The 67,744-nt window shown below is 46.2% G+C and overlaps 1 protein-coding gene across 1 annotated transcript; it reads left to right on the forward strand.

Annotated features, from left to right (window-relative positions):
• The first annotated feature begins 23,751 nt into the window (after window positions 1–23,751).
• LOC119460936 (transient receptor potential cation channel subfamily A member 1 homolog) lies at window positions 23,752–53,810 on the forward strand. The gene is given in 24 exon segments (XM_037722077.2): window positions 23,752–24,252; window positions 26,790–26,964; window positions 31,654–31,730; window positions 32,669–32,848; window positions 34,291–34,485; window positions 35,605–35,713; window positions 36,795–36,937; window positions 36,939–36,991; window positions 37,724–37,907; window positions 38,560–38,667; window positions 40,517–40,605; window positions 41,262–41,520; window positions 43,045–43,190; window positions 45,284–45,405; window positions 45,871–46,041; window positions 47,062–47,162; window positions 47,744–47,943; window positions 48,188–48,320; window positions 48,379–48,510; window positions 48,710–48,910; window positions 49,590–49,829; window positions 50,867–51,037; window positions 53,508–53,597; window positions 53,599–53,810. Coding segments are annotated over 24 exon segments (3,477 nt in total). The 5' UTR covers window positions 23,752–24,159; the 3' UTR covers window positions 53,704–53,810.
• The last annotated feature ends 13,934 nt before the right edge of the window (window positions 53,811–67,744 follow it).

Genomic DNA, 67,744 nt, shown 5'->3' on the forward strand with positions numbered 1-67,744 from the left:
TAGTGCAGAGGCCAAAAAGGAGAGAATATATTCGGAGACAAAACAGGAATACCTAATTGTAGGAAATCAAATCTTGCCATAAATTTTAATTTAAATTAAGTGATTTAAGATTCCGAAACTTTACGGGGGGTAAGGAGGGACGCCGTAGTGCGGCCGCGGCTTCAGGGATCGAACCTGAGACCTCGTTCTCAGCAGCAAATGTCGCAGCCCCTGAACCACTGTGGCGAGTGCACTACTTTCTTTCTCTGGCTTGTAAATTGCGCGCCACCACAGTTAAATTGCAAAACCTTGTCATCTTTACTTTTATTTCACTAAAATGTTCCTCTCCGGGCGCTATTTCTGTAGATAGCGCCTTCAGCTGAAACGGGTATAATGTTAAGAAACACAGAAGGTGTTAAAAAATTATACGCGTGCCATAATTATTAACTCAACTTTCAGTGCTGAAAGTTATTTCAGTGAACAATGGAGAAAATTCAACTTTGGGAAAATTCATTGCAATTATTCGTGAAATTAATTAATTGATGGGAGACCAGCGAGTACAAAGTAGTTATTGGACATGTGGCCAGTTTATACTCTCCTATAACGAGTACTTGTCGCTGTAAAAAAAAGGAAAATTAAAATAAAAAAGGGAGGCCAGTCGTACTGTCGAGCAGTATCATGCAAGTTGACCTGACATTTTCGTCAAGCTAGAATGACGTTCAATATTTTTCTTGTTTTTTGGCAAAAGTGACATCTCACTTTATGTTCTCTCGTGATATTTTGTTTTCAGCACTTGTAGCGGTTATAACATTTTACGTTGTTTTTTACGATTTGTTTAAAATGTGTCCCGTGACATTTTTTTTGTAATTTCCTTGCGACATTTTTTAGTGTTCTTCTTGTTTTGTGACATTTTACGACTTGAGTATTTGTTGTGCTTATGTAATTTTATTATGTGTTTCTTTTTGCCTTACCTATGACGGTTCCGGAACTTGTGTTATATTTACTATTTTCTCCGGCGCTATCTGCTGCTACAACCATGTTATTCAGTCATGTCCGATAAAAAAAGGAAAGAAAGAAAGAAAAGAAGGCATTGCGCAGCTTTTTTTTTCTTTCTTTTTTTTTTTTTTTTTTTTCCTCCTGCGGACCAGCTGTTCGAGGGCACTTGCAAGGGGGGAAAAGTCATATTTCGCACGTTTCCACGCTGCCGGTGCCAGCGACAGTGTCGAGTTGCTTGACAGGCGCGACTCCCAAAAGGTCCTTTCCATCTTCACAACGGCTAAAACAACAGGAGCGTCGCTCACTTCGCGGAGTTGCGTCACAGTGACGCGAGCGCGAAGGAAAACCTTGGCATGCGCGCTCTATTGAACGCCTCTGCGTCTTACCGCCGAACCCACGCTGTCTGCATCGTGGGAACGCCCGCCTAGGCGCGCTGAATGCTTCTTGGTGCGGGCGCACGTTCCAAGATGCGCCCACGAAACATTGTGAGCAACTGTTCTGCTAATTCGTGTCGAGCAGGAAACGTTGGTTCAGCGCCAGCGCTATACTTATTATAAAGCGCACCTACTTCTGCAACTTGTCTTGCACGTGTGAACCGGGTCTATCAGCGACTTGAGGTTTCAACCGAAATGGCAGTGCAGTTGAGCGTGAGTTGGCCGAGGCCCACTTCATCGTGAATAATTAAGGCTGATTTATGCGCACGGAGCTGTCTATTTTGCTTCGCTGTATTGAATTAGGCTTTCTGGAAGTTTGATTGAACTTAGGCGGATGCGTTTCTTCGATGTTTCTCTGCGCATGTGCTGTATCGTTACAATGCCTGCTTTCTTCTCAAAATAAATTGCCTGGGAGTGTGCGCCTGTCCATGTCGTTTCTGTCGTCCGTGTACTTATTGCTGCGCCATGATTCACTTAAAGAAGAGCGCCTACGGTACTTAAGAAAGCAACAAAACAAAAAGAAGAAGAAGACTAGACTACGACTACAAGGACTTTCGATAGTTCAGACCTGTCCTGCAGACGGTGCTGCTAATGCACGTGATCTTGCTCGCCAATCACCGCATCAGGTGCACGTGGACAACTTGCACAAATAAGAGACACATACACGCCATCTGGCATGCAGTATAGGGAACGACGGCTGGTGCTTCTGAGATTTCGATGCACGCCTTTTGGTGTATTGATTAGATATCTTCTTGTATGTTGAGTAGACATATGACACGCAGGAGGCTTCAGACAAGCCGGCACGAACGTGTGCAGAGACTGAATAAAACTTTCTGTCGCAAGTAAAACGAAAGCTGAGCACACATTTCGAAGGCACACATGACACACAAGAGGCTTCACGAAGCAGCGCCAACACTAGGAATAACTTGCTATCGCAAGTGGCAAAGCCGGCAGATCCCACGCCCTTAGGGAATAGATGTTATGCGAAGCAGTGTGCGGGGAGCCTACCAAGTTAACGAAAGGATCATGAGAGCACCAAGACGTAGGCGGCTCGTTCATGACCTACATGACACGCATGTCATGACATTCATGTCATGAGTGCGCAGGAGTTCCTTTAGCTACACCTAAGCCATAGTCATGCTCATGACTATGACTTCTACCATCATCCTTTAGTGTTTCCTTCACTTAGTGCCCACGTCCGAACCCATTCCATTGGTTTTTGAGTGTTAATCTTTTTTTCGCAGAGTCATTGTCATTTTCGCTGAATCATGCTCATGATTATGACTTCTACCAACATCCTTTAGTGATTCCTTCACTTAGTGCCCACGTGCGAACCCATTCCAGTGGTTTTTCAGTGTTAATCTTTTTTCGCTGAGTCATTGTCATGACCTATATGACACGCATGTCATGACATTTATGTCGTGACCCATGACTTATATTAGTCGTACACTCCTGTCATACTATGCCAATTTTGGTACCCGCCAAGTTAACGAAACGACCATGGGAGCACCAGGACGTAGGTGGCTGTTTCATGACCTACATGACACGCATGTCATGACATTCATGTCATGACATATCATTTATGTTTGTCATATACTCTTGTCATAGTATGCCAATTTTGGTACATACCGAGTTAAAGAAGCTACTATGAGAGCACCAAGACGTAGGCGGATAGATAGATAGATAGATAGATAGATAGATAGATAGATAGATAGATAGATAGATAGATAGATAGATAGATAGATAGATAGATAGATAGATAGATAGATAGATAGATAGATAGATAGATAGATAGATAGATAGATAGATAGATAGATAGATAGATAGATAGATAGATAGATAGATAGATAGATAGATAGATAGATACTGTCAAAGTGGCAAATGTGCGCCAAGAAATGCTTCACATTTAAAACAAAAGATACATGTATGTTGACTACGCTAAACTGGCAGGACGAAAAATTGTGCAGAAACCGTCGACAAAGATTGTCAACATTACCGAATAGCACAACGCTTCTAGAAACAATTCGCTTTATTAAAGGAACAATGCGCTTGAAGGCGTATATGTGCTGCAGGGAGGGTATTTAGGTAACGTTCGTTGTTCCATTGCGTGATACCGCGGAGAACAGAGCCGTCAAACAGCACATCTTTGGCAGCAGTGCAGGTGGCTATACATATGAGCCGATACGTCACATGTGTGTTATGGGTGCAAGCACCACCGTAAAAGGTGACTGCCGTCCCCCTCTCCCTCAGCCCAGACAGGAGAGAGGGTGGTGGCCGAAGGGGCCGTCCTTCCCGAGCGCTCCACCGCAGCATCTAAACCATCGAGTGGACACCCCAAAGCTCTCGCTCGACAGAATGTGCTATAATAGAGAGCTTTAGATTAGAGAACGCAAGGGTCTGCGCACGCGCAGTACCGTGGCCCCTAGTTCTTGCGTACGCAAGTCACTTGCGTCCCCTAATATAAAACTCTCTAATGGTTTGCGTTCGGTGACGAACACGTCCCTCAAGTCGGTAGCGCAAGAGCGCCCGCCCTCTGCATAGACGGTGAACGTCCTACCACGATAACCCACAACGAGAACGAGTTAAATAGCCACAGAAAGATATTCGCTTTGAAAGATTCGCAGCGTGCTGATTTCTTTATAGCCGACACAGAACTTCATGTGAGTTAGGAGGATGCATACTCAGCCTTTTGCATTGATGCAAAGAGCGCTTGTGGGAAACAAAACACACGTAATACAGTTTGCATCATTATTTGCTGGCATTCGCATGAATTATTTGCTCCCTCGCCTGGCAATGATTTCCCTTGACTAGACACCATGAGCGCAAAAAAAAAAAAAGAGAAGAAAGCTCTCAGGTTGTACAGTACCATGCTAATGAATTCCCGTGGCATTGTCACCGACCACGTAGGCGGGGATGAGAGCTCTCATGAAAAGGCTGATGAACTTGCGGGGATAAGCTTCAGCTCGTAAGTAAAAAGCAAACACTGAAAATATTAACGAAATAGTTTTCCGGGGCGGCTTGAATGTTTCTACAATAATTACTAGGGGTGAGCGAATACTGAAAGATTCAAATTCGAATACGATTAAAAAGTGCGTAATATTTGATTGGAATTCAAAAGAAACTATTCGGCATCTTCGAATATTCAAAACTAACCAACTATTTCGCAACTACCGACCATGTAATTCTGGTTATTGGTCTCCGTAAACAACCAAAACAACACTGTCGCGAATTATCTGAAGTGAACCAGCGACAAATTTTTTCTAGAAATGCGAAACAAAATGGGTAATACACGCTCTGTTTTCACTTTTGTGGAGGAAGCCTGCATGGAGATCAGTGATTTTTGGTTGTAATCTGTCATTTAGTGTTTTTGGCACTCTAGTCATGTAGCACTTTTTTCCTTTTACGTTATAACTAGTGATGTTTTCCTTGCAGCGGACCCTTTTTTCATGTCCCTACGGCTCACAAGAGTCCGTCAACAGTTTTTGTTTTCTTTTTATATAGATTGCCATCTTTTTACGACAACTATATTTAGTTAATGTTTTTGTGAAGATAGTATTAGAGCAGTCATTCTTCTTAGAAGGCTTGTTTGCAACCAAGCTCTAAAGTTGTTGAAGGCTATTCGTGCAGTCTTTTAATAAGAATTAATGATCTTGTCTTTGTAACTGATTCTTTTACCCTGGTAGTTACTGTTCTTTTTGCACTAGTCAGTAAAGACGTGGTACCTAATCATACCTATAGGTCTTGCTTCTGTAAATATATGTGTCTGGGTTTTACTATTCGATATTGGACTCCACATTCGATCCTTAGTATTAGTATTCGATTCGTATTCGAGAAATTTAATATTTGCCCCCATGTAATAACTGCTATCAGTTAAACTCTATCAATTTAGATATAAGCACAGCAAGGGAACGACATGAACGCTAAACACGACTGAGTACGGTTGACTATCTAGCTATAGAGGAAGAGCGAAAGACAAGAATGAGAGAGAAGGGCACACGATGTTCAGCGCTCGAACACCCGAGTGTTCGTCACTGCAAAGGTAACAGCAGATACGTGTTGAAGAGGTAGTGTACCGAAATAACAGGTGATCTTAAGCACGCTGCTGCAATTACTGTCTTGGAATTACTGCATAAATTCTATATTATGTTACGTCATTTATTCGTTCTCTGTTGCGGCACTGAGGGAAGCAAAGCGGAAACGAACTCTATAGACAATCAACCTTATGCCAAATGGAATGACGTTTTGGAATCTTACCATCAAAGGAGACAACTGTTTAAAACCTAAGCGTAGTAGAAAGAGAGAGTGAACTTAATTGATAACCATCAGTTTAGTCGGCTGGGCCTATAGGCCTCCCACGATGGGACGTCGAGGTCTTGCCTCTTCGCCGCTTCGTAGGCCTGCTGGGTAGCCCAAAGTTGGTCGTCGAGATCGGAGCTGCGCAGGGCGGCGTGCCATTTCGGCGAGAGGGTCATGGGATTAAGGTCTGGATATTGATGTTTGCACTCCAATAGCATGTGCGGGTTAGGTTAGGTATAAACTTTATTTGTCCAGCGGTTATGGCGGCATGTGCGGGAGTGTTGCTGATTGAGTTTTCCAGATCTTGCACGTGTGGCATGGGTAGATGTCGGGGTATATGATGTGATAGCGTGTGAGGGAGGGGTATGTATTGGTGTGTAACAGGCGAAAGGTGGTTGCCTGTGCTCTGTTTAACTTGCGGTGAGGGGTGGGAAATGTTCTTCTTGCGAGGTAAAATGACTTCACAAGATCGTTGTATCTTGTAAGGCGGTCGCGTCCTGCGGGTGCACATGCACCGTCTCCGGCACGGTTGACTAGTTCTCGTGCTACGGAGTGTGTAACCTGGTTGAGGTTGGTGAGGTGCGGGTGGATATCGCCGGCGTGTGCTGTGATCCAGACGAAGGTGATTTGATTTTCAGACGAATGCGGGCTTGATGTAAGATACGGAGTGATTGTTGAGAAACACGACCCTTGATGTAGTTGTTGATTGCCGTGCGAGAATTGCTCACTATGGTGTGACAGGCTGGGTCAAGAGTAGCCAGGGCGATGGCCACTCCCTCGGCCGTCTCGGCATTTTGGGTAACGATGCTGGCAGCATGTTGGAGCAAGCCGCCTGCTGTGGTAACCGCCGCAAAGCGACGTCCATCTTGGTATTCAGCTGCGTCGACGAAGGTGACGCCCGCGGTGTTGGCATAAGCTTTGATGAGGGAGGTAGCTCGTGCCTTCCTGCATTCTTTGTTGTGGTCTGGGTGCATGTGTTTGGGGATAGGGTCGGCGTGTATCCATTGCTGAATGTAGCGTGGTATTGGGTGTTTGTCTCCATGTTGGCGGTGGTAGGTGATATCAAGCTTGGTTAGAAGGCTGCGGCCTGTTTCCGTGAGGGTAAGCCGCTCCAGTTGCAATTGACGTTGCGCTTCGATTAACTCATCTAGAGTGTTGTGGATACCTAATTGTAGTAGAAGTTCCGTGCTGGTGTTGGTGGGTAGTCTTGTTTATAGGCTCCTCTGATGATGACGTCCAGTTTAGTCTTTTCAGCTTTGTACCAGGTGAGAAAGGGCGCAACGTAAGTAATGTGACAGATGATAAAAGATTGTACAAGGCGTATGAGGCTTTCTTCTTCCATACCTCTATGCGTAAGATACTACTTCGTCATGAATAATTAAATTAACATTATTAAAATTGTCCGATGGCAACATTCGAACACACGACCTCTAGCACAGGAGCTCGACATCGAAGCCATTACGCCACGGACGCGTGGACAAGCGGAACCACTGCAATGAGCAGTGATTATGTGTGTTAGCAGAGTCTTATTACCTTCTGCATTTAAACAAAATAAGTATAAATTGCTTTGAGGTTTAGTCCAGTTTAGGCCCAGATAAAGCGTAATAAACGAAGCCACAGGAGCGTCTGAATCCACAAGCACAAATGTCAGACAAATCCACGTACTATACCCTTCATCCTCATGATGGCTGAACGATAGCAGCTCCAGAGACCCTGCAGTAATTGTAGGAAACTCTATGGCTCGGACGGAAAGTGTAACTAACAGCTAACAGGTTTCTTTCGCCACGTCTTGTTCCGCCGGCTCAACGCTTCGGCGAGCGCTGATTGATGATGACGTAAACATTTAGTTGATAGGAGAAAGAAAAAGGAAGAAAATGCCTATCTGGCCTCATTAGGAAAAGTATAAGCATAACAATGAATGTGATACCCACAAAATTGTGCTGGAGCGAGGAGGGCATCTGGTTCGTCGCGAAAGGCGAGAACCTTGTCGACTATATGTAAATTAATTTCTCTAGATTCTTTTCTTTTTAAACAGATATCTTAAAGGTAGCACATGACATGCGATCAACTGTCTTGGCGATTTCGTTTGAAGAACAGGTGGACGCATCTGATGAGGCATAGCCTCACCTTGCTAATAAACAATCGCATTCCTGACTTTAATACTGTTTATTTTTAAGGTGAACTGATGCAATCAATCGCCTACAAAACGATCCCGGTTTCTATAAATATGATGATGAATATGTGCTTCATATTTACCTGCTATTGTAGCCTGCAATTAGAACGGCGAATTTACGCGTTCGAGAGATAAGAAACCTGCCATGTTATCCCTATTTGATTTTGTGGAGTGTCGGACGCCAATACGCACTGCGCTTGTTTTCTTGTAACGGCCTGCCGATAAGCCGTTATCGCCCCAGACGTGTCGCAACGCGCCGGAAATACCTTATGTTGCATATCTTCGTCCAACCCCTGTCGGTGTGAGCGACGCACCTGCCTGATAGATAAAGCTGTTTGAGAGTAACTGGCACAATGGGCAAGGAATTTCAGAATGAATAGCAGCAGAAGATAAGCACAGTTCTTAATAATAACTACAACTGTTATTGCAATAATTACAGCAAATGAGTGTGATTGCTTATTGAGCATGTCATAAACCCTTAAAATAAAACGTCAATTAGCAAAATAGCACTAATAATTTATTTGACTGGTTGTATTTTACGGCCCAGAAACGAGCGAATGGTCGACAAAAGACGCAGCAGCAAAAGCTCGGGGTTAACTTTGGCCGCCTGCTATTCTTAAACGTGCCCAGATATAGTTTTACTGCACGGACACTTTGCGTTCTGCCCATCATGGGAATGCAACCACTCTGTCCGGGAACCGAAGAAGCGAATTCGCGCTCACTTGCAGGACACGTTAGTCCCTCAAGCCACCACGACGGGTATTCAAATCAACGCTTGTCAAGTTTTCTATCTACAGAGACAAAACTGAGCTGCATGACCTACAAATAAAAGTTATGCGACCTATAAAAAATAATTCGGTTAATGCAATCCAAATACTGACGATGAATTGCTGTCATACTCTCTAGTGCCAGTGTGGGCCCCACAAGACGGTTGCACATCTTTAAGTCACTCATGTCCTTGCTGCACTAGTACGCACACGTTTGTCAATGTTTTGTCGCTTTCAGCACAGTATTCGTAAATGTGATTAGATAAATATTTTGAATAATGAACTCTGTAATGTTCGTTTTTCTTACGTTTAAGCTAACGTTTAGCGTATTTACCGTCCACTTAGTTACCGTCCACTATATAAAACCCATACGGGCTTCCTGCATCTGCAGATGATAACTAAAATAAAACGGTAAAGGAAACTCTTGCCTGTAACCTTTGTAGGTTCTCACCACGTACGGGTGGATGACAGCTGTCCCGTTCAAGAAAGTTCCTTCACATTGTTGATGTCAGCAAAACTCATTTGCTTAATCTTCTGTGTTCGTCAGTCGATAGAAACGGGCCAAACAAAAACGCCGCTCTAAAGAACTTTCCACCGCCCGCCCCGTCTATTTCTTGCCCATCAGACTCAGTCCTGCTAACGCGGCTCCCTTCGCATGAAGCCAAGTGTTCGCTTGTCTGACACGAACAACATGGCAATCGGACCTCGTCGGCTGCTGTTGTTAAAACGAATCCGTTCCAGTAAAACGACAATGCCGCTTCTCTTAACTCTTATTGCGTCGTTAAGGCCCTCCTTTTTTATATCACCTGCGCGCGAACTTGCCAACAGGCACTTCAAGGATCGTTGAACAGCCCAAGCCTGAGCCAGCACGTCAGCTAGGCAGCCAAGCCACCAGCCTTGAGCTGCAGGTGGCGCTGGCCACGGTAGCTCCGCCGTAGTTTCGAACCCGCCACAGTGCTACAGTGCCCAGATACCCCGGCCGAAACACGGGTCGACTGTTTTGATATCTCCGGGTCCATCTCCCTGTCGGTTGCGCGGCGGCAATCTCGCAACGCGGAGCCGCGCTTGCTAACTGCGCAGCCAAAACGGCCCGCAGCCGCCGCCACCGCTGCCGGTCTTGCCTGCAACCGCCAACGCCTGCACGCGTGGCGAGTTGGGTGACCTAGAAGCCGGCCAGAAGGGCGCCTATTTCCAGAAGCAACCGTCGCGCCTGGTGCCCCAAAATCTCGGGTCTCCGGCCCCCGAGGCGCGCACGCCTGGAGGCAAATGCGTGGGAGGCACTCTCCCCACCAAAGACAAGCTTGCAGCCCCAACCTCCCGCTTGCCATCGCTTGCGCCCCTTTCCCTCATCACCCTCTCCCCGAGCCCGAGTGTGAAAGCAAGCAGGCGGCGGTATACAGTTCAAACCTCCCCCTCTCTAACGGTCCTCTCTTCCTAAGCCTGTCTCTTCCTCCTTGAGGCTTCGTTCTTTCGCTAGCCGCTCGAGAAGCGCGAGAAATGCACGCGTGAAAGAAAAATTGCCGAGCGGCTCGAAACAAGGTCGAGAAAGAAAAATGAGATATGGAGAAGAACGGAACGGCTGGGGTGCGACGCACTGTGTCGATATTTCGGTGCCGTTACGTAATCGAGCAGGATACGGAGCGCGGGAATGCAGAGAACACATAGCAGAGGGGGGCATTCTTGTAAGAGGGGTACTTGTGTTTGGACAAGAAAAATAACAGGATCCGAGGGGCCCGATTTTTTTATTAGTTACGACCATATGAAACATATGTATGTTTTATTCGTATGTGTTTGTTTGGACAAGACATATGCTGGACCTTCTCGGACAATCTGGGAGGTCTATAGAGGGCGCATCCAGACGGAAGAGTGTGGGCGACTATGCAGCGTGTCTTAACTGCCTTCCGGATAGTGAAGCAAAGTGTAGAGGGTCATCGTTCAGTTCGCGACGTCCTTGAGTAAGTGAAGAATTGATTCCTCGTTAGCGAAGTTTGGTTGATATAGTGCATCTGTGTCGTGACACCAAATTTTGGTCATTAAGCACACCGCTTGTCCCAGACAAGCCGACATTGGGCTTCGGTCATACATTTTTTTCGCGTAAATATCAGGCTAAAAGCGTCAAAGATACGTTTCCTGTGGTTGCTGCTTCAATGCCAAGAATGTTGAAAAAGAGTGGACTTATGATGTGAAGAAAGAGGGAAGGATTCTCATGAAGAGCTGGACTCTCTGACAAGTAACGACAGCAGTCGAATCCAACACGTTGCAAGCTCGTGAGAATGATAGACGCAGATTACGTTGGCGCAAGACTGCTCAGTGAATTTTGCCCCTGAAGTAGATACAACAGGCCACGTTGAGTGTGACGTGGTGAAGGCATGCTTGTCCTGGCCAGCTGCACTGCGCTTGCAGCGCGACTTATTCTTGGAGCTACGGGACATTGTCTGACCGTGGAGGAGAAATGTCTGCACGTTACGCGCTAAGAATTGCGACTGTTTAGGCTTGTTGGTTCAACATAATGACAAATTGTAGCGCAGAAACACACAGAAAAGAAGACGAGCGACCGGCGCTAACTATACTAAAAAATTTTTATTATTAGCGAGTTGGGCGTTTATACGGAAAACTCATCACCATTTCGCATGCGCGATGTACTTTCTAAGGAAGGACAACTCGTTGTCTGAAAGGTGCACCGATGAGGTACTCACACGCACACACACACACACACACACACACACACACACACACACACACACACACACACACACACACACACACACACACACACACACACACACACACACACACACACACACACACACACACACACACACACACACACACACACACACACACACACACACACACACACACACACACACACACACACACACACACGACCAAGCCGCAACATTCTTTCCTGCCCCTATAATTTCACATGTAAGCTTGTCACTGCTTCTGCTGAAAAAACTACGCCAAGTAAAGGCGGTTAACATCCCCATGGATTGCAAGGAACAGCAAGCCAAACATTCCGCGCGTCGTTTTTGACATTGTTACTGTGTTCTCTTAGTCAGTAATTTATGTAGCATCCAGTCTTTTTTTTTTACGTCCGTCTGTACTACGATTTGTCGTGATGGCGATAAGAAAAAAACTTCCATTGTTGTTGGGAGTTTTTTTCTGTCTGAAGGTCTTAATGCAATTGTGTGAAAAAACTTAAGCGTGCATGTTGTCCATGGTGTACGTGCCGTCTATGTGCTTTTGTGATCACTGCACATATCATGTTTCTCAGTCAACTTCCTGGAACAGCATGCCAGGTCATAAGCCAAACTAAGATCTCCTGCTTCTTATTAAAGTCAGCATCTTAAAGAGCAGCGAACCCTACGTAAAAGTAGCACAGATGCGATAGACGACGACGATGCTGGGTTCAATGATGCCGTTGTGCTATTTTGAATCGCTTCATTAAGGTCATTCTTGATTGTTGTCATTGTTCTAACTTTATGCTCTAAATTCATAACTCAGCACTTTGATAATTTTTTTTCTGTCCTTTCTATATATTCGCGACACTTCCGGGCGTAAGCGCTTTTCACAGAGCTCATCTGCTGACCGCGTTTGACTTGGCAAACTCGGTGTGCTTTAATACTGCGCTTGCCCTGTACGCAGGTTTACCAATTCCAGCCTCTCGGCTCCAAGTTTTCAATTTGTTCTTTTGACGTAATCTTCCAGGACATGATTGATTCACTGAGTGGTTCAAACGTGATACTCGGAGAGCATGGCTATACCGGCGTTTGTTGTGCCACCAGCGGGACCTAGGGAGCTCAAGCTGATGCGTATTGCTTTACGATGAGGGCGAGATCGTTTGTGATGCAGGATGACTGCATTTTGGCACCCCAGCGCTGACCCAGCGCTCACCGGTGGTCCAACAAGCGCCAGCCGCCAGGAAATTCAAGCATCGCGTCTGATTGCTTAGAACTGAACTACGGAGTGCATTAAACTGTTACTGAATCCTTAATCCTCCGGGAAGCAATAGCTTTTCATTTTTTTAACAAACGCAATCTCGCGCTCTAACCCTGCTGACGCAGCAGAAATGAGAAGAGAGCGCCGATTCGTAAATTTTGTTTGATTCGCTCGCCGCCCCGTTTGCTCAACGTCCCGGAATCCGGTCCAACAGCGTCACCGCGGATGCAGCTGTCGCGCTGGCGAGGTAGGTAGATAGCCAGGTAGAACGGGGCTTGCTGCTGCGCAATCGGGGATGAGTATATAGTGCTCGACGCAGGCCGGGAGGGATTCTTCCGTGTTGATCCAACAGCGTAGAACGATGCCCTTCGCGGCTCCCGGTTGGTCATCGTGCGAAAGGCGCTGGCGAGAAGGAGCCCCTTGTTGTGGCACACTCGTCACATCTAATGGCACGCGACCAACTCGCTCTCGCGCGCGGGGCTTGCGCGGAACGTGGCTCCAACGCCTGCCGAGCGACCTCGGGCTTGAGCGTCGGGCCCCGTTTACAAAACAATGCGACCGCATAGCGGTGGCCGCGCGGGACGCTTCGTAGTCGACGTCATCGTCGGAGCTGGCGCTCGAAATGGCCCGCTGCTGTATAGCTCCAGAAACGACGCGCTTGACTCACGTGGTTCAGGAGCCGTAATAGAACGTGGAAAAATTCGTACGGACCAGGCCATATACGGTGGTTAAGGAGGAAAATTGTAAGAGCAAAACACATAAAAATAACCGCGACACCTTATAAAAATTTGGCGTACCTGATTGAAAGAGAACTTTTCGTATTTATGCTTCCCGGAGAAAGCTTCGTATATAGGCCAGTTGACTCCTGATGTAAGAATTTGTGCAGTATAGCTCTAACAAGGCAAAAATGGAAAATTCGCTTCCGTGTGTGCGAAATCGTATTTCTTAGTTTGTGCGTTGTTAGAGCTATATATGTCGCGCAACTTCATGTCCGTGTTATTTCGGCCCATCTGAACAATAGGGCCATTCCCATTTCGCCCTGAGAAGTCGAGGCTCGTCAGTCGCTCTATACGTACTTACGCTAGATTGAATGCGTAGAACGCTCTCTCACTCCATTGCGTCCCGGATAAGCCCTTCTATATATAAAAAAAAGGCATGGAGAACCAAAACTGGCCACGATATATCTGCATCGAATGTGATGTGGACGAAGTGAGATGGAGGAGGTATGAACGCATTACCCGGTTAAGGTTCAGTCAACAGTCGATCACCAAAAAGACATTTCCATCGCCCAAGCAGAGGTACCAGTTGTTGATGAACGGAATATCGATTGCCGAGTTGACTTTGATGAGACATTCCTTTTTGTCTCTGCTTGAGACCAGTCGAGAGTTCACAAAGAAGTAACAGTGCATGCTTTGTAAATAGTGAGGGCAGCAACTGCCCCAAACCCGCCCCACTCCTTCAGACTCTTCCTTTTTTTTTTCTCCTCGTCAGCTGGTTTCACTGGAAAGAGCGTTCTTATTGTCGAGACAACAGTGCAGAAGGCCGAGCCCGTTATGACAAAATCAGATCATTGAACACTTACGTCTAAAATCCGGGTGCTTCCGCAATTACAATTTAGATGAGGAGCTATGTACGGCGCGTGAAAGATCAATTTAAGAACGCTAACACGTACGTACCCTACCTATTCTTCATTTGCAAACAATAGCACAATCATCCGCTGTGGTAGCTTGGAAATGTGGCGTTGCGCTGCTGAGCTCGAGGTCGCGGGTTCATTCCCGGCCGCGGCGACTGCATCTCGATGTGTTCGAAATGCAAAAAACACTCGTTTACATATATTAAAGCGCACGTTAAAGAACCCCAGGTGACCAAAATTAATATGGAGTTCCCTACTACGGCGTGCCTCATAATCAGATCGCGGCTATCGCATGTAAAACTGCAGAATTCAATAATGAATAGCGTGCCATCCCTTCGGACATTTAAGCAACAATAAGCGTTTCATTCATGATTCTGGTTCCACTTTAGACGTCTAGCGATTCTGTCGTTTTCTCCGGGGCACTGGCAAAGCTCATCTTGCGTGGCGTTCTTCGTTTCTGAAGAACAAGCAGGTCGGTGGTCAGCTGCTAGAGTTGCACTTGCCGCACCATTATCTTCCTGCGGGAAAGCCACAAGCGGAGCCTTGAAGAAAGAAACACGGCAGTCTTATCGCGAATGATGAGATGACACCATATCCCCGGTGCCCTAAAGCATGTTGTTCGTTTTAGTGCACGCCAAGGTCGGTTGCTATTGCTCGCTTCCGCTCTAATTGGGCGTCTGGCACAGAAAAGCGCGCGGACGCCCAGATGACTGGCTTTCAGCACGACAGTTCAAACACGCGGTAAAGGTGCATCAAGGCGGATGTTCAACGGACAAAAACACAGTTCTCGCGACTTTGGTTTTCAGAAAACCATCTTAGCTATTCTTTCGGGTGCTTGCACACTTCTTTCACGCTATACGACGCCTCAAAACTATGCTCAAGCTTATTGCCCTTCCTACAAAGCTACAAAGCTTCTTACCCCTTCCCCAATGCAGTGTGAGCGAATAGTGGGGTTCGACGTCCCAAAGCAACGCAGGGGAGGTGAGAGACGCCGTAGCGGTGGGTCCCAGATTAAATTTGACCAGTCATATTTCTCTAAGGTACACCAAATGCTCGGTGCATGAGTGTTTATGTATAGTTCGTGTTTATCCAAGCACGTCGACCGCTGTTGGGAAGTGAAACCGCGACTTCGCGCTCAGCAGCAATAAATTCGAAGTTTTGGATAGCCAACTATGCGCTATACTTCGCTGAAGTTCCGTTTGTCTTCGGTATTCCAGTTTGTGTCCAGTGCAATTAATATGCGGCCTGGTCTTCAGACAGAGATAACATTTCTCACTCGGGGTGGTGCTTGCGTCGCTCGTAATTAAAATTTCTTCCTGTCCGTGATATCGAACTGTCTAAATCAGGGGAAATTCTCAAACTTCTACAGCTTATGTTAGTATATTGATCATTATGACAATTCTATTCTTAATTCGCTCGATCTGCTTAATCTATCTATCTATCTATCTATCTATCTATCTATCTATCTATCTATCTATCTATCTATCTATCTATCTATCTATCTATCTATCTATCTATCTATCTATCTATCTATCTATCTATCTATCTATCTGGAACTGTGTACTCTAGACCCTCGACTGGCGCTGCGGACAGTGAAAACCCCCACAGAAGCCGGCCTTCGGCGGCAGAACACGGGTCTTTCCGGCACCTTCTGAGTGTTCTTTCTATCAACACGTGTATCCCAGAGAAACCCGGTCTGCGAAGACGAAAGAAGAGCAAGCGAGCAACAAACACCATGCGAACCGTTTCGAGAACGCGCGTTCCGACTGACAGAGACCAAGAACGGCTCGGAAGGCGCCTGCGCAGCAGGCTAGCTGAAGCAGCTGCAACAGCAGGAGCATATACGCGTGTGCCGAGTGGGCGCAGGCGTCCAGGTCACCACGCTATTTTTGCGCACGTCCCTCTACTCCGCAGAGGCGCCAAAGCGCCAGCGGCCTGCCAGTGAAACTCTACCAGTACGCCGCATCGACGACCATCTCTCCCTCAACTTCTCTCGGCCACTCTCTCCCCCCCGTCGCCATCACGCTGCCAACTTCAACCTCTTTTTCAGACAGCTCAACACCTGGCTTCGACTCCGGGCCTGACGCCATGTTTCTTGCCCCAGTATCTGCAATCGTTTCTAGTGTCTGAGACGAATTGTGTCTGCAAGCTTTCCTTTTTGTCACTCGTTTGAACGAATCGCGCGCATGCTTCAGGGGGTGACTATATCGCGGTTTTTACCTGAGTCATTCCGCTTTCTTCTCAAGCATCCCTCTTTTGCGCAAGAAGCTTTTCCGTGCGCTGAGTCGTTACTTGATTCGCACATCCTGTTGTTATTTCTGGAAAATTAATTAATCATATGTTGTAATTAGAGGCACTGTTATACTGATTGTACGCATTCTTTCTAGCAAAAAAAAACGAAAAAAAATATAAAGGCAGTTTGGCATTCACATTCAACCGTGAATTTAGGCGCATTCTACAACGTCGAGAACTTTCGGTCATACTAAAGCCGGCAGAAGAAAGGAATAATTACAAATAAATAAATTCTGCTGACCAAATCGTGTCAGTCAATTTAGTCTTGAGATCTACCAGATCCTTTCCTTATGATTACGTAACCCAGTCTCTTTCCTGTCATATGCTTGGATAAATGAGCGCGTCCGTGCTGTCCTAGCCTTGCCTTGTGTTCCTTTCATCTTTTGTCAGCAGTTCAACTGTTCAACTAACTTTTGCTGTAAGCCATGGTTCTAGCTCAGCTGATTACCAGTCGGTCGCCTGATTTTTGGCTGATCCTTCACAGTAAGTACGTGTCGTAGGCTATCAGGGTAACAGCAAAAGCACAGGCATAGAGGTGAAAAGGGGTGATTTGATATGTTCGCGGCAGAACTTGCGTGATTAACTTCTTATGAGCAGGTATGATAGCGACAGTGCTGATGAACTTCTGAAGGATGCCCCGGGTTTGTTTGTTTTTTGTAAATAAATTTCTCTTTTTTTTTTTTTTGAGCACAAGAATATGAAGTGTAAGCGTCAGGGAGAAAAGTGCTAAAATTAGCGGAAAATGTTTCCTTTAATCTGGATTCCGTAAGCAGAGTAGTCTGTAAAATACGAAAAAGTAATAAGAATAATAAGTCGGTTATATGCAGAAGAAAAGCAGCATGGGCTAACACGGCAGCGAGCAGCGGCTTCCCTTCGAAGTGATTCAGTTAACATCCGTGTGTTCTGCAATGAATATTAGAGAGTTTTACAATAGGGGCCCAAAGAAATAGCGTCGAAGCCAGTGCGCATACGCGAGACGCAAACTGAGTTTGGGTTTTGCGTCGGGCACGCTATTTCACTGATTTAGCGGGAGCCCCGAAAGCTGCCTCAAAAGCTTTGCGTCCACAAACATGGTGGCGCCCATCGAAGCGACGGCTCGAACCGAGCACCAAACGGGACACTATTCGTGGTAACGCGCGAAGTTCGTCAGCTAGGAGAAGTGACTGCGGTTATCGCGTTCTCTCAACGAACGTGTGTAATGAAGATTGATTCATTATACACGCAGCTGATTCCGAATTTGATTGTTGATTTCATGGCTCGTAGCCTAACATGGATTAGATTGGCTGGTGAAGGCACGTAAAGTTGGTTACTCAAAATTGAGCGCAACAAATCGCTTGCTGCTCATAGAATAACCTCTAAATTGTAATTAAACGCAAAAACACGAAAGTCAAAATTGCTCTTCTTATCAAAAAATGGTATAGTATGTTGTAATATTCATAATAGTTTTTATTTGACACCGTAGTGGCGCTGCAAGCGCATGACGCTATCCGCAAACGCAAAGCCTTATTCTAAAAACTTGGAGGACGCTTAAGCTTCGCCTTTAAGAGTAGAACGCGATAGCCGTATCCAGACACGTTCGCATCGCATCGTTCGTATACGGCAAGTAGACTTCATTCACTGCAACACTGAACGTAAGAAAGCCAGCTTACAAAGACCAAGCTTACACCGATCCCCTTCAAGTCGGCTTCACTTTTACACTGAAATGCATTGCTGGGAAGACGTTTTTTTAGGGGCAATATAAGTGGTCTTATATTAAAATGTGAAGGCCCTAGCACCGTTTTTTATTATTTTATTAACTGTTTGCTATTGCCCCGACGCACGCAGGTCTAGTAGAAATGTTTAAGTTTCCTCGCAGCAGATTAGGTTTTCTTGTACATTCAAATTACAATCCGACGCCGAATGGTAAACAATTCGACGGCGAATCCGACGCCGAATGGTAAAGTCGTACTTTACCTATTTCTGACGAATTTCAATGTGAGAAATCCAATTTTTGTTCACCAAAACCTTGCCCCACGTGGAGGGCCTGCGCGGTCGATGTGGTTGGATGATTTTCTCCGCCACCCGCGATCACACGCTGGTTGCCGACGCCAGATTTTCTGTGACTCTGTTTTCGTATCGCCTTTTGTTGAAATAAACTTTTTGTAAACGCGACACAGGGCCCTAAACGCTATCGCGTTAAAACTCTTCACTCCTGCATGCCCTAACGCTAACACCCGCAAAGCTCTTTGGGGCTCCAGGCCCCTATTCTAAAACTGTCTAATATATCCCGTTTGTTTTATTATTTCACGTGCAGAGCAGCGAAATAGAGGAGCTCACTGTACATATTGTTCTTGGGGCAAAGTAAAAAAGTATGAAGCAGGAGAACCGTAAAAGGAAAGACACAGAAAAAAGAGACACGTCAAATAACTGTATTTATGTACCAGCTGCATCGGTTCATTGTCAATGCCATTCTCCTATATAGTGAGCACGATGGAGTGGGTTTGATTCACGCAGCATCGGTCCGCATTCCATGGCGTTAGAATGTAAAAACGCTAGTGTGCCGCGCTTTGGGGACACGTCAGAAAACAACAACGGAACAAGATTGTCTGCGAACACTCCACTACTGCTTCATTCATAATCTCTGTGTTGCCTTGGGACGTCAAACCACTTAGGATATTCATTCCTTTCTCTTTATCATTTCGTGGTCAGGTGCGATGAAGCCTTGCACATCATACCGTCTGCCTGACGTGCACAACCGTTCAACTATAAGGGAAGCAACAGACAAATATCAAGCAAGAACTGTTCAGCATTAGGCGTTAACCACAGTGATATTCATGGACGTCACTAATTCACGCGCGTTACCTATGTACCCTCAGACAAACGAATTTTACCATTTACGCTCGCTTATTTTGCTGTATTTCGCCGTGGTGGCGTACTAAGCCCAAGGGCGCGGGTGAAAATCTAGGCCCCAGCGGCCGCATTCCGATGGGGGCGAAATGCAGAAACGTCCCGTGTACCGTGCATTTGGTGCACGGTAAAGAACATCAGGTGCTCAAAATTAATCCGGAGTCCCCCACTACGGCGTGCCTCATAATCATATCGTGGTTTTGGCACGTTAAAACCGCAGATTTCTTTTTTTTTAGAATGTGATGTAAATATTTATATGAATTACATTTATTTTTGTTCTTCCTTTTGGTTCTCGTTTACCTGGCAGGTGGGCCTCGTTGATGTGTTCAGCCACACCTTTCGCCTGGCTCACCTTGGTTTGAGAAGTACTGCTTACCAGAATTCAGTAAAGAAACAATGTCGGTGCTGTCTTGCGTAGATGTACACGAGATGGCCGCAGCTATAGCGTTACATGACGTTTCACTGCTTTCGGACAGGAGGTATTAGGGTCCTGGTAATTGAGCTTGAATATGCCGAAATTGTGTTGTTTTCCGGTTAACACTTGCAAATTTTACTTATTTTTCACCGATGGGATATTTTTTTTTTTTTTAGAAAAGTTCGAAAACTACTCCACTCTCGCGAAGCGTCCACGCCCTTCGCGCTATACGTTTGGCAACCGCCCAATGTGGTGCTGGCTCGCTCTCTCTCCCGTTGCTCTCTCTCTCTGTGCCTCATCCTCCGGCCAGCACCTCGCAACGGGGGCTCTAAATCGAGCCTAGGTGGAAGCAGCCAAGAAACCGAGAGGCAGACGAACTGAGGCTTTGTGGAGTACACTGCAAGCCTCGCGTTTGGAACCTCTGCCCGTTGGCTTCTCTGTACGCCACCGCAGTACGTGCGTCCCGCGTAAACACGAAACGCGAGAGGACCAGCGCTGACCACGTGAGGCTGCCGCTATTCTTGGCGACCGCCTCACAGTGCGTCCATATATAAGTTGGACCTCGGCTCACGCAACGCGTACACCATGCCTCAGTTGCTACGGTCAAAGTATACTGGCTGTTCTTTCTTTAGCCTCCCGTCAGAACAGCTTCGGCAGCAGTTGGAGCCTCTGCGTGCTTTCGGGTTGCTCGTGCAGTAAGAGGCGGAGAGGGAGACACGAAAGAGCTTCCTCTTGTAAGAGCTGGGTTCCACCTGTTGGCGGTGCGTCGAGAATGAATTTCCTGAAATTTATTTTAACAAAATCTCAGTGTTCATGTGCTCGTCAAAAAGCTCACGGATATTTTATGCACCACTGGGAATGGCGCTGGGCTTTACATGCCGTTACATGAACTTCGTGCAAAGCCCTGAGTCTCCAGACTGTAACCTGTGCCATGCATGTAGCTGAATCTATAAACCTCTGAATCTATGTGACTGGTCCTCAATGCATGACAAATTGACAGATGCCGTCTGATGGTCTTGCGCGTCTAGACAGCCAATAGTTGTATGGTAACGTTATATCCAGCCCTTGGCGTGACTGTAAATCGAGTTTTCAGGCCATCCAAGTCGCGCGTTTAAACATTTTAGATAGTGCGAGCGGGGACTCTAGGCACTCAGCAGACCTTTGAGTTGTGTTCTTTGTCTCTACCATGTGTAACCATGGTCACCCATCTTGCACCTCTCACTTTCCCTCTTCCCTCTTTCCAGAATAGAATAGCATAGCTGGACACAGGAATTTACCTCAGTAAGACCCCTCTGCCCTTCTTATTGATAAACCTCTCCCTCTCTCTTATGTCACTTCGACGCGAGTTGCCAACGACCGCCTTCTGCAAGCACCGTCGCTGTGAGCAGGATTTGGCCGGCGAAGTGTGCCTCAAACACTGCCTCACGGTGTTGTGAGGCAGAACTTGAATGCAGAGAATGACGAAGAAACCAGGGTGTGAACTTGCTAGAGACACGGCGCATAAATATAAGCGTATCTATCTAGCTTAGCTTAGATAAGCTACGTAGTTGGCATAGCATCCTGTAAACAAAATAATTTTGGACTGTTTGACACGACTTAACCAGTAAAGGTTACAAGATTCGGATATGGATTTTTGCTGGGAAGCTACAGAGCTTCCAACTCGCGCTTTCATTATTTTAAAGTTGCGAATGTTTTTGTCAGTCTTGCTCGAATACTTGAGGACATAAATCGCCGTTGGAGTAGTTATAGTTTGACTGTGCTCTTTTAAAGGAAATAAGCTGGCCTTGTGAACAACGGCGCAAAAAAAAAAATGGCGAGGGGGGGGGGGGGGGGGGCGCGGACGATAATTAGAAAACGATGAACACAGGCGCTTGTATTCGTCTTGTAATTCTCGTCCTGCGTTTTCTGCGCCATTTTTCACATTGTGTAACCACACCAACTAGTCCAGCTCTCATTCTCGAAGTGGGCAGGACTAAATATGTGCTACGGCTACCTTCAGCATGCATTTGTACAAGAAATCAGACAGGAAAACCTGGCAAAACTTCATGATATTGTGGTGTGGTCACCAATGCTAAGACTGAGACCATTTTTGAAATATGCGAGTCTTACTTCTGGTGTTCAACTCAGTGGATTTGACTTTATGTTTATTGCGATATAATTATATGAACACTCTAGGCGAATTTTCGCCGTCGTCGACAGCGTCGCCGTTAGGTTCCGCCTAAAGTCCAAGTGCGATAAGATCCTACGGGCCCTGCGCACCGTAAGCTGTGGGTGCGAGGTAAAGCGTGCGAGGGTGAGACGAGAAGGATGGTGGATTGGTGCGCGCCCAAAGTTGGAGAACACATGAAAAGCGCTTGCAAGGTAGGGAAGATGGTGGAGAGGTGAGCGCGTGGCACTGTGATTTTAAAGCGCTTAATGGGACGGGGGATAGTGGGGAGGCAGGTTTTGCGCGCGTCTCCTCAGTTATAGCTCGGCTCTGACTGCACATGGTTGTTCGCGCGGCAGAGCGCGTACACCGCTCGCGCCCTATCTTGGAGGTAAACTCAGGCGGATGCGAAGAATGGCCGAGCCGAGATGGTTGGTTTCTGCATGTGCGCTGTCTTCCCTGGCGCCTAGGGCTGGAGGTAGTGTCATCTCAAATTTTGGAGACGAGTTAAAGCGAGAGGCAGCAGAAACGTTTGCCCACCTCTCTTTGCACTCGGGAATCACGCCACCGTTGTGACTGCGAGTGTTCACGGCCATCTAGTAATATCTGTTCATGTTTGCCTTTAAATGCGTGACATCATGCTTTGAATTTAATTAGTAAGCGAATATCTCATCATCATCATCATCAGCCTATATTTTATGTCCACTGCAGGACGAAGGCCTCTCCCTGCGATCTCCAATTACCCCTGTCTTGCGCTAGCGTATTCCAACTTGCGCCTGCAAATTTCCTAACTTCATCATCAGCGAATATCTATTGCAACTTAAACGGCCGATAAACCTACAAGCGTTACTTTGTGTAGTTGTCTAATACATTACTATTGTAATCAACGTTTCGCCTTTCGGCAAGAACAGCGACATTTTGGTTTCTTGTCAGAAAGGGAAACTGTATAGAAATTGGGAAATAGCTGATAGGGGAAAGGGCCGATAAGACTCTGTCGTCCTAAATCTCCAACTCCTGCTTTGTTAAATTGCCAAGGGTTACATGAAAGCATGGCCATTTATATGAAATGAATGCAATCGAATGCAAAGGGATGGTGGATTATAACTACAGTGAAGAAGCTGAACGCCCTCAAAGATGTAAACATTAAAAGCATATGCTTTTCTGAATAAGAGGCTGTCCACGAAGAACTCTTTTACTTGCAAGATTGCAACCAGCAACCTGCCAACAAAAAATATCCATAATAAAAAAAAGGTGACGGAAAGCATATGGGCTAAATAAAGTAGGGCTCGGATCATACGCATAATACCGCAGACGCAAGATCCGAAACTCGGCTCCATGGGCTTCTATTGGCTCAGAAGTCTCTGCATGCTTGACGTCGTTTGGCAGACACGTCAACAAAGTAGCGTCCACGCAGCGAATAAAGCTTAACATAAGTGCCGAGAGCCGCGCATGCACAGATGCCTCGATGGCCTTTGTATATATCTTTAACGTGATATGAAGTACTGAAGACTTAGTCCACTCCACGTATCCATTTGTTCATGTCACACTCTATCATCAAGCTTGCATAATAACTTAGGCGGTCACAATTAGGGGTTTGTTTATCTCTCATCGGTGCTTCACTCGGCTCGGTAGCGTGCCTATCAAACCTCTTGTGGACGTTCTTTCTCGTGTTTGCGCGGCTTCACGCTACGTTGTCTCCGAGACTGATTCGGCATGTTTGCTCTTCTATGGGCCACCCTCCTCTACTCTCTTTGCACTCAGTACGCCTTCTTGGCGTTTACTAGCAGGCCGAGTGTGGCGTAACTCCGTACGGCACTGCGCTGCTGGTCATCGCAGCAGCGCGCTTATCAGGGACCCACTCCGCCTCCACAATCCTCCCTTTGTCGCGCCAGTACGCATTGCCACTATCTGCGCCTTCGGCAAAAACCGTCGTCGCTTTCGTCGGCTCGGCAATCTCTTCGCGTCCGCGCTGTTTCCCCGTCGGCGGATACGCCCGCCTGCGAAGCCGCGAGGTGTGTGCAAGTGGACGGCACCTTCTCATCGGCGACGTGCGGCGTGATGACCTCGCTGCCACCCCCACGGATTTGAACTCGAAGTTACGGGACCTGTGCAGTGACCTCATAGAGTGCCCTGATCGTGTGAACCCCAAAGTTTGGTGGGCGTTTCGTCCGGGCCCAGAGAAGGGTCAGCCGGTGCCACCATGCCGTTGTTTCCCAAGAGGCAGCCATCGCTGCTGTCCATGCACCTCCCGCTAAGGTCCACGAAGTCGATACCTACCATGGACCTCTTCCAGGTTTGCACTATACCGTATACCTCGACTTCCGCGGTATCCATAGAACCGTGGCCTTTTCCCAAAGAAACGGCTCGTGTCACATTTAGCGCCTGTGTCTTTCGAATGAATGGATTTCCCTCGATAGCTGAACTCGTATGTGGTGCTGTTATGTACAGTGTAATGGCTTCAAACTCGACCGCGGCAGCTGCATTTTGTGTACAGCGCTGATAGCGGTATTTGAAAACCCGCCTTCGGTAAAACTATTTAGGGATTCCACATGTTCAGTTTTCATCCAGAGACTTCCACGAGAAGCATCCGTCGTAGAGATGTAGCTTTGGGACGTTAAACCCCGCTTTGCGCGTTGGCGTTAAAACAATTGAACTAACCTTTCTATTTTAAACATTCCTTTAGTAGCTCATAGCTCCTTTGGGCAGCGCTGGTGTTTCTTATGAGCACTTCATATCGAATGTATCTTGAAGAAAAACACTGTAGGCCACCCTTCTTACAGCCGACTGCGCAATATCATATTCCATGTTCTTTAATCATAGTGTTTTTCCAAACTTCACAGACAAGTGTTCGCTTTATAGAACTTGTGAATCCCATCACCACCTTTGTATATAATTGTCTTGCTCATAGAACTAAAACATTAGCATGATGCGCAAATGCAACTTAACAAAGCAAACTAGGAAGCCGAAGACGAGTGCCATTTCAGGTGGGTGCCAACTTTGGGTTTCACAGACCTTACTGCAACTATCATATATCGGCAGAACTCGTCTGTTCAATTAGCATTACAGCGCCTCGAGCTGTCAAATCAGTCGCGTTCGTCCAGCCATCTGCTAGGCTCTCGGTTACCTAAGCTGGAAAAGCGATTGCCCCGGAAAGGCGGTGGTGCCGCGTTCGACCAGACGATGACGGATTTCCATCAACGACGATGCTTCTATCCGGGAATCCCGTATGGGGATTCCTTCTAATAAAATTCGCAGTTGTTGGTAACGCCCGTCCTGCGAGTTCTTTGCCTCTTCGTCATGTGTATTGCGCTTTCAGGTTACAATATATGCTTTATCGACTAGCACAAAAAATTGCCCTTCTAGCGTTTCCTTCATTATACTTCGTGCCATAGTTTCAGGCGACTGCCAACATTTCTTTTCACAACGCCCTTTATCGAGCCATTCAACTCTTATTTAGATAAGTACCTGCAGCAAGTTAGTTTCCACTTCTAGGAGAAGTGTGACTATAATCAATAAATTCTTGTTGTAAGCATAAGACGGCGCGAGAATAGTGCCTAAATGTTTAATTGCGGAACGTTTATTTTTTTTTTTTTTAGGTACATGCAACGCTCTGTTCTTGCATTTCATCTGTTCCTTTGTTTTTTCCCTCGAGGGTAATGTTGGGGATTCTAAAGGAACATACCAATACTATTGTTAATTAAAGTAGGCCCTTTAAGACCTTTGGCGTTTCTTCACACTTCTAGTTTAACTGTCCAAGACTGCCGCAGCCGTTGAAAGGCAACGACATTCTGCTACAATAGCATAAGTTGCCGGTTCACTTCGCGCGTCTTCCGTTGCCTCATTTATACGACTATTGGGAGCAAGAACTTCATCTCACACAGATTTACCTGCATGTTAAGGAACACCACGTGATCAAAACCTAATCGGAGCCTTCTTCTCGGGTGTCTTTATAAACTAGATTTAGTCTTTCCCACGTTAAACGTCATAAAGGAATGATCGAGTCACTGGAAGCTCCTCGGCCCGTGCATGGCTTCACTTCCTTGAAATGTGACTCTAGGCAACTACAAAAGAAGGTGGTGAATTTTCTCGGATAATTTGCAAGAGAAAAAAATAATTGCTAGTGATGACGCTGGAGGGGCCCTGCGTATAATAATAGTTGCTGTTCGCTATACAAACAAAGCAAAAGTGAAACTGCCAGCTTCTTGTAACGTACCAAGTAATGCGTACCAACAGTGAGCCCCTTCTCAAAAAGGTTTGAGCTTTCGCAAATTGAGAAAGACAAAAATGCAGACAACTGCACAACGCAAGAGGAATACATGTACGAACTACGTATTAACGAAAATGCAGAAACAAAAAATACACGTGATCACGCAACAGTGGGGCGAACGAGGCAATCCACAGCCCGGAGCCAACGTTAAGGCAAATGGACTTGTTGTCGTCAGGGTGGTTGTCGTCGTTAGGATTTCTTTGTCATTTTGAGCTCTGAAGAAGGCAAGACCCCCTACAGAAACGTCGGCTCTGGTCTGATGCTTCTATTGTTGGTAAATTCCAATTTTCATCCTCCTGTGAAAACTTTCTGTTGTTTGAAAACAAATACACAGCACACTTTCGTACTTATTTTGAGAAGCTAAGACGGAAGACATGAATATTCTCGCTGATATCTCTGCGCCACTAGTATATTCAGGTTGGCTTATACTATGGCTGGCAATCTGTATCCTAATGTTTGTTTTCCGTATACTGCTCGGACTTGAGACGTATAATCCATGGTGCACTTGCACATGAAAGTGTTCCGGTACCATAAAGATACGGCGTTCCTGCTGCGGCGTGCAGGCGATCGCCGAGGGAAAGGAGGGTGTCCTGAGCCAGTACCTCGAAGACCTGAGTGACCCTATCCGAAGACTGAAGGTCAATGACCGCGACAAGAACACGGGCGCAACTCTGCTGCACCAAGCCGTCAAGATGAAGAACAACTCCATTCTTGACATGCTGCTCACCTATGGCGCAGGTACGTTACTGTATGTAGTCTCAGACTCGCCCCTAATTTACTCTCTACGTTGGAAAATTTAGATTTGGCCTTAGTTTTCTGTCTAATAACGCAGAGCTGAAGCTACAAACTCATTCAATACCACCAACTTTTGTGAGAGCTGATAGCAAGAGGGATAGACATGAAAAAAAAAAAATCTTCCTTCATACGGCGTACGGCAAAGCCAAAGTTCAAGAATATGTCGCCAAAAATGTCCTTGACGCGCTGAATGAATCTTCCGACTTTTCTGTGATTGAATAAATTCGTATTTGGTTAGACACAAATTGCTTTCAAAGTTCAAAACTGCCATTCATACTCTTAACGCAGGTAGCGAGAACGTGTCGTGACATGTGTACACGTCTAAATGATTGCCACGCAATACTCGCAGGGCTTTCTTTAACGGCATCCTGTCTTTTATTTATTTTTTCATTTGTTCCGAAGACAGCTCCCCTTTTTCTTATTTTATTTTATGAAGAGATCGTCCCGTGTCACGAATGCAGTGTCACGAATAAAATAATTTTTAAAAAGGTACTTGCCTCACACTTAATATTTAGTACAGCGTGAATCACACTTGTTAGAGTGGACGGTCATCACATGACACTATCTTTGGTGTCTTAAGATGCATATGACACCATCTATGGTGTTATATGAGTGGCGCGTTGTACTCCGGGCGGCCCGCCCGCCAAAGCCGCAAGGCTCCGGGGGAAGGGTAAGGATGGTGGAGTAGGTTACTGCGAAGTAGCGAAGATACTGCTCCAGGAGAGCAGGCCCGGTCTTTACTACGGCCCCTACTGCTCCCCCAGGAAAATCAGTGGTGTTATTTTGAAGGTGAAGCGCCGTAAGGCGCGAGAAAGGTATAATCCGGCATGACTGACTCAGCCCGAGCGCCGCAGGCGCGCGGAAGTCTGTCCGACGTACCTTTACCTTCTGGGATTCGCGTACGTCCGACGTACCTTTAGACACAGCGATCACCGAATGGAGCGTCAGTGCCCACTGCTTCACCTGGTTCACCGCGTAGGCAGCCAGCGTCGGAGTGTGAACAAACTCGACCTCACTCCACTATGCCAGCACGCCTAAGGACAAGCGCATACAAAACGAGCAAAGAAACTTCTCCTCCGTAGTATCTAGGCAGTCAGATATTCAAGGAGCTAAAGCCCCCACATTTTCTCTCTCGCACCCGCTCATACTCGCGCCTGTGCACAAACGTCGAGCGCTTCCGGAAATGGCACACCCCGCTGCGCTGCCTAGCAATTGTAAAGTCGCGCCCGGGCGCCCAGGCCGCTGTATCTTAAAGGTCATGCCATCTGCGGCGGGGACAGAGTCCGCCTTGCGCTGTGTTTTCGCGGCTTAGTTCGCGTTGATGCGAGCGCCAGCACGAAGGTGAATTCGCTCGCTGCTGCCGCCGCGCTTCCTCACTCCAGCGTTTTGACAGCGAATTTCCGCGGTCATCGAGTGAGATGCGTTCATGTTTGCTTGTGCGCGCGTGACACCATGCTTGTTAATTTAGTTAATATGCCTATGTTTACAAGTTTATACGGCCGATAAAACAACTATCCTTACTTTGTATAGCTGTCCGCTAATTTGCTATCGCAATTGATGCTTCACCTTTCGGGCGAAACTGCGTCATCCTCATCGTCGTTGCGACAGGAGCAAGCCGGGGAAGAAGCCAGTTTTATGCGGTATAGAAAATGTTTGGTGTATGCTGTCCCAAGGCGCAGTCGATGTTCCATTAACACATTAATTTCCGCCTTCTAGACAATTTGCAATACGTTCACTATCTATCTATCTATCTATCTATCTATCTATCTATCTATCTATCTATCTATCTATCTATCGACATGATAACCGTGTCATGCAGTAAGTACATCCGCAGGAATACGAGAGAGCTTTCAAATCTCGAACAACAACTCACAGAAAAAAAAAAGCCACGCGAGAAGGCTGTGATTTGTTAGCGAATGACGAGCACAAACATGAGGAGTGCCAGGGCGAGGTGCTGCCAGGCCTGTGACAGCTGTAGACGTTGACAGATTGCGGAAGGAGCCCACTTTTCAAGCGTTTTCCGACGCGAACTCGCCACGTATACTCCCACAGTTTTTCTCTGTCGCCGCTGAGCTCACCTATGGCACTCGTTGTCTACGTGCTGCAACATGCGGTGTCGCTTACATTACGGGCTTTTCTCGTTTTTTTTTTTTTTTTTTTACCTGCACCTCTACTTACAACCGCGCAGCACCAAAGCAGGAATCGCGAGCACAGGAATCGACACATGTTTTGAAGACACGCACGCTAGCATGCATTCACTGCGACACATGCACGCCGACTCAATAAATCAATCATAGACAAAGAAACAATGAACTAATGGCATGAAAAAGCAGCAGCATGCATTATGCACAATTAAGAACTTGGTCAAGTTTTACAGAACAACAGCGACATTTCTTTTCTCTCTCTCTCTCTCTCTCTCTCTCTCTCTCTCTCTGGAGTTGTTGAACATTGCTCGCAACCACGTCCTGAGGTCGCTCTGTCTTTACAGAAATTACTGGACTCTCGCTTTTTTAGTTTTCCTGTAATTAATTCGCCTAATGAACTCGAGAATCCGACGAAATCTTGTCTAAGCTGGAGAAATTACGACGCAACAGGACAAAGACGCCAATTAGGGTCAAATAATTTTTAATATAGAACATTTCAATCCAAGTTTCGGCCCTAGTGCTGTTGACATTGTGAACAAGACTCGTGAAAAGCTCCGAAGTGTCATCTTTAAAACTTCTTTTCTTTTGCGTTCGTCGACGTCTTTGTCCAGCTTCATCGCAATTCTATTCCAAAAGGCTGCTTTGACCACGCTGAACAATGAATTCGTTTGTAAATGTCAAGCCCTGTCATCTCTCTTGCCCCCTTCTCCTCCCTTCCCCACACCGCACGTTAAGGTATCAGCCGCACGCCAAGCAGTAACGGTGTGGGCAGCAACCTTTCCTCTTCTCTGCCAGTCAGTTTCTATCTCTGAAGCTGACTTTCCGGCAGTGCACAACTGTGGCAATTATGGCGACCAGCAAATTGGTAAAATGAAGACTCTCTACATTTAGTGCATTGTTCTTCTCTCCGCGCATTCTTTCCGCTCAATTAAACCGCACGGAAGCAAACAAAGGAAAAACAAACGCTCGAGCTGCGTAGTAATCACCAGTTCAACAAGGTTTTGTCCGCCCCGCCACATTTCAAACAATAGTGTATTGTGGGAAAGCCGGTTTGCCATTTTTTTGAAGGGTTTATTAAATTAGTGAGGGCAATTAATTACCGCCTAGCTGCCTGCACCCAGCCCAGTTTTCCTGCAGCAGTACGTCGCACTGAGCTTGCACGCCTAGTGCCTTGGTGGCGTTGTCAGGGTGCATCGATAAATAAAGAGCATCTAGCTCAAGCTTTAGCTTAGAAACAACGAAAGATCCAAGTAAAACGTCTAGTGTGGCTCGTAGTCAAACAATACTTCCTTCGATGCTGCCACATCACGCTCGCCTCTATTGCCCTCAAAGATAATGTAAAACATCAAAGCAACAAGCGTACGAGCATGTTACTTTTAATCAAGAGAAAAGTTAACAGGACTATCTTCTTACTAAGGAAAGGAGATGGGGAGCGTGTTAAGAAACGTGCTACGGTTTCACATGTACTTCCACCGCCATGTTCAATAAATTATAAACTGGACAGAAGTTTGCTGGAAGATGAAGACGTCAATAGTCGAGCGATGGTCGAACAAGCGGTGTCACTGGAGTTGTTTCTACAAGGAGGCGTGTTATTGCCCCCCCCCCCCCCCGCTTTTTTTCTGTGGCGCATGTCCGCCATAGCGAGGCAGTTGCTTTCGTTTATTCAATGATTATGTTATTGGAAATGTTGACAACAAATGCGTTATGTGGCCAGTTCCCCACAACGTTAAATCATATGGATCAAGGACGGTGATGGGTCAAGTGAATCTTTACAGCCAATTATCAGTTTGCTACCGCACATTAGGAGTAGTGCGCATTAGTAATGGTGTCTTTCTGTCCATCATAACAACGTTCTGTTGGCAGTTAGGCTTAGATCCAATCCCCCTTGAGATAGCACGTCCATGGAGTCTCATTGTTCCCCCACGAATTCGCTAAGTTTGTCTCGCTTGTTTTTGGTCCCAGCCAAGCAAATGCATATCTCAACAAACGGTGGTTATCTTAGTGGGCATGCTCAGCATTTTCTCTCGCTCTCACTCTCCTTCTTCGAAGCCGCTGACCTCATGTGATTAGCTGCGCGCGTCAGGTACTCCTTTATTATAATGGACGCCTATGATATCCATTGTTTTCAACCATCACCTGTTTGTTGCCTGATGTTTATGGCACCAATCTGACGGAATCGTGGCTGTTAGCACTATAGGCGATTTCGAGTGGAAATCCACTGCTTACCTTATATATACTTGTATTAGCAATCGCATTTGATCATTCTGAAAGAATATTTTTTTCCACGGGCAGTACAAAAGATACATACAAATAATGACAGTGCTTTGACATCACTGACAAACGCAAGCAACATACCTTTCGATCTAACTCGTCGCGTTCTTTCTCTTTCTTAAACACTGCTTCATTTTTCACGGCGCCCTCTTCTCTATTCGATGGTGCCTATATGAAGTTTCAATCTGTGCCTGACTTTTTCTTCTTTTTTTTTCAGATCCAAACGTTAAGGATAAGATGGGCTTCACACCGCTACATTATGTCGCCAAATTTGTGCGGCCGGAAAAAAGGAGGGTAAATAATTCCTCGACTTTCTCACGACATTGTCTCTCTGCACTTTGCCTCTAAACTCTCTCTCTCTCTCTCTCTAATTTTTTTCTTTGTTTACAAAAAAACAAGTGCTTGTCCTGTTCACTTCTTTTCATAATTCTGTGTGCCACCAATTTTCTTATATTACAGTACAAGTATACGGTTTAACTTCTTTAAGGATGATAGGTTTAAGAGGTGCAAAAAAGATAGCAGACTATATGGGAGACGCCTGAGCCCCGCTTCAGACAGTTTATCTCCCCGATCTCACTGACGCTTGGAAACATAAGGTGCTAAGCATTAAGTAGGGGGGGGAGGGGGGGAGGGGGGAGGGGGGCCACTGCGTATGGCGCGGCCCCTAACTTGAATGTCATCTGCGATGGGAACACAGTGCGCCGAGTGCTGGTAGCTTCGTGTACGCTGTGTTTTCGCCCCTTGGTTCTCGTTGAAGCGAGAGGCAGCACGAACGGCCATTCGGTCGCAGCTGCTGCCGTGCTTTCTCACTCCAGCGTTTTGACAGAGAGCTTCCGCGATCATCGAGTGAGATGTGTTCATGTTTGCTTTTGCGCGCGTGACACCATGCTTGTTAATTTAGTTAGTAAGCGAATGTTTACAAGTTTATACGGACGATAAAACTACTATCCTTACTTAATTCGTATAGCTGTCTACTAATTTGCTGTCGCAATCGATGCTTCGCCTTTAGGGCGCAACTGCGCCATTTTATTGTAGGTTGACTTGTTTCACCACGTATGAACGCCACAACTTACTTTAAGATACTACATTTTTTTTTTGTTCTTCAGCTATTTTTTCCGTTCCCCGCCCTGCTTCTTTCAAAAATGTTCTCTCTCCCACTGCGCTGCCTGCCTCACTTTGTACGGTGTTTTAATAACGACACCCTCTTTCGTCCCTGGGTTTTCTACATGCAGAGCATAATCCTGGCGTGCGAGGATTCAGCTTCGCTCATGATTCAGACGCTCATGTCGGCGGTAGGCACTGGTGCCAACGCCATCGACGCTTGGGGCATGACACCGCTGCACCATGCCTCCTTATCCGGGAATAGCCACGTGGTGCGCTGCCTACTGCCCTACCCTAGCGTGGACAAAGAGGTGACACTCACTTCCATAGACATCATTCTAACATTGCGTGTATTGTTGTTCTGTGCATAAACAGCGCGGTCACGTTGTTAGGGTCAGACAAACCCTTTCAGTCCGGAACGGCTGTCACGAAGTGCGGTTAAGTAATTCAAACGCTTCTGTCGAAATTCATCGGCCGAGATCGTCCCCTTCGAGCAAGTGCGACAACGTACTCCATTCACGCGTTGCGCCTTAGCTATACACCGGTCACTTGTTTCTCTATATCTACTTTCCTGTCACTTGATCTCCCCCTCCCCTGTCTCCCCAGCGTAGGGTAGCAAACCGGACCTTCCCCTCTGGTTAACCTCCCTGCCTTTCCCCTTTCTTCTCTCTCTCTCTCTCTCTCTCGCTAGTACACAGCTCCTCGGTATTTTTGAAGCTCCCTGCTGTGACAGGACTATACTCCGACCATCTCCGATCATCTTGCATTCGTAGAAACGAAGCTGGGTGGACAGGTTCATTTCGTTTGCTTCTGAAGTTCTCATTGAGTGGGCTGGGGTAACGCGTCAGGCGGAGACAGGCGCCCCCAGCCAATCAGCACTTCAGCAGCAGACGAAATGGGCATGTCCACTAGGTAGACACAGAATACCCTCCTGGATACATACGGTTGGAAACACAAGGAGACATCAGGATTTGACGAGGCAGTTCCCAACATGGTTTGCGGGTGAGAATACCTGCTACACGTACGTGACATACAACTTTGGTTCTCGATGTCACAACGCTCACATTTCATTCTACCTTCACGAAAAAAAAAAACATATGCAATTAATGAAGTGGGAGTTTATGGCATAAATCATTGTAAAAGATTGACAGCATGGGCGAAAGGCCTAAACACGCATCTGTCACTTTCTGTGCCCTAGTTTGTCGCTCGCGCTGTTGTTTGTTAACCATATAAGCAGACAATCCTATGTCCAATAGCATACAATGGCGATACGGGATATAAAATTCCGGCCGCGGCGGCCGCATCTCGACGGAGGCGAAATGCAAAAAAAAAACGTACCGTGCATTGGGTGCATCTTTAAGAACCCCAGGTGATCCAAATTAATCCGGCGTCCCCCATTACGGCGTCCCTCATAATCATATCGTGGCTTTGGTACAAAAGCCTAGTATTTAATTTAAATTAATACGTGATTCGATATAAAACCGATACGATCACATCATCTTATTGCACATCGCCACTCGAAAGAAATATAATTACTTTTTTTTTCACTTGGGACGTTCTGCATTCTGTTACATTTTCACGTCTTGCACACGCTATTCCGGTACACAAGGCGCCTTTTGGCCCTCCACTGCCGAGCGCTAAAACAGTCGCAGTGAATTTTCAAGTAGCCACAGTCGTGGTCGCTGTTCCACGGCGCTCACCGCAGTTGGAGCGTTCTCGAGAGCGTTGTGTCTCGGCCCTATTATACGCGCAGGTGACGGACAAGCAAGGCCGCACTGCGCTCCACAACGCGGCCACCCTGGGCGACGCCGAGGTGGTGCGGCTTCTGCTGAGTCACGGCGCCAACATCCACGCCGTGGACAAGAAGGGCCTCACGCCGCTACACATCGCCGCCAAGGAAGGCAGCCTGCAGGCCGTGCGACTATTCTGCCAGGAGATACAGAAGGAGGCGAGCACCGTCCATCTCTAATTAATTAATACACTCTGAACAGTCGTATTCTTTATACTCCGTCTCCGTAACTACGTCCAGTGCAGCGAACCCTGCAGGGCTCGTGTCAGCCGATAAGGTGGTATCAAAAACCCTCACATTTCCGGCTCTCGCAATCGCCTCCACCGCGTGCAGCCATCAAAATGCATGACCTTCGAGATCTATGTATATTACCCAGACGGTGCCATCGCTGGGGCGTGGATTTGGACACCGCCTATTAGTAAAGAGAGCCGGATGAGTGTTGCAAAAAGAGGAGGGATCGCCCATTGTCCGCTACCAATCCTTCCGTGAAGCTTCCATTCAGTCGGCGTTCACAGGCTAACGCTGGAGGATCGCTTCTTGAGGTTCTCAATTCTGGTTGGCTGGCACGACCCGTAGTTGTCGCCGCACTGAGCATAGAGTGGGTGAGATCGAGTTATAAACACACAGCACAGACGGGACAAAGAGCAAGTATAGACAGCACAAAGCAGTGACTTTAAACTGTTTCATTGTTTGTATACACCGGCGGGATTACTACTGCAAGAAAACCAAACAGCAAAACCAGAAAACAAGATGTTCAAAGACCATGCACGAAGCGCTCACGCAATCGCGTCGGTGCTCATCGCTGACGTCAGTGGCAACAAGGCAAGAGGGCGAATGTTCCAATAATGTCCAATCGATATCCCAGCAGATTAAATTTACAGACTTGTGATACCATTTCCTTTTTACTTTTGCTCGATCGCAGTTATAATCTTATCTTCATATTTTCTTTAAATATCTTCAATTTTCTTGCAATTTCTGTGAAAAAATTCATGGCCTATGTCAGAAATCTTTTTCCCACAGTCGGCAGTTATAAAATTAAAAAAAAACAATGAACGAGCTTCAATAATAGTTGATATAGCACCCCGGTTAGCAGTAGCTAGTAGCTTATTTAGGCATATATCTAACAGCATTTATTGAACGCCCCATATTTTGTATTGCAAAACGTGCGTACATACTATGTGAGGGGCACAAGAGATGTAACTTGCGTTAGCTTCCACTCACTGGTCCTGAACATCACCGATTTCAACGCGCACTTCTGCGATCTTTCACTGCATGCAGGACATCCCCGTGGTTCTCCTCTCAAGGAGAGACAAGCAGAACAAGACGCCCCTGCACTACGCCGTCGAGAACAACCACATCGATATAGTGCGCTTCCTCTTAGAAAAAGGTTCGCACACTCATTTCACATGGTATGACATTGGTCAAGAAATTTAACAAAAAAAAAAGAAAGTTAACGAACTAGACAGAACTCAAGTCAAGGGGCCCAATCACGTTCCTCGGTTTCATCAAAACAACCGCCTCTTTTCAACTCAGTGGCCAAACGGTGCTCTGCTGGTGAGGAGGACGTCGCACATGATGGAATTCTGGTCGCCGCGGCGGCCACATCCCGATGATAGCAGATTGGAAGAAAAACGCCCGGATATTTAGTCGTATATACGGGTGCTGCATGGAACTTCACGTGGCGAAAATTAATCCGGAGCTCGGCGCTCCTCAAAGCCGACATTACAACTCGGGGATGTGAGACAAAATTTGTGAGACAAAAATGTGACAAAAGACAAAAATGTGAGACAAGGCGTTCGGTCATCAGTAATAGAACGGGAGGTTGATTGTGTGAGAACACATGAAAATGTACAAAAGCTCACGATCAGTTATAAAAAAGATTGTTCGTTTACTCAAGGGGACATCATGCTCAGTTTCATAAGGGTCAAAATTTCATATAATCACAAGAGCAACGCCCTAAATATATCCCAATTTAATAAACATGCTAGTCATACGCTTTATTCTCATGTACAACCTCCCTCAAAACTTTTCGGAACACGGGGTCCGAGTAAAATTCAAATTTCCTCGCAGCCTCGACACAAGTCCTCCAACCGAAAAGTAGAGTTTATACTTCTCCGTACAAACATCACATTCCTGACATACATTTCACACTCTGTGGTGAAGTCGCGAGAAAATTCGAAGTCATTCTCATTTTCCATGCTCCGAAATATTCTGAGGGCGGCTGTACTGTATGTTAATGCCAATTGCGAATTCTTTAGAGCGAAGTTACTTTAATGTGCTTACAACGCTATATAGGCAGCTTTAGGGCATACAGGCAGGCGACACAATTTTTCCACGGAGAAATGAAGCTTGCGAACGCGTTGGCAATGAAACAACACGTACGAGTCGTAAGCTACCATTAAATAATTGTAGCTTAATATTGCCCATCGAAGTCTTTTCTTACAAACCAGCCGGCTTGGCATGCTCAGGCGTTGACCCGAACTGCTCGTCGTCGACGGGCCTAACGGCGCTGCACCTGGCCGCCATGCGGGGAGGCGTGCCCATGTGCCAGCTGCTCATGGACCACGGCGCAGCCACCGACGTGCTGGCCGACGGCAACAAGACGCCCCTGTTTCCTGGCGGCCACCAACGATCGACCGCTGATCGTCGCCTTCCTGCTGGACAAGTGAGTCTGTGGTCAACCCGAACGGCTCTCTCGGCGTTTAGTTGAGGCGACCGAACACGGTATATCGCTCAAGCAAGCAATAAATATATCGAGTTCTATAGGCTTTTTAGAACAGCACTTCGCCGGACCGTGCATTTAAATACGTGAAGGTTGCACAGAGGGTGACTGATGACCATAACTAATAACTGACAACCATATCAAATAACATTTTCTCGTGCGCACTATAATAAACGCGCAAGCTTTTCTGTCCCTCCTTCGATGCTCCTTTCGAGGCGAAGAAAGTATAGCCCAGTTCTTCGCTGTAGCTTAGTGGCTATCGAGTTGCGCTGGTGTGAGCGAGCTCGCTGATTCGATTCCCGACCAAGGAGGGCGCATTCCAATGTGGGCGGAATGAAAAAAAAAAAAAAACGCTAGTGTGCCGTGCTTTTGGTGCAGGTTAAAGTACCAGGAGGGATCAAAATGAGCAAATTTATACAGATGCAAAGAAACAGGTACAATAAACACGGCGCTCGCTATAAACCGGCGTTCAAAATTTATCCGGAGCTATCGACTACACGGCGTCCTTCCTTACCCGCCTGTGAAGCTTCGAAACAATGAAACCCACAATTTACTTAGCTTTAAGAAAAATATACATAGGCATCTCACGTACAGAAGCTGTAGTCACGTGTGTCTTCCAGACGCTTAGCTGTATACCGAAGCGTCCCCTGAGCCAATGCGCGGGGTCCATCGCAGGGGCGCTGGCATCGAAGATCGCGACGTGGAAGGCAACAGCCCCCTGCTGGGTGCCGTGGACAGCGGTAGCGTGGAGGTGGTGCGGTTGCTGCTGGACCGCGGTGCCGACATCGAGTCGCGGAACAACGACGATCGCAACGTTCTACACATGGCTGTGCTCTCCAAGAACGAGGATGTCCTTCAGGTCAGGTGTGCAGTAGACGAAAACCAGTAAGAAGTGCTCTGAGAGCAGCGATGAGAAGAGATTGCAACGCTGATAAGAGATGCACGTTATTCGCTCGCGCTTATTAGAATCTGCATGTGCTGCCCGTGCACCTTCCTAGTGCTGCAGTTCATGCAGGATTCCTGCACGGTGCCTCTTCGTTATTTACCTTCATACGCGAGGTAAATCTTAAGTTGCCCACAACGGTTAAAACTTAGAAGACACCCTCTTATATTGCATAAGTACAAGAAAAGGTCCTCTCTCTTCTCTTTTTTCATTTTTCAAAATGTATCAAAAACAATCATTGGCGTGCTAGATGTGTGTGTTGAAGAAATCTGCGCTTGGCTAATTTGCGCGGAACAATATGTATACCTTCGTCGGGCGTGAACTGTTGTGGGTGCAAGAATCGTAAACCTCTGAATTGGTTGTGTTTTGATATGTTTTCAATATGCTTGTGTATCGGCTTTGAGTTCCAAGACATTACTTTCTACAAAGTACCAAACCATCGCGAACCTGTGTACTTACTCATATATGATCAATACATTTTTGGGACATTCAGTTTCTTTTAACCATAACTATAGGGACGAGTTCAGTGTGTTTGATAGAAACGTATACTCTGTTTTATACTTTGCAGGTACTGCTTGGTGTCAAGGGATCGGAACAACTGATCAACAGGAAAGATTGCGACGGGGACACTCCTCTTCACCATGCAGCGCGCAATGCATTCCTCGACATCGTTCAGGTGGGCAGAATCGGACGTGTTTGGAAACGAAATTCAAATGCCCCGAATGAGGAGTGGTTAGACTGTACAAAGCGTTATCTTGCATGGTTCAGGACGTTTCTAGACACTTCAGGATGCTTCAAAATCGCAACGCTCTGAATAATTTTGCACATCGGTATTTAGGACATTTTATTCTGCGGCTCCACCAAATAACTTACCTCAAGTTATGTTGACTTAATGCATTTTCGTATAATTTGGCAATGACAAGTGTTTAAATTCTTTGCTCGTTTGTTTTTCCTTGGTCCTTGTCTTCTTACCACTCTTTTCCCACCACCACGTTATCTCATTAACGATCACTCGAACTCATTTATGTCCATCCTGTCATACACTGTGAAAAATAAATGTGAAAAAACAAAGAAAGAAATAGTAAATTGTCCATTTTTACTACAAACAACTTCTTTCAATGGAAGACACAGATATGATTTTAAATGTGTTTTTTTTTCGTTGTTGTTGTTGTTGTTGTTGTTGTTGTTGTTGTTGTTGTTGTTGTTGTTGTTGTTGTTGTTGTTGTTGTTGTTGTTGTTGTTGTTGTTGTTGTTGCTTTGTAGTTGTTTTGTTGTTGTTTTGTTGTTGTTTATGTGGTCGTCGTCGTCGTCGTAGTTGTGGTTGTTGGTTTTTCTTGATTTTCTTCATTTTAACAGAATTGGTCCCCATACAGAAAAATTTGTCATCAATACTGTGAGCGATACGAGTTTTGTTCATCTCAACTTTACTATCCTCAATTGACATTTATGTGCAGTTTCAGACAGATCTCTTATGCGTGACCCAAATATTTGCTTCTGAATAAGATACAACAGCAATCCTGGCGATTTATGCCGCTCAGGTCATGGGTACTCGTAGAGTCGTTGCTTGGTTGCGTCGCGTAGTGCCGGTTGTCTTGGCGCCAGACGTCGTGTCAGTGGTCACATCCACCGTGGTCACATCGCACACGCCCTACGTAGCGTGCTTATCTGTACACGTACAATCTGTTACAACCGCATCCCAGCATTTGACTCCCTCGTGCTCTATGAAAGCTGCATGCAGTTATGAGGGGAGTAAATGTTTTACTCCCTTAATGGATTGAACTATCTCAATTTTTTTCTGTAAAGTTTCAGCAAGACAATAAACAAGCTATTTTCGTGAAATCACCGAAAAACAGGCTATCAGCAAACATGAGAACACGAACGATATGTTACAAATATTGCCATATTTTTTTTTTTAACTCTAGAGTTCCTGCCAAAAAAGCTACTAGAGGTTACTGAGGCGCTGCAATAGTTCAGCCACCACGTCTATCACGGTTAGTAGGTGGCTTAGGCTCACCTTCGTGCTTGCGGCTTCGGGAATTCTTGTTGCCTTATTCAGTTTTGCTTTATAGCTCTAAATTTCAAAGCAATCATAGCTTTCTAAACATAGCCCTAAGCACATGCATAATAACAATCATAGCTGTCTATTAAGTCCCTAAGCACATGCAAAACCAATGCACTGGCGTTTCTAATGCATTATTTTCTTGAAAGTCATTAATGTTGCAAGGACGCAAAGCCATTTGAAGCCAGAAAAACGAAGTTCGGGCAAATCCGTGTACTCTCCATCCATTTCTACGCTATTCTAAGAATCGCGCCGTATTAGCGTCAACACTAGCGAAAGATTTGCCTCTAGTAATATTTGCAGGAAACTCTACTGCGTTCATTCCTACCAAATAAGTCTTCAGAGGGCTTTCCGTTTGATTTGTAGCGGCATGAAAACTTCCGGTGTAAGCAACTTGCGAAACACGCGTCTTCAACCTCGGTCTGAGCCACTTGAGCTGAAAACTTGTCCTCTCTTTAATTTGCAGGTACTCTTAAAGCGTGGGGCCAGAGCTTCTGCAAAGAACTCGAGTGAAGAGACAACTCTTCATGCAGCTTGCCACTATAACTTTCCAAAGTAAGCGTTGCAGAGTTTATCGTTCGGTGCATGACGTACTATAGTTCTAATTCTTTATTGCTTGGCGGCAATTGATCATAGGAGCAGTAAACCGAACTATAAGCTCAAATTGTAAGAGAGAATAATTATCAGCAGATACGGCCATTATAGCAGCTATAGTGTGCGTAAAGGACTGTATCTCAGAGCGAAAAAATGTGAAAGTTCCAAACAGAATACAGGTCATTTAAGAAGTCGTAGAGTTCTAGGAGATCTCATGGAAACGTATACCTGTGCTCGAGCTCTCGGTCTACTTTAGCGCCTTTTCGTTGCATTAGTTGTTTATAACCATAGTTAAAAAAAAAACTGTTGTGGCGATGACTTTTCGCTAGTAAAGGGAGAGCATAATCTATCACAAAGTACGTTCACCTAATTGGTTTGAAGACGTCTTCAGTGTCCTATTTGAAACGTCTTGCGGGGAATGCTTACGCTTGGATCATCGAAGTATTTGAGCATAACGTTACCGTAATGCCGATACCGTTATGGCCGATACCGTCTGCCGCTGAGGGGGTAACGGTGGTGCTATATAAGAGACACGCTATGTTTAAGGCCCTATTGACGCGCCGTTCACTACGACGACGTCCAAAGGTGGAGCCTCGCTGCTTCTGCTCCTATCGCAGCGTGGTGCGCGAGATCGTGAAGCAGGACGCTCGACTGGTGAACGAGACGGACATCCACTGGAACACGCCGCTTCACGTGGCGGCGCAGGGCGGCTTCAGCGAGACGGCCGCCATATTGGTGGAGGCGGGCGCCTACCTTGAGGCCAAGAACTACTACGAGTGGACGCCCCTGACGGTAGCCTGCAAGAACGGCGACTTCGACACCGTCTCCAACCTGTTGGGCGCCGGGGCGTCCGTCAACAGCGTCGACAAGATGAAGGTCAGTACGAGGTCAACCTTCATCACGTAACGCAAAGGGTCATTAGAGGCTGAACGTAAAGTTTAGCGTCTCCGATATCGAAGCATTTCAGATATATATATATATATATATATATATGTAAATGAGAAGCACAACTTCGGGGTTATCTTAGGTTTATTTACACCCAACAGTTTTGGTGGGTGGACCTAGCTACCTTTTTCATATATATATATATATATATATATATATATATATATATATATATATATATATATATATATATATAGTCTAGGAGCTTACCACCGTCGTTGAAAAGCAAAGTGTACAATCATAGCATTCTACCGGTGATTAATATATGGGGTAGAAACTTGGAGGTTAACAAAGAAGCTCGAGAACAAGTTAAGGACCGCACAAAGAGCGCTGGGACGAAAAATGTTAACCTGATCGTTAAGAGACAGGAAGAGAGCGGTGCGGATCAAAGAGCAAACGGGGATAGCCAATATTCTAATGACTAGCTGACATTAAGAGAAAGAAATGAAGCTGGGCAGGCCATGTAATGCGTAGGAGAGATAACCGGTGGACCCTTAGAGTTACAGAATGGGTGCCAAGAGAAAGGAAGCGCAGTCAAGGATGGCAGAACACTGGGTGGGGTGATGAAGTTAGGAAATTTGCAGGCCCACGTTAAAATCAGGCTAGCGCAAGGCAGGGGTAATTGGAGGTCGCAGGGAGAGGCCTTCGTCCTGCAGTGAATATCTATATATATATATATATATATATATATATATATATATATTGGTTCGCATGTCAGCTCAATACGGGAGGATCGAGTCAGAAGCCAGGGTGTAATCGCCTCATCCGACCTCGTTTGCATCAAGCTGGTTTGCTCAGGCACACTTCTTATGCTATGTTAAGTGCTATTATAGATAATGCTGCACTTGTTCGTTCACTTTTGTCGTCAAGTATACATATCATTCGCACCAACTTGAGCTCTTCAAAAACATTCGGTGGCGCTCATTGGCCTATGCAATTGTGGGGAAGAACCGTGCGCTTCGCTTTTTATTTAACTATATAAGAAACGCGCTTCATGTACCTCGACTTCTGCGTATGCCTCTTGTTATTTATTTTCCATTAGAGTGAATTTTAGAATATTACTATAGTTCATCCACTACAGGGACTCCAGATGCGACGCTATGTTTTAGTGGAGGGACGTTTTGTTTGCCAACCACTGTATTATACTTGTGTAGCTAATTTTACTTCGTCAAATGGTAAACTGATAACGTCGTTTGTTTTTCAAAGCGCCGTGAGAAACTCCTAGGTTCTCATGCTACATGTCATGCCGTGTCGATACCAAACGCGTATACCATCAATTCTATTAAATGTTATCGCATTGAAACATTTTAACGCTTTAGTCGAATGTCGTTCGGTAACATCAATACATACTAACATTTTCCAAAGCATTTTTTTGTTGTTGTTGTTGTTGTTGTTGTTGTAACAAGTGCGCTGCGACACTATGGCAGCGGCAAAGGTAAAGCGTTGCTTCCTCAGAACAGGCCACTTCACATCGCGGCTCAGTTTGGCAACGAGTCCGTTGTGAAGCTCCTGCTGAATCGCAAAGACGTCAGAGACTTCGTCTGCAAAAGGAACGCCAACAAGGAGAACTGTCTCGACATTGCCATTGAGGAAGAACACAGGTGAGGTGTCTTCTCTGCCCTATGCCCACATTTCTCCTGTTTAAATTCTTACATCGATTAAATTAAATTCTGGGGTTTTACGTGGCAAAACCAAAATCTGATCATGAGGCAACGCCGTACTTGGGGACTCCGGATTAATTGTGACCACCTGGGTTTCTTCAACGTGCGCACCTAACGCACGGTACATGGGCTTTACTGCATTTCGACCCCATCGAAGATGCGACCGCCTGCGGCCGGGATTCGATCCCGCGACCTTGAGCTTAGCAGCGACGCCAAGCCACTATACGCCAACACGGCGGGTTGTTATAATTCAGGCAGAACACGGTAAACAAGACGCAGCTCGACACCAAATGACATAGAAAGAGAGTGCAGATAGCGTTTATGCCGACGATACAAAATACCTCAGAATTCCTAGGCGGGCTCTCGGAACTTCGAGTTTTTCGCGTCAGGGGAAGAAAGCAACAAGACATTGCTTGCTGCAACAGTGTCATGAAATGAATTGCAGGTATAGCTTGAGTTACTGCACAGGATATTTCAACTGGTCAAAAGCGGCTTTGAAATTTATTAATTTCTCGCCTGCTCTTTCTCTCAGGCCGAGTCGCTAAACTCCTGAGTTTGCGGCATGGCGCCGACCGCCACCAACATATTCCATCGACGTCTCCATCTGTGAAGTCATCGCGAGTTTATCGCGAGCAATGACTCCTACTTAGATGCTGCCGCATTATTGGTCACTAAAAGCTCCGCGGAATCTGTGACGCGGTATCATCGCATCTGGAAACGTTAACTCGTTTTTTTTTTTTTAAGAAGTATAAAAAATGGACAGAAGGGTGTCGTTATGACGTGTTATACCAACGAGCTAGATTAGGACATGATGGATTATGATGTTCAGGATAAGAAGCGGGCACAATCAACGCGCTCACATACGCGCTGCGCTTGAAGCCTTGCAACAAATATTTATTGCTTGAAACGCCTAGTTCTCGTCGCTTAACTGTCGATTGCACCTGGTCTAAACCCGTCTAGGTCCCATTTAGGAAAATTTTAAAAGAACTTAACTCTTACCCTTCCTACTCAAACAAACGCCATAAACGCCACTACGGTGTCCTCGGGCACCCGCCGAACCGATTTGATGCAGTTGCAATTAAAAGAGAAGAAAAAAATAAACTACTGCCGACTGTTGTGAGAAGATTTTCCATTCGTGTCCACATCCCGGACCAGGAGGAATTTTCTTCAACTGCGAGTATTTGTTCCTGGGAAACCCGTAAGGGTTTCCTTTGTAGTTTTGTGCTACAATTCGGGTGGATGTCAATCTTTGCCTTTCGTGCACTTTCCTCCACCTTGCAGGTTCCCGCAGAACTCATATGTCATAGTTTTATTTAACAACCTAATGCAAATCAAAAGTTATCGAAAGAAATGAAACCAACAGCCTTACAACTGTGCATTGCGATTGCCGCTTCCCATGAAACACTCAAAACTGGCGCGTCAGCTTAGAGATTACTGAACAGTGGCTGCGTGAGCGTTGCGGAAGTCCGATTCTATTCTATTCGTAGACACGTGTTGTATATATCGAATTTTTTTTTTTTTAGGAGGTACCAAATTTTTAACGTTGCCTATGGCAGAGAGCACAAGTCTAGCCCTTGATCTAAATTACTTGATGAGGCGGCCATTACTTCTACGAGAAATAAAAATGCCTAATTATATAATTAACATAATTACCCTACCTCTTTATTTAATTATTTTGCGGCACATGTTTAAATCTACGAATTATAGCCGGTGAACTTGAAAAGGCGTATCCACTCGGAACGAATTCTCTGAACTGCACCAGCTTCGAGATGTTAATTTTCAATGTATCTGACGAAATGCATTGGTGTTCCAGTTACTTTTGTGCTTCAATGCATAAAACAGCGTGTTTTTTTTTTTTTTTTTTTTTTTTTCGGCGATCGTACGTGACTCATTTGGGGTGATGGCCCGCAGTTTGAGAAACACTGCACAAATAAAGAAACACTAATAAAACACTAATAAAAGAAACACTGGTCGCAAATAGTCAGCCTTGTTCACTGAAATTCTGAATACTGGATAATCTCTCTAATACTCAGGGATGTCGTTGAAGCGCTGCTGAAGAGCCGGTTCTGGAAGGAACTTCTGCAAAACTCGACGGAGAGCGAGCAGTACGGAACTCACCAGACTCCCCTGCGAAGCCTAATTCGCACTATGCCAGGTCGGTACCCTGATTTCTTGTGACTCCTCGGCCCCGAGCTCAAACGCTCGGGAACACTGTTTGGAAATCAAAGTTCATAACACGTGCGTATGTTATGATTGAGGTGGGCTCGTCTCGCTGTCGAGCGGCGACAACGTTCACGAACAAGCGCGTTTTTTTTTTTTTTTTTTTTTGCGAGATAGCGATAACACGATCACAGAGGCGTATTCGAGGAAAGCGACCGGCCAACAGTGAAAGAACATGCGCATGCAATACCAACACAGGTGCAAATGAAGCTTGCTGAGATTGTGCAATGCAAGAAACAAAGTATCTAACAATTTTACACTGATTTTATCTTATTTTCTCTGCGACTATTCATCTCAAGCAGATCTGACAATCTACGCGAAACTGTCAGATGCCTCACCGTTCGCCGTTCACCGCACACTGCGATAACCAGTTTTGATTTCGACTTGCTACTCTGCGCAGACCTGGCCACGCTCGTGTTCAACAGCTGCGTCATGGTCGAAGCCGGGTCTGACGAGGACCCCAATAAGTCGGTCACGTACCAGTACCAGTTCCTGGACGACGCGTTCTGTGGTTGCGGGGCCGACGACTCCGGCGACGAGAGTGACTCGGACTCGGACTCGCCCGCCCCAGGCGAGTGCGTTAGAGTGCACTTGAGGACTAGTGGTGTTTTCTGCAATGCCAGCTACGAGAATTTCAGTACACAGAAGCACTGAAGCACAAGCTGCTCCACTACATCAGATGCTATTTCTCGGTGATGTTCCTAGTTTGATAGAGAGAGCCAATGGCTCCTCATTACATTAGCGTGATTGGACTACAGGCCTTTGGGCAAGCGCCCACGCGGCTCATCAGTGTACAAGGCTTTGAAGGCGCTTTAACGTTCTTTGAGATTAGCCGGCGCCTGTGTGATCATCCCTGACAACGTGACATTTCCTTGTGCACTCTTGCGTCCAGGGAGCCATCACGTTCTTCTTCCCGTGTCTTCATATCCCCCTACCCCGTCCACGGGAGAGAGGGGTGAAACATAGCGCAGTTTCTTCAGACAGAAATATTCACAAGCCCTCAAAAGACAACTTGGATATGCCAGCAGACATCGGAGATAATGGGACAATAACACTGAAGACGAGCAGCATCTGAAAGATCAAACGTATCATAGGTAGTACAACTTATACAAGTTGTCCAGTAATTGTGATGCGCACCTAATGTATGTAAATTAAGACACCGTCTTCCGTTATTTAGGCTTGAGAAATGTAATTATGTTAGCACGATAGGTGGCTGCGCGTCACAGACGATTTTCGGTCATTGGTACTAAGATGAAAATGTGAAAAATAGATCCATTGTAACTTGGCTTAACTTGGACAATCCCGTGATCGAATGACAATTAACGTAAGCATGTGAGCACTAATAGCAATTATGTATGAATGTACCGAAATTTCAGTGCTCTGATTCTTCCGTTGCTTTGGTAGAGACAAAATAAAACTATTAATGTCACGGCAAAGCTAAAGTATAGCATGCAGTTCGCAACGCATGTGACAGAAATCTAACCCAGACAGCGAGTCACGATGTCTAACACATACTCTTTTTTTTTTCACTCTTAACCTCCATAAGATATCACGAGCGTTATTGGAACACGGGATCTTGTCTCTCTCGCAGTGAGGAAAGTCTACGATGACAACGGCAATGTGCTTCCTGGTACGCCTCTCTATTCTAAGGACTTCGGCACCCTCAAGCAAAACCACCCACTCATGATCATGGTGCGTAATAAACGCGCTCTTATGAGAGCACTCGAAGTGTGAATAAAGTGCAACATTCTTCAAATAAATTCGCAGATTTAGTATTGCTCCTCATTGAACGCTCATCGCCTATAAGAGGTCATGATACTCCTTAGGGCCAATCCAAAGGGACAACATTGTGAAGTCGTCATCCGTGAATTCCGCCTGGGCTAGAGACCTAATTAGCGCATACGGCCCGAGACAGCCAAGACGACACGGATGTGAAAAAGATAATGCCAAATGAGTGACTAATAACTAGTCAAGTCTAAGAGCCACTCAATGCCTTAGGAAGTTAGCGTTGTCTAATTTTTAGTCAGTTGTGTCTTGTTCTTGTCAGGCCATAGACTGATTTTAGGTCTGCTGAACGGAGGCAGCATTCCAGGTAGACATGGACGAATCACCATTGGCTTGTTACACTACGCTGCCGTCTTGAACGCAGTTAGAGGCGGAACACGAGGGAATCCCCCCTTGGCGGATACGCAATGTCGTTACGTCGAAGTAAGCTCCCCCAAGACTGGCGGTTTCGGTGCATATACGTGCTCGTCCTTGGTTCTTCCGCGCAGGCAAACGAAAGGCGGCGCGCCCTACTGGGCCACGAACTGTGCAAGAGCCTCCTGCTGCACAAATGGGAGAGCTACGGCCGCTACGTGTACTACAGCACTATGTGTATCTACCTGCTCTTCCTGGGATGCCTCACGTCGTTCGCCATGGGCACTCCGGCGCCGTGCCCGCTGGACTTCCCGCATTTCAACACCACCTGCTCGTGAGTGACGTTGCTATGAGTTAATTACTACACCTTACCTTATCACAGTTGCGTTAAATTCGCAAACAATCACTCCAAAGCTGAGTCTATGTCTGTACGTAACTTTTACAAGATGAAATGAAAACCAACAGAGGCAAACTGGGTGACAATAATTCCCTCTCTACATCTGTCTTTCACTTTCGTCTGTTAGCGAACAACACCTGGCGTTCCCTTTCTTTCTTTCTTCCTTTTTTTTTTTGCGCAGGTTTATCTCGCGATACAATACCTGCGCCGTCATCGGTGAGGCATCGGACGAAGGACAGTACATGCAGACGGACTTCGCTCGGAAGGCTAAAATTATTATATTCATGGTGTCTCTCATATTCCTGCTGAAGGAGGTTGGTCTTTTACGTAGGCGCGTGCGACAGTGCGAATACAGGAACATTATGGTCGCAGGTCTTCCAAATGTACAACACGCGTTGGAACTACCTCGACCTCGAAAACCTGTCGGAGTGGAGCTGCTACGTCTGCTCCCTACTCTTTGTTTTCAACTTCACTGACTGTTCGGCAGCAACCGGCGTCCCAGAGGTACTGCTCCTTTAAGTTATCCTAATAGGTTATGTCCTCGAAAAATGCTGATTGTCAAGACGAAAAAAAACACTATTCGAACGAATTTAGCAATGGTATGAAAAGCCCGAAAACGTTTGGACAGCTTGTTACGCAATACAAGTTTAGATATGTAAGTGTTTCAGTTCTATAGATAACGCCAAGCTCGCATGTCCTTCAGCCCTGGCAGTGGCACCTGGGCGTCGTGTCCGTGTTCCTCAGCTGGGCCCTGCTGGTGATCTACATCAGAAAGCTTCCCTTTTTGGGAATCTACGTCGTCATGTTCACTAATGTGCTCAGCACCTTCTGCCAGTTCTTCATGGTCTTCTTCCTCTTCATTGTGGCCTTTGCCCTGACTTTCTTCGCGCTTCTGCAGAATCAGGTATGTGGTAGCATTAATTCGTCAAAAATAAGAAAACAGGCACCAGTGCTGCAAATTGTCTCACAGATGTTCACTCTGTAGCGATGAAAAAAATGTCACGCGATGGTTTTGGGGGACTCCTACCTTCACAATCCTTCCTCATTATAAACTATGAAACTGAGCTCGGTAAGAAATATTTTTCCTTTTTTTTCTTCTTTCTTTTCTTACTGGTACAAAGACTTACTTCTAATTGGGAGAAAAACCAAAACGCGTATTTAGTAAGAAGACACTCAGCTGAGCACAAAACAATGGTAAACACTTCCTTTTAGTTGTTTTTCTTTATGTATCCCCACGGATCGGCTCAAGAGTGGCTTTACTTCGTAAGGAGGGGGAAGGGTGCCATAATAAAAAAAAAAACAATTTCAGAGCGATCTCCCAATCTTCGCAACACTCGCGGTAGTGCTGAATGTGGAACACAATAAATCATTTTGGCTATTTCGAAGGTGCACTACAGCTTTGAAGATAGTGTAGACGGCTACAAAGAATCACGCAAGAGAACGTGTAATTCTTCCAACAACGTGACAACGCCTGCACTACTTTTGCATTGCCAAACGCTAGAGTAGTTCCGTGGTTCTGCCACGTGACGCCAAAATGACAGCAACAGTAAGATTCAAACTGGCGTTCTCGTTTCCCGCTGCAGGCTCCGTTCGACACTCCGTGGAAGGCAATCATGAAGACCACAGTGATGATGATTGGCGAGATCGAGTACGACAGCATATTCACCGAGAACGTGCTGCCGTACGAGACCTCCTCGTACATCCTGATGGCCATGTTCATCGTACTCATGACCATCATCACGTCCAACCTGCTCGTCGGTCTGGCCGTTGACGACATCAAGGAGGTCCTAGAGCAAGCCGAACTTAAGAGGCTCGGAATGCAGGCAAGTATTTGTGCGCTCACAGGAGAGAAACAAGCGTGCACGAGCCTCATCAAATTCTCATCAAGAACAGCAACACCTTTCAGGCGCCCCTTCTCTGTCTAGTGTTTAAACCCTACGCTGCAAATCGCGTGTCGCATGAAAGTTGACCGATGTTATTCTAAAAATAAAGGTTACGCAAGCAGACCAATAGAAAGCCGGAAGACTCTGTTTTAGGAGGAAGGATAACCAGGTATATATCAACTTCACATCATAGAAAGCATTTTTTCGCTGCGTAGTGCAAGACATTCACGAGCAAAGTGTTTCTGGGACGTGTTCTACATGGTCATCCACTTGTATTATTACTCGTTCGATAATCGTTCGATGATCGCCAAAAAGTTCAATAAATAACATCCACGCATCACCTATTTAATTCATGGCTTCAGCGGGGATATTGGGCTTGCGAAATCGAAGCGAGCCAGTAAGCAAAGCTTAACCACTTGCTCGAAAGTCTGTGCCCAGCACTGGTTTTCAGAAATACGAGTTCAAATACGAACTGCGAAAGAATGAAGTTTACTGAAATTGGAAAAAATAGTTACTGGAATACTAGTGCATTTCAACACGCATTTCCCTGAAGGATAAAAAAGGGGGTCCCTACCCTCCCACCCCTCACCTAATCCACCTCTGATGTATCCACGCCTGGTGCATTTTGAATCCACATATCTCGAAACCTGGTGCTAGGCACGGATTTTCAAGCAAATTATTATGCTTTGCCTACAGGCTTATTTCAATTTTGCAATTGCAACAAGCCCCCTAAAGTTACTAATTAAGATGTATATTTCGAAAATTATTCATTGTACTGGCGATATCGAACAAATTATCATGTCCGCCACTCAGTCGAACTTGAGCCAGCAAAATTTGTCGCTTCGTATCTCATTTCCTAATTTTAACACTCAGAGACAGCCGTCGGCGAAACGAAGGTGTGTTCCGTGCTGTCGCCGTTTTACGCCGTGCGGAAGTTTCTTGTGTCTAGCCTCCGATCAATCAATATTCGCACACAGGTGAAGCTCGTATTGACAGTGGAAACGATGCTGCCAACGTGGGTTCGACGCCGAGTCGTCGTGCAGAAGAGAACTGTGAAGCCTAACAAGAAGACCAAGCTGGCCATCTTATTGCGGCGAATGTTCGGCATCAACGTCCACACGGTTCAGCACAAAGGCCAAGACGAGAAAGTGAGTGGACGTATGGTCATTGCGCGGAAATAAACTGCTCAATTAATTGGAAAGTGTAAGTAGGATAAGTAGGAGAGAGAGAGAGAGAGTGTAGAGCAGATAGGTTAAAGACCAACTGCAACGAAATTTCGGACCCCTTAAAAAGCCTAGTTTAACATAGTCTATATACGTACATACAGGAGCATTCGTGCAAAGTGTGTCATTTGAAATACGAGCGGAGCATCACGAAATGCTCGCAAAAATGGCCGTCTTTGATACCGAAACTGACAAAAAAAATGCCGCCATTACCGCTCGCCGGAAGTGACGCATAACCTAGAGTGCGCGGCATCTCGGCATGACCTCCGAGATGGGCTGCGCCCGCAGCTGCCTGTGGCGCGCTGAAGACTCTCGGAGGCGACGTTCTGGGATTAACATCATAGCGAAAACCACCATGTGCACGCGTCATCTGCTTGGATTCTGTTCAAAGGCAGCTAACAAAAAAAAAAAAATATGCAACTGGTCAGCCCTGCGGCTTTGCCAGGATTGCTTTAGTGGCACATACTACTCATTTCGCTATAACAAATGTAGACAAAGCGAAATTCTGCTGCAGTTGGACTTTAAGTAGACGCGCTTCCGGATTGCTACTCTAGTCAGGGGGAAAGAAGTTGAAAAATAAAGCAGGATAAAATGAAGAGGGAAGCAAGCACTAGCAGTGCGAACACATGGTACTGTGTGCGCTCCTACAATCGGTCACTGAGGCCAGTCGATTTCATAAACAGAAGTAACAAGTGGTTGCCCTGTGAGCCTAAGACGCGTGGGGCCATGGTCCAAAAAATCTTTGTCTCAGAAAAAGGTCTACGAACGAGCTTGTTCAACACAGTCCAGGCCGCGCCTGCTGCGGCCAATGGTTGACTTCCTTCCCTGGGAAAGAGTGTTTCCGTGAGGGTATAAAAGCAAAGGGCCTTCGCCTCCGCTGCCCGTTCACGAGCTGCTCATTGAGTTGACTGTTATTTACGCAACGGAGTGATAAACGTCTTGTTTTTATTCAACGTCGCCTCGTCACTGCCCGGGCTCTCTCCATTAATCTACTTGGTCATGCTCGAAGCCGCTGGGCCAATATTACCCCTGGTACTGAGGAGCCCCATGCAACTTTATAGTCAAGTACAACTTAAGAAGGCAGGAGAGGCCCCACCCAGATGACTGAAGCGCGGCAGCCGATTGCCTCCGCGACTAAAAGAAATAGTCCTGCTCACGCGATTCGGCCCACTTCGAAGCGCGGGCTGTCATGCTCTCTGACGGCGTGATCACCAGCCGTCGGGGTCATGACGTCATTTTAGAGTGTGCACCCATTGGTGAAGGCTTGTCCGCATCCGCCTTTGAGGGGCAAATGCCGCTGCCTTCTAAAGTTGTACCCGACTTTAGGCTTTCGTAAAATACGCCCATAGCCAGAGGCGGCACAGTGAGGATGCATCAAAGCGGGAAAGGTGCGATGGCGTCTATACAGCTTCAACGAAGGGTCAAGTCAGCAGAGACAAAGGCGACATTTCGAGACACTCATAATGTTCAAAAAAGCTTGCGTCTAGGTGGACTCCTCGCAGCGTCTGTTCTAGACAAGAGAAAGTGTAAGGCGTGCTTTGTAGGGCTATTATCCGAAAACAGGAAGATCTTCGTGGAAGCTTAAGGGACATAGAGCAATAATATTGTCTATAATACTCTTTTGTTTCCTTCACGGTAGTGCTCTGGAATACACTTCCGAATGCACTTCCAAGTAAGGCTGTGATACCGATGTGTAGATCATTTGTATTGGCACTAGAACTGTACCTTGAGACACTGCCAGAATAATATATTACGCTGTTGCTATCTTGGACTCCGCTAACTTTTGTTAGGATGATGGGTAATGCATTTTCGTTTAATGTATGTTTCTGCTTTCTTTCTTCCATACTTTTTTGCAAGTGTTTTGTCAGCAATTGTTTGTACGCGCTTTCTTTGTCACCGTGTTGTGATGATCTGCCTTTGTTTATAAGCAATAAGAACCTCTCAAATATTACAGCGCACCACCTGTATCTCTATAAACACTCTTGTATGAGCCTTATGTAAGGCTCACATTGATAACTAATTATGTTAAAATACCGCCAAGCCCAACCCAGTTCCTCATCGAGGAAAATCGAAACAAATTGTTCGCCTTTATTTCTGGTCACGTAGAGTACATTCGTACAAAAACTATGAATTTTACTTCATTCAAAATTATTACAATCAATTAAAGAGTAGCTTTCTTGCTAATAACAATTACTGCAAAAAACACACAGTTCAACAGTATCGAAACAGAATCAATTTTGCTCTTCAGTTCCTTTTTATGGGCAGACAGTACTCTTTTTTTAAGTACCTAAGGCGTTGCAGAAATCTGTAAATATTCGTTTCTCTTGACAGCGCTGTGCTTCACATTTTACGGGCCATTAACTTAACCTAATGTATCCGCGACTTCCTCGCACAGTACACGGTAGAAAAGGTCTACGAGCACCAGGAGGCCATGGAGCGTATGCTGAAACACCTCGAGGAGCGTATGAACATTCTCACCCAGCAAGGGACATCGGCTGGAGAAGGCCTTCAACGCGCTGTCGCATCGCCTTGATGACGATTCGGACGGCAGATCTCGCTCGGCGAGAACTTCATTGTCTAACGACTTGTGACCACACGGGTCGGCGGTGGTTCATCGTTAACAGAGTATTATGCTTGCATGTTCGTCCCGACTTGCCTACACTTTGAGTGTATTTGAATAATAAAACCGTTTCACAAATGCTCGCTTCATCTCGTTCGTGAAGCGTTATTCTTTATGAGCAAGTGTTCTTCCGGTGTATTCTTTCGTTTGTAGCCCTGACTCTGGAATTATCACAGGATGTTTACTCCGCCGTACAAGGATTTCCCTGCTTAATTTGCATCTTTATTTAATATTTCTTTCTTTTTAATGAATGATTATTGATTATTACTGTTGTTCTTTTCAGAACGACATGTAATTTCGCCTTCCACATCACGTACTCTTTATGAGTTCTGAATATTCCAAAAGAACTTGCTAGTTGGTAACACATCTTAGATAATTAAAATATCGCAAATAGGCATACTCGCAATCACGCAGACCCACTAGATACGTACCCCACACACAGCGGCGTGTGGGGTACGTCACAGTATGAGCTATATAGTTATTGGAAAACAACAACAACGAAGTTACCCAGTTCAACGAGAGACGCTGAAGATCTGCAACCTAGACTTTCTTGTAGGTTCCATGAGATTTAAACTTTAGGCCTCCTTTTCCTTGGCCCAAATAGAATTTGAATTGCTTTAATTTTGTGGTTATGGTGGAATTTTCATAATTACAAAATCATGCAGGCTTTAATCTCTATCTTCGATTCTAACCTAGCCAGTATAAAATTTTGCACTTCATTGAACATTTTATTTGGACCTACCCGGTTCTTGGCCAATCCCCCAGAGTTGGTACACGCCAGTATATCTCATGGATCTATATCTACATCAACAACTACAATCGATAGATAACTACTTACTGCACTGTCTGCGTTTCCCCTTCCCTGGGAAAAGGAATTAGCGAATTCCACTACCTCAGATTGGCCTGTCATTGGACTATGCTGTTCTGCTGTCTTTCGGGGCTTCTGTGCTCGGACACTCCCGCAAAGATACATGCATCGTCATAGAGAAATTCCTCTGCGAATTGCATAACCTCACTGATCATTTGTAATCTTTCGCTCATCCTTTCTTTTAGATAGTTTCATCACTGTTCATTAAATATGACAGTTAAAAATTGATATCTCTACTCTACTTGCATTGCACTTACTTATCATTATCATATGTCTTTCAATCCATTCCTCTGATACCCTACCCTTATGAAATCGCCTGAGTAGGTATAGGTGCCAATGCCCTTGACGTTATCATCATCATCAAGGAGCAGAGCATTAAAGATGTCTTCGGTGTGCTCGTCGGAAGCGCGCATCGACTCTCGAAGCTTGGAAGGAGGAGGAGGCGCGGTTCTCATGGCGACGCCTCGGGCAGCGTCGGGCGACGTCGTCAGCGTCCACGGGTCGGCCCGCGCCCAGCTGCCCGCGATCCTGGAAGAGCTGCGGCGCGAGCAGCGCAGGGACCAGCGCTACGTGCTCGTCGGCTGCCTGGTCGTCTCGCTCGCCATCGGCACGGTCGTGTCCGTGCTCGCCTCGCGTCTATCGATAGACGCGTCGCCGGATCGCCGGCCGCCGCCGCCTCCCGTGGGACCTCCGCAGCGACCGTCGCTTTCGGAAGCGGCCGACGAGGGATCTGCGGTGGACGGTCAACGGCCTTCCTCATGGGACCTACTGCTGCCCAACGGCATATTCGCCAATCAAAGCGCCTCCACGTGAACGACGCTGGAGCTGATGTGGCAGGGGTTCCCGGAAAGATTACGTTTGTTGCTCCTCAAAGCTGGCTCGTTCAGTCATATAGACTTCGAGACCCGAGAGCGGTGGACAGACTTATGCGACTAGCTACTCTGATCAGCCACTCATTCGCCAATCAATGCTGCACGAAGCGAAAGCTAGAAACGGAGGGAGCGTGACATTCGCTTCCGGAAAGCGTGCACTGTTCAAGTGTTCTGGTGCATTGTACCGGGAATGACCAATAGAGCGACTCACTTGTGTAACTATAGCTCTCGTCAAAATGACGGGTGCGCTTTGTGAGAAACACGCGTATCGGTTGATGATTGCGTGGATTAATGTTTCCCGAACCGTCGTAGAATAGTAGTGATGCCAGCAAATATATACCCGTCACTCGGAACTCAGTTGTCCGTTATCATATGTCCTATGTTAACGTTAACTCGAGGCCAACTCTGATTTCTGTATTCAAATACGCGTACTACATATGAAGCGCGAAAATGCTGGCCATGCAACAACTATTCATGGATAATCCCCCTTTGTGGCTATGCACCGCAACCACTCAGGAGAACAACTGTTGTGTCTAAAGAAATAAGTTAGTCTACTGGAGCAAAATTACTGAATGACTGAAAATAGAAAAAAGGTAGAAGGAAATTGACGCACCAGTTTTACAACAAGCAACTCTGTATCGAAATAACATAGTGAAACTTTGTGAACTGCATCTATTTGATCATCTAAATCGAACAAATGGTAGCGCGAAATGGGGCGTAGCCAACCGTTAGCGCTTGGCCCCACGGTTTCTTAATCCCGTAACAAGGCGTCACATGACGTAACAGTATTTCGCCCTCAAACAAAGAACTAACTGCCGTTCCCGAAAGCGTATGTGCGCTGAAAGCTGAGCGCGCCACATCTTGTCCAAGTCTGCGTGCTGCCCGGAAAGAAAAACCGAACCGCATCGCGTGTCGTCGAGTCCTCTTCATGTCGTCGCATCTCGGTGCTGAAGCTTCGTCTCGGCCAGCAGTGGCTTCTATGCACGCGTTTCCTCCTGTCGCCTGTTGCCCCACGCAGTGTCGCGATCGTCCTGCTCGTACTCGCCGGCACCGGTGTCGTACCGGGACGCGTTCCCGCGCTCGGGCAGGCGACTCGCGGCCCCGACCCTGTACTCGCGCGCGCTGGGTCTGGCCTTGTTGGTCGGCTCGGCGAACATCAGCCGCACGATGACCACGAGCATGACGAGCACGACGCAGCCGAGTGCCAGAGCCGAGCCGAAGATGACGCGTCGCGTGTGCCCCTCCTGCTCTCGCTGCATCTCCTCCAACGCTAACGACAAGGCGGGAGAGGGCGGCGGGCCGCTACCGGGGCTACGGACCGCTCGCTTCGCGACAGAGTCGGCGGCCTTTCCGCGAGATCCGGTCGCGGTGTCGTTTGTCGGGCCGGAGCCTGCAGACAATGGGCCCTGCGTAGCGGCCATACCGCCACGAGTACGTTCACTCGCGGCGACGGTTGCGGGGTCGCTGTTCTTGTTGATCTCTCGTCCTGCGACACGCCTGGGCGTCGTTGTCCAACTGTTCCTCTGAAGACTTGAGACACGTGCCTCCGCAGATGCCACGCGCAGAGCAGTAGTAGCAGTTGCTTACCAGCAAAACCTAGGAACAAGCGTAGATGTAGAGCTTTGGAGTTACTGGCACATACCCACTCTGGAGGAACAAGCGCTTCTAAGTGCTTTTGATCTTCTTCTTCATCTATATCCGCCCGAATCGGCACGTACAAGTACATAGACCGTAGCGAGGGAAGGAGGGAGGAGAGAGGAAAACTCTTGACCTTGTGCTCCACAGTAAATCTTAATTTTGCCGCATTTCCATGTATTTTGTTGCGTACTGCGCATTGTGCCTCCTGCTCTGAAATGTACTGACGCGGTAATCACTGCGCTATCGCGAAGCTCGGTAATTTGTGCATGGTTTTGCGCACCACACACAGACTTTGATAGCGGTGGTGTCTGCATTTTGGAGGCCGCACCAGCAATACTGTAGCAGGCGAGGTTGACGTTCATCGCATAGAAGTTGCCCTTGAGAAGATGGCGGTGTCCGCTGTGACAGCCGGCTTCTGTCACAGTATATGTGTACTATAATCGCTTCAGCCTGCCGGGTTTCTTTTTTTTTTTTTTTTTTGCTGATCATGTTCTTAAAGTTGCCTAAAATCGGAAGATAAAAACAAATGAGGCATTAAATTTGCAACTTTGCAAATGTAAAATTAGAGGAGTATCGCAAGGCTGTTAACTACCGCAATTATCAGATTTAAAGTGGCCAAAGCTTGCATACTGCACACCGCTCTGAAGTATACCAGTTACTTTTGAACAGGACTATCGCAAAACCTCACAAATACATAACGTAGCAATCTCACGTGAGCTGTAATCAAGAAGATATATTCTCTGTTTTGAAATATTTATTGGGTAGCGTTATTCATTCCTGGCACGGATGTTTAATGATTTTCTATTTTCTTGCCAGGATTTGTCGCAAGGCAAATGGGAAATACAATAAAATGAAATAAAGACGTTCAACTCTGCATCCTGCAGGAACTAAAGCACCGTCTCTGCACACTTATTGTCCGTCACCCAACGGGTGCCGTTTTGAAGTATATCGGGGTTCGGCCCAGCCTTTCTGATCGCCCGTGTTTCAGGGCACAGCAAACGCATGTGTCGCGCATCTGACCTTGCCACAGGAGCCTATAGCACTTGGGGCACGTTCCTTGGTCGACTTCAGTCGATCCCCAAGGCCAAGTAAAGCATGGTGTATGGGCCACTCTAGCCCGAAGCCTCCAAAGAGATACTTCTTGCGCCCAAGTTAGGTTACGGGGAAGGAATCAGACGTATGCACATGTTGTAAAGTCGGCGCCACAGTTAGTTTAGTGACCCACCGATTTTATGACATGAAAATGCTAGGAAATAAATCGCGGTTATATATCTCATAGTCGTTAGACTTTCTGCTCTTTAAAAAAATAAACTTCAAAAATTCTCGTTTATTAAGAATGCACGCGCGCCATCTTATTTAATAAGACAACACTCTTTCGCTACAGAATACGCGACAACGTTGATTCAGCACTTGCTCAAGGAGAAAATTTCTGCGCTTTGCATATATCAAGTAAAGAAATCGTAGAAAATAATACTATTTTTCAGCGCGAAAGCGGGACAACCAACTAGGCAATCTTGTCTTGTTTATGTAGTTGTGCAGTTTTTGCACGCCAGAAGATAACCCCGAGCTAAACATTCCTTTTAACGCCAACACCTGAACTTCAGACTGGAACTCCCTGTTATAACTCCAAAATGCAGTGCTCGCGACTCTTCTGTAACGAGAAAAGCGGCCTTACAGGCTCTTGTATCGTCGCTCGTGTGCATCCACTGAATGTAATTTCCTGGAGTGTTATCTTCTTGGCATTGCTTGAGTTTGTGCAGGCAAAGCACGCTCTACAGGCGAAGAAATGGCGGAATGGTGTCTTATAGGTAATCGACACACGAAGAGTGTAAACCATCGAAACTTTCAGTTAAGATAAAGAACAAAAAAAAAGAAACAGACTTGTGCGACCTAGCAGAATCAAGGACCCGATTTCTGGCGAAGCTATTGCTTTCGAGCAGTTACGTTAATTTCAGTTGCCTTCACTTAAACCACACAGTTTAAAAAATTGCACGCTTTGCTGTTAGTTAATTCAGCTTTAATTGCGCAAAAGCGACAAAGGCCATGCTGCGCCAGCCACAAGGTATTAAGAAATCAAATTTTAATGCAGCGAAAGCTGCGTTACTTTATATTCTGTGAAAAAATCGGCTTCATCTAAAAACTCGAACAAGTCAGTGAATGACACAAGCGGATCATCTCCCAATAATGAGGTGGGGTGTAAAGGTATGTGTAAGTTATACAGATTCTGTAAACGTTTCCGTCTGTGTGTTTCTATATGTGAGCATGTCATATCAATGTGCATTACTGTAAGAGGTTCATGACACTTATCGCAAGTTGGCGGATTTTCTTTTCGAAGTAAAAAATTGTGTGTCAGATGTGTGTGCCCTATTCGAAGTCGACATACGATCACTTCATAGAACCGTTGCTGGTGAATGCACGATTTCCACTCGCCAAGCAGGGGCTTCGTTATGTGTAACTTGCTATGAATGCAGGAGTTTCATTCTTTTTGCCATTTTGATGCCAGGTCTTTACGAATTGCTCGGATACTGTCTTTGTAGGGAAGTTTTGTGCGAGTTAGGTCTTTGTGCGCTGCCATGGCCGCGCATCTATCTGCCGATTCATTCCCTGGTATCCCAACGTGGCTAGGGACCCAGCAGAATCGTATGGTTCGTCCGTATGTGTTATTAACCACCATGTTTAAGATATCGCCAAGCAGGGGTTAAATTTTAAATTTAAGGCTCCGAGTGCACTCAACGAATCGGTGTAAATGATAGCACTCTTCTGTTTGTCGGTGATAATTCAAACACCGGAGCTGTTTAAGCTCTTGGTTAGGCTGCGTAGTGCGAACAAAAAACTGCGCCTGGCGATGACGTCGCCGCGCGTTGCCTAGCAACCACCTCGCGGATCGGCGTGTGCTTCGCCTCCACTCCAGTGCCGTGCACATGTTACCTTGATATGGGACGTTAAGGAGAGGGAAGGAGAGCATGCGCGCGCTATGCTCGCGAGAGAGAAAGAGAAAATGAGAACGAGAGAGAGAGAAAAAGAAATTGTAGCAGCACCAACGAGGCAACGCTCAGAGCTGCTGCCGACGCCGTCCGCGCTTCCCCGCGTTCGCACCGAACGCGCGCGGTGTCCGTGACTGCAGCAGGCGCCTCTGGCGGCAGCTCGGCAGGTTTCGACCAGACACGCCCCGGCAAGTGTGGAGGCGCAGCTTGGCCTTGACGTCACCGGGGAGATAAAGCTCGGAGCCGCCGCGACGGTGGCAGAACTCTCGTTGACTCTATGGCGAGTACATGTAGCCTTGACATGGGACGACCAAAAAAGATCCAGACACCCGAAGAAGAAGCCGCTCATCTTGAAGCGCGTCGCGCGGCCAAGCGAGATTCTGCTCGTCGGCGGCGAGCCGATTCGGAATACCGTGCCTAGCAGCACTTAGCATTTCCTAGCAAAACTTAGCCAAGCATAGTAAAACCTGGAAAAAGCTTGGTGGATCACCAGCTCCGCTGTTTACTCCAACCTTGCACCACTAATGCAAGCTGTCCACATTTTTTTTTTTTTTTTTTTTTTTTTTTGCTGCCGTCCACATCGCCATAACTTCGGCGGTAAAGACTGAAGCAGAATGATGAATTCGAACGCTATTTACCCAATTTTTCCTTACGGTTCCCACATCCACGTATATTCTTGTGTTTTAGAACCATCTGTGTAAAATTCTGTGTGATTTTTATATTTGTTTTGAATAGCGCGGAACTTTTGCATTAGGTGTTCTTGTGGGGTGTCCTTTTGTTAGTGTCCAATCACATAGCTGTGTAAACTCGCACTATGGGGCCAGTCATTGCGACCTTTCAGCAACCTGCAGGACCTCATGAGGAATGTTATAAATCTGACAGTATTACTCGTGTCGTAAGACAAGTGGCCATATCATGTTCGGTTTATTTGTGTAGTGTAACCGTGAGTTGCATTGTGTTAAGATGTTGTAGCATATATGTTGTGGTGTTGACCGAATTCTCAGTACGTAGGAAAGGGTAAGTAATGCTCTGCGGTGCTGTAAAGAAGGCTCATTTCAGTCAACGTATAAACTTTGTACAGGCGATGTTCTGTAGGCACCGCTCGCCAATCATAGGCCAAGATAATGAATTGGATCGAGTCGTTTAATGTAGGATTGCCAAACTGCACCATAAACTACACTACCGTAGTCCAGAATGCTACGCACAAGGGACCGGTATATACGTAGTAGGCATGTACGGTCAGATCCCCAGTGCTTGTGCGATAACACTTTGACAATCTTTAGTGCTTTATATATTAATTATTTGCCGTAATTTTTGTTCTGATAATGTGGGCCAGGAAGTTCAGTTTTGCGTCAAACGTTACGCCTAAAAATTTGTAGACTTGGTTGACCGGCAGTGTTGTACCATCCAATGTCAGAACTGGATCGCTGTGTAACCCTCGCTTCTGGGAAAGCACAACTGTAGCGGTCTTGTGGGTTGAAAAGCGGAAACCATTTTTGTCAGCCCATTGTGCGAGATTGTTTATTGTTATTCGTAGTTGTCTTTCGCAGGTGGATATATTTGAGGCGCGGCAAGCCATTGCAAATCGTCGACATATATTGAGTGCATAACAGCTAGAGGATGGAATGATTTTATTAATAGAGTTCATTTTCACTATGAAAAGTGTCGTGCTGAGAATACAACCTTGTGGAACACCATTTTCTTGTGTAAATGTACATGAGAGTATTTTGCCGAGACGTACCTGAAATGTTCTGTTTGACATGAAATCAGATGGGCAGTTTAGCATCCTGCCACGAATCCCCAAGTCAGCGAGGTCTCTCAAAATTCCATACCGCCACGTAGTATCATATGCTTTCTCTAAATCGAAGAAAACCGTGAGACAGTGTTGTTTGTGTAGAAACGCATCTCGTATTTCGTGTTCTATAGTCGGACGAGATGGTCAGTGGTGGAGTGGTGAAGCAGCCCTTTGTGTATCCGCACTGGTGCGTGTATATTAGGCGTCTTGATTCAAGGATGAATGTGAGTCTTATATTTATAATGCTCTCATATGATTTCGCTAGACAGCTTGTTAGTGCGATGAGTCTGTAGCTGCTTGGGGATATTGAGGGTTTACCATATCTTAAAAATGGCACAACTACTGCGTTTTTCCTATCTGTAGGCATTATCCCAGATTCCCATATCTTGTTGAAAAAACTGAGGGAGTGTCTCAAAGAACTCTGTTAAATTCCTGTATTGTGAGAGGGTCATTATACTGTTCATTTGAAGCACCAGTAGTGGGCTTGGCGCTGAGCCGTGCTCCCTCAAGGGATGCAGAAGATAGCGCCAACATTTCCTTTTCCAAACGAACCACTTAGTAGTAGTAGTAGTAGTAGTAGTAGTAGTAGAAGTGGGCACTCTCTGTTTATTCTCAGCCGACTCTTTGTATCTTAAGAATGCATTTGAATAGTTCGCTGAGCTTGAGACATTGTAAAACTGTTGCCTAATGAGTTGGCCTGGTCTTTAAGTGTTGTTTGTGTGCCTGGACTTGTAAGCAGTGGTATTGTGTATGATGTGTAATTTCCTTTAAATTTTTTCACCTGGTCCCACATTCCTTTAGATGTGACTGTACTATTAATTGAAGATATGTATTTTTGCCAAGATTATTTCTCCGCCTGCTTTCGAATAAATCGTCCTTTGGCCTTGGCCTGTTCGAAGCCTAACAGGTTGCTATAAGTGGGGTGCCTCTGTAGGATTCCCCAGGCCTTATTTTGTTCTTTTTTAGCTTCGGTACACTCGCTTTTTCACCAGTGATTTAGCTTTTTCCGCACAATACCGGATGACTGGGGTATCGCCTTTTCTGCAGCTGAGATTATGACCTCAGTGATTTGTTTTTTTCTTTTTTTTTTTTTTTAAATTCGTGAACGCTCAGTTCTGGCGAAAAGACAGCTTCAAGTTTCGCATTCTCCATAAAAACAGGCCAGTCAGCGAGCTGCAATTTCCGCCGGCGTGGCTCAGCGCCTAAGGTTGGTGGTGATGGTAAGACTTTGATGATTGTGGGTAAGTGATCACTACCATATGGCGTGTCGAGGGCTTCCCATTTAAGACCACTAAAAAGAGATGGTGAGCAAAAGACTAAATCTAAACAGCTAAAAGTGCGGGAAGTCGGTGAAAAGTAAGTCGATGCACCCGAGTTTAAAAGGCAGATATCATTGGACAGAACAAAATGAAGCAACGAACTGCCCGGGCAGCTTGTTGAAGATTTTATTCTGAGCAGTGTCAAAACTGACCAAAGAGGCCTAGGCCTCTTTGGTCAGTTTTGACACTGCCCCAAGGAGTACAATGGGCATTAAAAATCCCCTACCAGTACAAAAGGCTCTGGTAACTGTTCTGTTAAGGTTTCTAGATGTTTAGTAGTAAAATGGGTATGGGGTGGAATGTACAATGAACAAATGGTGATGTTTTTGTGTGACAGAACAGTAATGGCTACAGCCTCGAAAGATATGTTCGATTGGACGTTTCGGGTAGGAGTGCCGCCCTGCACGACTATAGCGACTCCTCCTGACAAACGGCTCGAACATTCGCGGTCCCTTCAGACAACGGTGAAACCTTTAAGAATTTGACTGTATTTTGGACCTAAGTTCGTTTCCTGAAGACAGAGTGCCACTGGCGAAAACTTGTTGATGATGTCCTTGATGTCGCCTAAATTGTGTGCGAGACCTCTACAATTCCAATGTACAATGAAAACCATGGTTATTAATTATGAAAAGTGCACTTATGTGTGTGAACTTAAACGTTATAGGTGACATGTATTAAGAACAATACTCGTTCGAATGGTGGTAACCATTCAGGTTACCTGTCCCTTTTTCGGCGCCGTTACTGGGAGCTTGTTCTTCTTAGAGCGCTCAAGAGAGCGCTATTCTTATGGCGCCAATGACGCCGGGGTTTGGGGGTCGACCTCCATCGCCTTGTCTGAGGCGCTGGATGATCGAGAGCCAGGCGCCGAGACACGCGTCTCGGGCCTTGGCGTTTGATTTAGCCTTGGGACCTGCGGAACAGCCGACTACAGGCCCGTCTTGGATGATGATGGGGCAGCACTGGCAGCTGCCAACAAAGGGGGCGGATAGAGTTACTACAGTAGTACTGTGCATGGACTCTGTACACTCCTGAAATCGGTGTGGCGCTGCCTCCTGTCGCGCCGCACTGGCATAGCTAAGTTGAGGTAAGAGTGAGAGCCTCTTCCTCGCTTCAAAAAATGATATCTTCTCTTTCACCATGAGGGCAATCACGTCCTTCTCCGTCTTCCAACAAGGACATGATCGTGAATATTCCGGATGATCCCCTTGGCAGTTCACGCAGCGTGAGGGAGCATTACAGTTCTCAGATGGATGGTCGTTGGCACTATACTTAGCGCACGTTTCTTTGCTTCTACGTGATTGTGATGCATAGCCGAACCTTTGGCACTTGAAGCATCGCCTCGGGTTCGGCATGTACGGTCTGACATTTACCTTTAGATGTACTGCATCGAGAGTTGCGGGGTGAATTAATGCTTGTATCAAATGTAAGAATCACATGTTTGGTTCATCGTTTCTTCGTATTGCTATTCTTTGAACTTTGATCACATTTTGTTCTTGGAACCCCTTGAGGAGCTCCTCGTCATTCAAGTTGAGAAAATGTTCCTCTGAGATAACGCCCCTGCAGGTGTTTAGAGGGCGATGGGCAGAGATCATGACTTTGTGTCACCGACATTGACGAGATCAGACAGCTTTTGTACTTGTCCTTTCTTTCTCAGTTCGATTAGGAGGTCTGCGCTGGTAATCTTTGAGGCTTTTTTACTCTTTACCAATTTTTTCTATGAGGCATTTCGTCACCAACAAGGGGGATAGCTTACGCATACTTGGTGTTCCTTCAATATATGTAAGACATGATAGCGTGGAAATGTGTCTAGGTCGGTTCGGAAGGTGAATTGAAAAGGTACTTCGGTGGGACCTCTTTTTCAGAGGCCGATATGGAAGGCGGGGGAGTGCTCCTGCCATAACGTGCTTTCAAAATTCGGAGGCGGTGGTAGCCACCCACCACCGAGCCCAACAAGGGGACGCTACAGGTTCCGAGAAACCTGCAGACGCCAGCCATACACCGTCACTATAACCCAATGTATATACCCAAGACTGAATATATTACACAGGGTTAACCCTTGCCACTTGGAAATTGGGAAGTGAGAAGAAGCGACTAGAAGACAGGAAAGATGGAAAAGTAAGAGAAAAAAAAACGAAGAATGGAGAGAGAGGCAGGAGAAGGCGACTACCGATTTCCCCCGGGTGCGTGAGTCCTGGGGTGCCGTTTACGTGTAGCAGAGGCCAAAGAAGTGTGTTGCCTCTGCCGAGGGGCCATAAAGGTCCAAACACCCGGCTTCGGCTCAACCCCCAGGATCCCCTTTTTCCCGGACACGGCTAAGCCATGTACGGTTAAACGCGGGAGGGGCCAACCCTCATGTGCTCGGGTCCGTGGTGTCGCAATACACCAAACGCCTGCTCACGCAGACGCCCCTGCGGGGGCACGCTTTGCAACTCAGTCACTTGCAACGTTGCCCGCATATAATGCTTAGCAAAGGCCATACTTCCCCCACGCACCTTTAACTTTGCAAGCACATTAGCTATTTAACTCCGCATTAGCCACTTCGCAAGCACATTTCATTCATTTAGACCAAATTTGTTCTCGGTGGCTGTGGTTCTCTCAGGACAGAGGGCTAAATTCTGCGCAGTAACTGAACCACACACTTCGAATTTTGCCTACACATCACCCATAACCTACCCCTATTTCCATGAAATATAAACAAGGTGACTCGTTTAGTTCACCAATAACACCGCAGGTGCCTCGTATAACTCATAAAAATAAAGACAAATCAAGAGTTCATGTTATTTGCTAGCATAGGCAAGCCAGAAACGCAAAACTTTCTCCCACACATCACCCTTAAAATCGCTCTCATTTCCATCTAATGTGAACTTGGTGTCACGCGCAGTTCTCTTACAACACTGGGAAAGATTGAGGATAACGACAGCATAATGCATTCGAGCAATAACGAAATATTCTTTTTTCTTCCCCAAAGGGTGCAATTTATCCACACGCATCAATCTTCGCATGCACATCGGCGATAATTGTCTGCTATTTTCATTAAATTTTATCTTGGTGGCAATCACAGATCTCTCAGGAAAATGCGCTGAATTCTGCGCCGTTCAAAAGACACACAGGCATGGAGCGCATGAATACGTAATTTACGGCAACAGCCACAACTGACCCTAACACTGACCTCTGCATGCTGCATTACCCATACCTGCCCCTCATTTTCAACAAATGCAAACCAAGTGTCTTGTTTAGTTTACCGATCACATCGGGGAACCCTACTACGTGCTTATATATAGTGGAATGCATGAAAACAAACAATTTAGTAGACATTTGTAAAGCTAAATTAACTATTCCAGAAATGTTAAAGTTTTGCCATGCATTATATTTTACCATGCACCCCACTTTCACCAAATGTAAACTCGGTGTGACGTGGAGTGCCCTCGGGACAATAGGAAACATGGCTGAAAATGACCGTAAGAAGCGTTCGAGCACTCGCTTAAGGAAAATTTCGCGAAGCCTGCATTTAACTGGCGCTCTTGAAACTTAGTCCATGCATTGCTCATAAGACGCCCTCGATTCCTTCAAAATGTCAATCTTGTATAACTTTCAGGACATTGGGAAAAGTTCCTGTGCACTTGTAAGGGTCTGGAATGCTTGTATAAGTAATATTCTACAAAGGCTGTACTTAACCTACGCACTTCAAGCTTTCCGTAAATATCCCAAAAAACAAATGGCCCCCCTTTTCTGCAAATATAGAATTTCTGTAGCCTTTGATTCTCCAAGGACAAAGGGGTAATTTTGTAAGCGTTTAATATTACACCTCTATACAAGCAAGAAATGAGGGTTTACCAATTTTCATTTAGCCCCTCATTACCAACACTCATCAAAATTTTGCAGCACATCACCACTCACCCTTAATATGTTCCACATTCCCTCCAAATATAAACTATGCGAATTATTTAGTTCTCCCAGAACATCGTGAAAAGTGCTTCTAGTCACACCAACAGCATTACTGTAAAAAAACATTGGTGGAGTACTAGTCAATAAAACCGGGGCACATTTCAGTAATTATATTATTATTCGAGGCAATTATCTGTCATTTATGTTTACATTAAAACTGCGTAACACCCCCCCCCCCCCCAACACACACACAAAATTCACCGACGATTACGATACTCCCTAATGCGAAATTTGAGCGCAGCTGTATACGCGTTTTCATTTCACAATATATTGGCTGGCGCGGACAATCTATCTCGTGCGGCACGTTGCAAACGGAGCGAAGTGTGGCGCCACTGCCTCACTAATCAGGAGATCGCGAGAGGAAGCGCGCCGGTGACGCGTGGGCGCGATTCACAGCAGCCGCCACAGACAACCTCAGCTCATGCAGTGCTGTTTCCATACAGACTCTGGCGCCATCTCGTAGCCATCATCGCCGCAAAGCCCCTCGTGCGCGGTACTACGCTTTTCTTCTCCCGCTTTCGCCATACCCTCCTCCGCTTTCCGCCTCATGATCATCCTCGCGCTCTCCCCTCTCGCCGCTTTTTTCATCCC

The sequence above is a fragment of the Dermacentor silvarum genome, chromosome 8, assembly GCF_013339745.2.
Source record: "Dermacentor silvarum isolate Dsil-2018 chromosome 8, BIME_Dsil_1.4, whole genome shotgun sequence".
Taxonomy (NCBI): Eukaryota; Metazoa; Arthropoda; class Arachnida; order Ixodida; family Ixodidae; genus Dermacentor; species Dermacentor silvarum.